Source organism: Nyctereutes procyonoides, unplaced genomic scaffold, assembly GCF_905146905.1.
Source record: "Nyctereutes procyonoides isolate TBG_1078 unplaced genomic scaffold, NYPRO_anot_genome, whole genome shotgun sequence".
In the NCBI taxonomy this organism is placed as follows: Eukaryota; Metazoa; Chordata; class Mammalia; order Carnivora; family Canidae; genus Nyctereutes; species Nyctereutes procyonoides.
In genome coordinates this window covers 9,733,965-9,806,053 of record NW_026575145.1, presented here as the reverse complement: position 1 = coordinate 9,806,053, position 72,089 = coordinate 9,733,965, and the positions used below count along the sequence as shown (strand labels likewise).

Here is a 72,089-nt window from a genome sequence, read left to right as displayed (position 1 = left end):
GTTCCCAGCAATGAATCAGTAATACAGGAAAATGGTAGAATCTGATGGCCATGTAATCACATTTATTACATGGAGGCAGATGTCATTAATTAATATAATTATTATTATTATAGAATTAGAATTATTTTTAAGGTTTGGGCCTTAAGCTCACATTCTATAAGCTCACATTCTATAACTTTTTTATCATTATAAAGGTCTATACACAATTAAACTCATACCTGTTTTTCAGTAACTGAGTTTTTTTAAGATTTTATTTATTTATTCATGAGAGAGAGAGAGAGAGAGAGAGAGAGAGAGAGAAAGGCAGAGACACAGGCAGAGGGAGAAGCAGACTCCATGCAGGGAGCCCGATGTGGGACTTGATCCCAGGACTCTGGGATCACACCCTGAACCCAAGACAGATGCTCAACTGCTGAACCACCCAGGCATCCCAGTAACTGAGATTTAAACTGGTTTTTGGTCATAATATTTGAAATGTTTTGATGACAGGAATGATGGGAAGAGGCAGTATCTGCATCCCTGATTGCATGTGCACATGGTAGTCCATATGTTAATGGTCCCAATAACCTATTACATTGAGGATGAATCTCTTTTACAATTGCATATTCTTTCACATTTGAAGCATGAAGTTCCCGTGGACCACACCTTGTACAATTCTATGGTCATTTTAAATAAAATAATACAATTGGCTTTTTTGCAACACATTTATCGCATAGAAATTTGAGTCTTAAAGCTGATAATAAGTGGTCTTATCAAAATATGTCAAAATATAAAAGATTTAAAATTTAATAGAAGTGCTTGAGGGCATGTGTATCTCCAAGTACCCTTACTATAGTATGGTGTGACCCATTATTTCAGACATCAGATTTTTACGTCTAAAACAAAATGAGAAATTAGAAAGTAGGAAAGAATGCCTTTTGAGATGAATGCCTTAAGGCCATGTGCTTTTCTCTGCTGGAAGAGGACACATTAATTTACCTCACCCAGTCATCTAGCTACCAGTATCTACCTAGCATCTACCATATGCCAGGCATCGCACTGGGTCTGGGGTAAGAGACTCTGCAGTCAAGAAGCTCAGAGTTAACTGGGGAAATAAATAAAAATCTAAAAGAGCCCAAGAGAAGTGGTTAATTGTATCTGGGGAAAGCTTCACACAGGAGATGATATTTAAAAAGAGACTTTATGTGGCAAGTAAGCATTTGGAAGACAGGAGAGAAACAGTTGAAATTTCAAGCCACAGCAAGAATCTAGCACAGGGTGTTTTCCTCAGAGAAGGTCAAGAAATCTTTGTGGCTCGGGTTTTGGGTGAATGGATGGGACAGGGATTCTTTCTAAACAGTAGTAAATAAAGGGTAGCATTCTTTCCTAAGAAATCACTCATCATTCATTTACCAATTATTCAATGAGTATCATCAAATGATCATTGAATGGAATTCTTAAGCAAAATCCTTGTCCTGTGTACCCAAAATAGATTTACTTCTTGTCCACCAGGGATTTCAGCTTGGATGAGCAGATGATAAGCAGTGTGTTAGCTGACCAGCCTGGAGGATGGACAGGGCTAGGGGTAGAAGGATACAAACCAAGAACAAAAGCACCTCAGCCTGGAGCAGCAATGCATTATGGGGAAAAGCAGCTGAACTCACCTCATAGACCTTGGGAACCTCACTGCATCATTGTACAGCACAATCATTCATATTCATCATGTTCCTGTGAGTCATCAAGAAAAAGTTACATCATAGGATTTTATGATCAGAATAGAACTTAGAGGTCATCACGTCCCCTCCATCCCAAATCACTGCTGAAAACTAAGATCTAATTTCTTCTCTCTGGCTGAAAGTGAAACAAATTTCAGTATTTATGAGGCAGTTAGTTTACTCTCATTTTAGACAGCTCTGAGGGTGGTAAAAATCTCCATATGTTTCCCCGAAATCTGCCTCCCTGTTAATTTCTTCCCACGGGAAGTTCCTGAGAGGGTGGAATAAAACTATCTTCCCTTCAAAACTTGGAGTTCTATTTGATATTGGATAAGGGGATAGGAAAATACATCTGTGGGAGCTCTCCCCTCTCTAAGATCCCTGAGGGGCAAGGAACTTTTTAAAATAGTGAACAATACGTCAATACCCACTACGGGTGTCCTATCACTTGTTTTATACCTGACCGCCCATATGCCAAGCTACAGCCATGCCAGCCAGGCTCACAGCAATGTGTCTCCTGAATATTTATGAATACAGTTCACAGTGATATTTTCCCTCCTTGAGGATGCAAAACCAGTGTGCCGAAGTGACACATAGCCATTCAGAGGCCCACCCTAAGATTGCCTTGAATAATTCATAAACACAAGGAAAAGATTGCAAAGCTCTTCCTAGAATAGTAGTGGAGCTCACCTAGAGCCAGAATCTCCTTAGGTGATGAGGGAGGGGATAAAACTAGCCTTAGGTCTACTCTCAGTAAAAGAATATGAGTGGGAAATATCAGAGAGGGAGACAGAACATGAGAGACTCCTAACTCTGGGAAAAAAACAAGGAGTGATGGAAGGGGAGGTGGGTGGGGGGATGGGGTGACTGGGTGATGGGCACTGAGGGGGGCACTGGACGGGATGAGCACTGGGTGTTATGCTATATGTTGGCAAATCGAACTCCAATAAAAAAAATATGCAAAAAATTTTTAAAAATTAAAAAAAAAAAGAATAGAGGTCACCTATGCATATCAGCTGTGATTACTTACTAAGCTCTACTATATTCTGATTTTTCCTAATTTGAATGAGCTTGAAGATTCTTTTCTTTCTTTTGACTTATTTACATTCATGGTGCCTCTGATCAAGTTTGCGAAGTGGATGTGTTTGAAAATCTTTGAAAATCTTTCAGCATCCTATTCTCTCTATACCTTGGGCCCTTCTGCTGCCTCTGGAACATGCCTCTCCTTGCCCTGCAAGCACCTCAGTGGGCCAGGCTGGAATTTCAGTCAGTGACTCAGTTAGTTAACTAATGTTTGAGTCTACATAATGTGCCAAGCAGTGAGCTAGGGTTTAAGAGTAAACAGAAAAACACATCTCAGTTCTCACAGGGCTGCATAGTCTCATGGCAGAGGTAGGTAAATGAGCGATTTTATTTTTTATTTTTATTTTTTCCTTGGCCTGCAGCTTCACTGGGTAGGCTCGGCGGCCCCAGAGCACAGCCGTGTCAGAAGCATGGGGATAGAGTCCAGTGCCACGAGGGCTGAGGCTGCCAAAATGAGTGATTTTAAAGGTGCATGATGGATATTATGATTGAAAAAGTATATGAGGTGCTATAAGGAAGCTATAGAAGGAAAATTACCTGGAAGATTTCCTAGAGGAAAATCTGAGACCGGAGGATTAATCCCCATAATAACCTCAAGTGGCAGGTACAATTATTGTTATTGATATTTTTCTATTAGGCCCATTTCATGTCAAAGGAGGCATCACAGATCCAGAAGGAAAGAAGAAAGGAGATAGCTGATTCTACTAACCTCTGACAGTCTGATTCTACTAAGCATTTAATTCAACTAAATTGGCTTGCTCAGACACCATACTCTGGCAGAAACTGCTAATAGTTCTTTTAATGATAGAACCCTCACCTCTGCTCTACATTCTGAATTTTAGCAACACATGTGGCCACCTCCATAAAGACTACATTTTCTAGCTTCTCTTGCAACTAGGGGTGATCATGTTATGATGTTCAGGGCAATGGGATGCGAGCCAAGTATTGTGTGAAATTTCTGGCCATTCTTTAAAATATGAATGTATCTCTCTCCCCCTCCCCTACACCCTTTTTCTTGTCCCCTTGCCTGAGGCTGGAGGATGTAGATGATTTGAGACAGCTGCAACCAGGTGAATAAAAGCAGCCTCAAGAAATAGTGGAATGCTACCACAAGCAGAATCTGGGTCCCTAGATGGCCTCCTGGAACAGGATAGCCTGTTTGTCTTAGATCATTATGTGGAAGCCATGGTATTCTGGGGTCTGTTAAAATAAAGTAAAATGGAGATTAGATCTTGAAAATCCCTCAAGGAGACAAAGCCATTCAAGCCATGTAAACAAAACTAAATCTAGATTATTTCATGAACATAAGTGAAACTAAACTTAGGTTACTTCTTGTAAATGCCTCCAATAATCATAAAATAAACTTTAGTTATCATCCTGAAATGGTGTAAGATAATCACTTTTAACTAATTCTCTGCCATCTGGAAACCTACATTATAATAATCAATCATTATAAAGCTTAAATAACTTGCTCAATTTCAGTTTATAAGCCATCTTATAACGTCATGCCTCTGAACTTCACCTCTGCTTTGGAAGACTCCCAATTTGTGAACTATTCTTTTGTGCACAATAAACTCTTACTAAGTACTATTTTATTGATTTGGTCTTATTCTTTACTGTTTCTGGATTTGTGACAGATCTTATGATGTAATATATAAACCTGTACCCTAAGTAATACAAATAATTAATTGGCTTCCAATGTTTTTCCTCTAATAGAGAGAGAATTAATATCTTTAAGGATTTTTTGTTCCTGTAACAGCTATTAATCATTACTAACTAAGAAATTGAAATTATGGTTATAATTCTATTTTCCATGTAATTCTGGTTCAGGAGAAAGATAAACTGGCCTCCCAAATGTAAATATTCTGGATTCACACCATTATCTTGCAAGGTTGGTTATTGTCAACACATCTCTGAGTACTAGTGTGAACAAAATTTAGTTTTTCACCTTGCAAGACTCAGGGCCAATGTAACTATGGTGTAAAAAAAATATGGAAGTTTTCTTTTAAGAAAGTTAACCCACCTTTCCTTGTTGGGCCAGATCAACTTCCCCAAAGTTTATAGAGATCACTGGGTAGCTTTTATGTGGGCTATGCTTTTAACTTTAATATTCTATGTAAATAAAGCAGAAATAAATAAGAGACAATATTGTATTAGTGAAATCTCCATGACAAATCATTTTTCCACAACAAAAGCAAACATTGGATTTGGCCTTATTCTCTGAATTTCATATCATTATTTTCTGCACCCCAAAGTTTGTATAATATCATGATCTTTAGCTTCTTTTTCCTATGACTTCATTTTAACTTGTTCTTTTTTGGTACCTCACTATTGGGTAGGCTACAAGAGAGAGGGAGAAGTTATTTATGTCAATTTTTAGTTATAATAAGGTAATGTGTTTTATTTGGCAATAAAAGCTGGACAGCAGCTGGCAGTATAAATTCATTTTCAAATAGTCTTGGCAAACAATTGAATTCAACCTCTGCAACAAAACTTGAGCAGACCTCAAATGGCTGCTTTGGGGCCACTGAAAATTTTGATGTTCTAAATTACTCTTCTTAGGATTCACATATTGTGAGACATTCATTTTATTTTGCAGTAAAACAATATAGAGAAGTTCTATTGGAGTGTGGTGTTATTGACTATGGAGGGGGCCCAAACATATGGCAAAATGAGATGTTTCTTTACACTTATTACACTTAAGAACACGAGTTTTGATAAAGTTTTTGCATTACTAAAGAAGTTCCATCAATCACTGTTTAGATGTTTAAATATTATAAATGGACACATTGCATAGTTTTACCATCTGTCTCAATGATGAGCATTTGGGAATTTTTTGTGTACTGTGTAATCTTCTATTATGGGGAGTGTCTCACAAAAGACTCTCATTTATCTCACAACTGAACTAATAAATTTGATAATTTTGATGATCCAAGAGAAGGATTTAACAAAAGAAATTGTATTGCTAATTTTCTTGAATCAAAGGAGCAGTTTTTAACATGTAGCAATGTCCTTACCATTTGAGTAAGCAAAGCAGAGACATACACATTTAAGAAAAGCAAAAGTTTATTCAGATGTAGCAAACTGATCATTTTATGGAGAATTATGTCCATGATCTCCTTGAAGAGTTAAGGAAGGAGAATACAGACACTCAGCATGCCACTCAGAATCCAGTAGAATGAACAGCAGTGCCCAAGACCTGACAGTCATTACATATATTACAATAAGTAGCAATAGATCCCTGTAAGAGGCTCTGGTATTCTGCAACAATATTCATTGATGACTGTGAACTCTGAGCCAAAAGTGGATTCAAGTTAGCTATCCATGACTGACTGAGTTACATTTTATAATTTTATTTTCAAAACATCAGTTGTCAAATCACTAGAGCCAATATTAAAGATTAAGATCTGTAAGGTTTTTCTTAAGGTGAAAATCTTAAGAAGGTTGCTGAGAGTTTCACTGTGAACATACTTTTTTTTTTAACAAGAGAACTTGTGTTTGTTGAAGCCTAGACATAACACAAAGGTTCTGGGAAATAAAAAATCACCCAGGCCATCGGGAATATAGAAGACATTTATGTTAGTCAAACAACTGGATTAAGGGAAGTTGTCGATATATCTCCCAAGGGATTCTTTAAGGAAATGAAAACCTGTTATAAAAGTGAACCAGTATCACTGTAGTGATTAAAATCCAGTCTTCCTGGGGATCCCTGGGTGGCTCAGTGGTTTAGAGCCTGCCTTCAGCCCAAGGTGTGATCCTGGAGACCTGGGATCAAGTCCCGCGTGGGCCTTCCTGCATGGAGCCTGCTCCTCCCTCTGCCTGTGTCTCTGCCTCTCTGTCTATGTCTCTCATAAATAAATAAAATCTTTTTTTTTATCAATTGTTTTCTTTTTTTTTTAATTTTTATTTATTTATGATAGTCACACACAGAGAGAGAGAGAGAGGCAGAGACACAGGCAGAGGGAGAAGCAGGCTCCATGCACTGGGAGCCCGATGTGGGATTCGATCCCGGGTCTCCAGGATCGCGCCCTGGGCCAAAGGCAGGCGCCAAACCGCTGCGCCACCCAGGGATCCCAATAAATAAAATCTTAAAAAAAAAATCTGGTCTTCCTACCAATTGGATGCTAGAAACTGATTTTAGTTAAAAAAATTAAAAAGGAAGCATAAATATTGGATTCAAATCAACTAGACTCAAACTCTCACTTATCTAGTGCGTTGCAACAATAGTTTTGGAATTAAAACTTCTATGACTGCAGAGGGGAAAGAAAAATTCAAATAAGTAGAATTTACAAATTTACCCACTTTTAAGAAAAGGACTTTTACAAGAAAAAAAAGAAAAATGGAGCTTCTTGATTCATAATCAGTATTGAGGCAGTTTCTAAAGTGTGATTTCCTGTCAAAAAAGCAAGAAAGCAAGAAAACCCACATACTTCAAAGAAAGAAAGGCAAAATTATATGCCTATTACCTGCTAGGTGGTGTGCTAAGTAAACACTTTACATGTTATTACATTTAGCACTCAAAACAATCCTATGAGGCCAAAATTATCACCACTTTGCAAATGAGGAAATGGAGATTGACGGAGTATATGTAACACTCAAGACGATAGTTGGAATTATAAGAACTGAGACTCAAAACCAAGTCTACAAATCCTGAAGTCCATTTTTCCTACTGTACCACAAACTGAATGTCAGTATATATTGGCTATACAGTAAAAGTGACTTCACATAATTTTATTTAAAAAATATAGTAGAATCCTTTTTAGTAAGCTGGAGGGTAAAAGAAATCTAACATTGAATTTGCCCCTATACTCATTGGGGTTTTTAAATTTTTTTACTTTAATTTAAATTCTAGTGAGTTAACATACAGTTATACATACAATACTGGTTTTAGAAGTTGAATTCAGAAATTCATCACTTACATACAATACCTTGTGCTCATCACATCAAGTGTCCTTAATGCCCATCACTCATTTAACCCATCCCCCTGCCCACCTCCCCTCCAGCAACCTTCAGTTTGTTCTCTATCCTTAAAAGTCTCTTATGGTTTGTTTCCCTCTCTCCGTCCCCCCTCCCTCATATGTTCATCTGTTTTGTATCTTAAATTCCACATATGAATGAAATCATACCCTGTTTGTCTTTCTTTGCCTGACTTATTTCACTTAGCATAATACACTCTAGCTCCAACCAGGGTATTGCAAATGGCAAGATTTCATTCTTTTATACTCATTGAGGCTTTTTTTTTTTTTTTTAAGATTTGTTTATTTATTTGAGAGAATTTGAGCAGGGGGAGAGGCAGAGGGAGAGGGAGAGAATCTCATGGAGAATGCCCTGAGTGTGGAGCTCAGTACTGGGCTCTATCTCACAATCCTGAGATCATGACCTGAGCATAAATCAAGAGTCTAACACTTAACTGACTGAGCCACCCAGGAGCCCCTGTACTCATTGATTTTTTTGGTCTCTAACATCTACTTTTTTCTCTCTTCCATTCCCCTGCAGGCCTTTGACCCCTCATGTCAGGTCAGGCTCACATTCATTCCTAGGACTAGTCCTGGCCATGGTTGAGATAGGTGTCAGGAATGTAGCCGCAATCTATGTGTGGGAGATAGACACAAAGATGTCCAAATCCTAATCTCTAGAACCTATAAATATGTCACCTTGTATGGCAAAAGGAACATTGTAGGTGAGATTAAGGATTGTGAGATGGGAGGATTATCCTAGTTTATCCAGGTGAGCATAATGTATTCACAGGGGTCTGTATAGAAGTAATAAAGGACAGGGTGCCCAGGTGGTTCAGTTGGTTAAGTATCTGCCTTCAGCTCAGGTCATGATCCCCAGGTCCTGGGATTGAGTCCCATGTCAGTCTCCCTGCTTATCAGGGAGGCTGCTTCTCCCTCTCTCTGTTCCTCTCACCTGCTCATGCTTTCTTTCTTTCTCTAATAAATAAATAAAATCCTAAAAAAAAAAAAAAAAAAAAAAAAAAAAAAGGTGAGAAAGGACGATGAAGCAGATGAAGCAGACTCATTCTATTGCCTGCAGAGGTAAAGTAGACTTGCCAGCACCTTAATTTTTAGAATCTTTGACCTCCAGAAGTACAAGATAATAAATCTATTTTGTTTAAAGCTACTAAATTTATGGTAATTTGTTACAGAAGCAATAGGAAATGCATACATTGGACCTAATCCTCAACTTCATTTTGTTAACCTTGGCTCTGATTTTGTGCTCCAATTCTGATAAACATGTCTTGGCCCCAGTATCTGAGTCTGCCTGCTGAAATCCTGGATCTTAGTCTTTCCAGAAATTTCTTTTTGCCCAAGAGACTTAAAAAACAAATGTAGCTGGAAAAAAGAGAGGTACTTATTATTACACATTTCCCAACAAACAAATGATAAAAGCAAAATAAATCATTGTTCTATAGATTTTGCTGAACACAGCTAATCTTAGCAACTTGAGATTTGTTTCCTAAGGTGTACTGAATTGTTATTATTATTATTTAGGTGAAAGTATAGTGCGCATAAACATGGGTATAGAGTAAGAACTGAAACACAAAGGCCCACTTCAGAGCTGGGCTTCTGCTTGGATTTTTTAAGTACCTATCCTCCTAGGGGACAAGCAACTGGGGTCTGAGCTAAAATTGGGCTGGAGGTTGGAGGGGCAATAGCAAGTTTCCAGAAGAATGTTTGGTGACCAGTCTTAGGAAAAGGCTTATCTCCATTTATTTTTGTGTTCCTGGAGCTAAACACAGCACTTGACCAATAGTGGTGTGCCATAAACATTGGGTAAATCGAATTAAATTGAATTGCATTACTTTTCATCCTTTATTATTATATTAGAGTAATTATAGTATAGTGTAGTAGGCAAGAGCTTTGCTCTGGAGTGAACTGACTGCGTTTGCATTTTGGCTCTGACTCAGGCTCCTCACTTACAGAAATATAATAATAATAGTACCTGTCCTTAAAGGTACTTTGTCCTTTGTCCAGAGGATTCAATACAACTATAGCACTTAATATGGTCAGTGCCATCTATTAAGCACTCAGGAGAATGTTACACATTGTATTTGCATAGTCCATTATATATACACGTATGTATATAAATATAGACCCACAGAGATTTTTCTTATATTTGTGTACACATATACTTATTAAAGGTCATATATATTCTTTTATAAAGTATTAGACTCTTTGCCAGATTCTTTTTCTCTCACTTAAAGACTTGTTAGTTTTAGAGAGAGAATGCACACAAGGAGCAGGGGTAGAGGCAGAGAGAGCAAGACAAGCAGAGTCCCTGCTGAGCGGAGAGCCCAGGCAGGGTTGAATCCCATGATCCTGAGATCATGACATGAGCTAGAAACCAAGAGTCGGATGCTTAACCCATTGAGTCACCCAGGTGTCCCGACTCCTGTAGATTCTATGGATACAAAGATGAAAAAGAAATTCCTTTGCCCTCAAGGAGCTCATGAATATGTGCATTATGAATGTCTCACTTCTCCCCCTTTCATCAAGCTGGAAATCATTCCAAGAAAATGTTTGTCACATGCTAAAAAAACAAAAACAAAAACAAAAAAACATAGTAGAAATTCCAAAACTGGGTTCTAGTCTTAGCTTCTCAATACTCCTTAGCTTCTCAATACTCCTTCAAGTTTTACATTCTATAACTATAAAATGAAAAATTCTGAATTGGAGTAAAAGCAACTCACCTTTTCCATTTGCAGAAATACATTAACTGTGTATATGTATTTGTGTATGTAGAGATTACTCATATATTCTTTAGCCAAGAGACATAGATGGAGCATTTGTCTATACCTTAGGTGTACCCTACATGCCCTTCCCCAACCACATTCCCTCCTTTTCCACCACTATCCTGCCTGGGTTCCTTATAGTTTTCTAGTCTTATCACATATTAGCTGTTCTTGTTTGTGAACATTATGGAAATTGCAACTTGCTAAATAGATTTTTTGTTTTGGAGATTTGTTTGTGTTATGCATATAGCATACAATTCATTCATTTTCACTGCTATTTCATTGTGTGAATATACCTTAATTTATTTATGTATTGAACTTGTGTCTTTTCTCAGTTATATTCATTGAAAATATCTTCTTCGTATTTTGTGTCTTTTGTTTTCACTCCTATTACAATATCTTTCGGTGAACATTTCCTTAATGTGGCTGAATAATCCCTTTTTTTTTTTTTTTGCCTATAGTTTGGACATTCTCTGGATTGTTAAAATTTCTTATCTCGAAGTCTTTAACAATTTTCTCTTGTATTTTCTTCTAAATGTTTTGTGCTTTTGACTTTCATTTTAGGTTTTAAGTCTCTCTAGAGTTGATTCTTCTCTGTGTATGGTGCAGTGAGAAGGAGGTAAGAATATACTTTCATCCCTCATCTTTATCTCAATAGGATAACCAATTGTTCCAAAATAATACACAGTAAAATCCATTTTTTAATTCACTGGTCTGCAATGTCATTACACTCATTCATCAAATGTTCATATATAGGTGATTCTATTTTAATTTTTTTTGTCTATTTATCTGCTCCTGCACGCAAAGCATATAACCTTGAATATAGTTTTATACTACGACTTGATGTGGGAGAACCAAGTCCTCTACTTTGTTTTTATGCAAGAGTATCTTGACTACTTTTTAAGGTCTCCTTTAACTTTTTTCAATAAATTTTTGCAACGTCAATTTCTACGTAGTGGTCTTGCACTTACATTTTTTCCTATAGATATTTGTATGCTATATGCAAATTTTACTTTCTATTTAATTCTGGCATATAGAAATACAATTGATATTTAGATACTGACTTTGTACTCAATAATGTTGATAAACTCACCAATAATTTTTAAGAATTTATCTTAGGCTATTTTTGATAATCTGTATATACAATCATAGGATCTATAAATAATTAGAATTTCTAGCATCTATTGGGTAGATCAGGTTATTTTCTTCCTTTAACCTGTAAACATAAGTTTTATTAATTATATGATTTTTAAAAAGATTTTATTTATTTATTTGAGAGACAGAGAGTGCACTAAGCAGGGGGAGCAGGAGAAGGAGAGTGAGAACAGGCACCCCACTGAGCAGGGAGCCCAACTCAGGGCTCTATCCCAGGACTCTATCCCAGGAGATCATGACTGGGGCCAAAGGCAGACATTTAACTGACTGAGCCTCTCAGGTATCCCTAATTGTATGATGCTGAAATAAAATTATATTATTTAGATACACCCAAGTTACATATAAATATTTTTATATTTTATTCGTTGAATGTGTCACTATGTTGTTTAGATGTAGCATCTATTTGGGTGAGTGATATTAACCTGTAATTTTAAATTTTTTTTTTTATGATAGTCACAGAGAGAGAGAGAGAGAGAGAGGCAGAGACACAGGCAGAGGGAGAAGCAGGCTCCATGCACCGGGAGCCCGACTTGGGACCCGATCCCGGGTCTCCAGGACCGGGCCCTGGGCCAAAGGCAGGCGCCAAACCGCTGCGCCACCCAGGGATCCCATTAACCTGTAATTTTCATTTAATTTGCTGTCCTCAACAGGTTTTGATATTGACATTATCAAATCATAACAAATTCATAAAATGAATTATGGAGTGTTCTTTCTTTTCTCTGGAGAATTTTTTGTAAGATTGGAATTACTCGTGTCACAACTCACTAGAAAAACCATATAAGCTTATAGCTCTCTGTGGGCAGATTTCAATTGCTATTTCAATTTCTGTAATCATTAAGGGAACAACAAAGTTCTCTAGTTTTCAAATATTTTAGTTTAGTTTTCTGGTATTTGTACTTATCTTTCAAATTTATTCACATAAAATTATTCATGAAACTTTCTATTTTGCTCTTAGAGTCTACAGGATCCATAGTTATAACATTTTTTGTATTCTTTTATATTGCTTTTCCTAACCTGCTCTTTAAAAAAAAAAAATAGTCTAGACTTAATTGGCATTTCCAGGAATTCAGCTTTCACCTTCATTCCTTTATAGTTTTCTAGTACTTTTTTTCCAAATAGTCATTTTGTCTCTCATTAATATTAGGAAAACTTTCTTATGATTATTATTGGCCTGATTTGTCCTTTTCATTCTTTTACTTTCAGCTTTTTGTTTTCCTCTGATATTAGATGTCTTTTGTATTTGCTTAGATTTATTCAGTCACTAATTTGTTTTTCATCATTCTTCATGGCATCTCAGTTTTCCATCTGGCATGACTGTCTTCTGCTGTAGAATTTCATTTTTTCTTTACGATTTTATTTTTTTTTTATTCATGAGAGACAGAGAGAGAGAGGGAGAAAGAGTGAGAGAAGCAGAGACATAGCCAGAGAGAGAAGAAGGCCCCATGCAGGAAGCCTAATGTGGGACTCCATCCCAGTTCTCCAGGATCATGTCCTGGGCAGAAGGCAGATGCTCAACTGCTGAGCCACCCAGGGATCCCATAGAATTCCTTTTAGGGTGGTTCTGCTGGTGAAATACTCTTGGTTTTTATTTATTTGAAAATGCTTTTATTTCACTTTTGTTTTTGAAATTATTTTCACTGGTCATATAACTACAGTGATATTGATTCATTTCAGCATATTAATTACATCATAATACTTTGCATATACATCATAATGCATAATGCTGTTGAGAAGTCAACTTTTAGTCCAATGCTGCCTCTTTGAGGTTAATCTCTCTTTTTTTCTATGGCCACTTTTAAGATCTTTTCTTTGCCATTAAAAATTTGCAAGCTTTCTGTTGTGTATAGGTTCATTTTTATTTATCTATCCCTCATGAAATTTATTTGGATTTGTGGAGGCCGAGAAAATTAAGGCCATTCCACTTTAAGTTCAGCGTTAGCACAAGTACAGCCATCCCAGGCCCCTGTGAATAAGAGCTGAACTTTACCTTACTTCAGTTACAGGAAGAAAACTGCTTACAGCTTAACGTCCTAGAAAGCCCCATATTAGAATAAAAACAGAGCCCAAGCCAAGGGCAGGAAGTCCCTATTAGAATGAGAACAGAGCCCAGGCCAGTGGCAGGAAGCTCCTATTAAAATAAGATCAGAGCTCAATGCCCTTGAAGGCCCCATATCAAAATGTAAATAGAACTTGAAGAATTGCTCCACCCCTTCTGGAGGTCCCCTAGACTAGTCCTTTTTTTTTTAAATATTTTATTTATTTATTCATATAGGTGCAGAGAGAGAGAGAGAGCTAGAGATACAGGCAGAGGGAGAAGCAGGCTCCATGCAGGGAGCCCGACACGGGACTCGATCCCGGGTGTCCAGGATCACGCCCTGGGCTGTAGGCGGCGCTAAACCGCTGCGCCACCAGGGCTGCCCTAGACTAGTCCTTAAAACTCAGCTGAAACCCACCTCGGGGTTCAAGTCCCTGCTCCGCTGTGTCGGTTATACTTGGACCCAAGCTTGAGCTTGTAAATAAACCCTCGTGTGTTTGCATCGGTGTCCGCTCCTCGGTGGTTTCTCGGATTCTCAATCTTGGGCACAACAGGATTCTTGCATCTGCATGTAGTAAGCAGATTCTTTCTTTTTTCTTTCTTTCTTTCTTTCTTTCTTTCTTTCTTTCTTTCTTTCTTTCTTTATTTCTTTCTCTTTCTTTCTTTCTTCTTTCTTTCTTTCTTTCTTTCTTTCTTTCTTTCTTTCTCTCTCTTCTTCTTTCTTTCTGTAATCAGAATTCTAAGAGGCTCCTCAAGATTCCTGTCCTCTAATAAACATGCCTTGTATAATTCTCTCCTTATAAGGATGGGGGTTACTTGGGGTGATTTATGAATCTGGCGTATCTCACTCTCATAATGAGGTTATGCTATATAGCAAAGATGAAGGGATTTTTGAAAATGTAATTAAAACCTCTATTCAGATGACTTTGAATTAAAAAAAAGATTATTCTAGGTGGGCCTGACTTAATCAGCTGAGTCCTTTAGAAGTAGGTCTAAGCCTTCCCAGAAAGTAGGATTCAAAGTGAGGGAGATTCTCCTGCTGGCTCTGAAGAAACAAACAAGTACATGTGAACTGCCAATGGAAGGTCATGTGGCAAGGACCTGAGGGTAGCCTCTAGGAGCTAAAAGTATATAAAATACAATGTGGTGGCTAGGGGCATATGATAATTCTGCTTTTAGTTTGTGACTCATTTAAAATTTATCTACCAATAGCCCACTGTTGACCAGAAACCTTAATGATCATGTAAATAGTCAATTTACACATAATTGGTATGTTTTATGTACTATATACTGTATTCTTGCAATAAAATAAGCTAGAAAAAATGTTATTAAAAAAGTCATAAGGAAGAGAAAATACACTTACAGTACTGCACTGTAAAAATCCACATATAAGTGGACTTGCACAGTTCAAACTTGAACTATGTGTTGAGGTTGACTATATATTACTTTTACAACTGCAAGAGAAGGAATTGTGCCAAAACTGCTGGGCCTGGAACAAGACCCTGAGCCTTAGATGAGATCCCAGCCCTGGACAGCACCTTCTTTGGAGCCTTGTGAGTTCCTGAGCAAAGGACCCAACTAGGTGCCCAGATCCTAATCCATAGCAACTGGGTGATAACAAATTTGTTTTGCTATAGCCTCTAAATTTGTGGAGATCATTTACACAGCAATTGAAAAATGATACTGTGGATTGATATTTTTCATCACTTCTGGAAACTCTCAGCTGTTTTCAAGTATTGTCTCTGCTTTTACACTCCTCTGTTTCAGAAAATTTTATTAAGTATGTATTAGAACTTTTCACTCCACTCTCTGTGTCTCTAAACATCTCTTATTTTCTCTTTGTCTTTCTGTAATGTTTTCTGGATAATTTCTTCAGGTACCTTTTCCAGTTTACTAATTTTCTATGTGTGTCTATTATTCTATTAATCTGTCATTCACCTTTTAATTTTGATGATTATATTTTTCATGTCTGTAAGTCTTAGTTTTTTTCAAAACTCTTGATTATTTTCAGAAATATTTCTAAAATGTGTTTCTCTTTTTCTTTTTTCTTTTTTTTATTTTAGATTTTATTTATTTGTTTGAGAGAGAGAGAGTGAATGAGAGAGAGAGTCCAAGCAGGGCTGGAGAGGTAGAGGGAGAAGAAGACTACCCACTGAGCAGTGAGTCTGATGCTGGGCTCAATCCCAGAACCTCAGAATCAGAACTTGAGCCTGCAGGTGCCCCTCGAAAGTGTTTTTCATATTTTCGTGTTCTCATTAGAGGTTCAGGTTCTGGGTGTAAGACATAAGGGGACCATTTTCCAGTTTATCTACAAATAATATTTTTCCTCTTGTTCCAAAAGAAATACCATTGCCTAGACTACTCTATCACACACACAAAGAGGCACACACACATATACATATAGTTAGCACATACACACAAAATTTGGCAATTATTTTCTACGGTGAAATTTTCTATGATCAGAAATTTAGTTATGTCCGTATTTGGTGGCTGGACAGAGCTCCCTCACTCTGATGACAGTTAAGGGAATGTCAAGTATATGAAAAGAAGACTCATAAAGAGCCATATAAAATTCCAAGTCATTCAAAGTGTGTGTGCCAGCATCTACTAAAGCTGCTATGTCTTACCCACCTGGGTTAGAACTTTAGGTTTGGGTAGCACAGAATTATGTCACTGGCCAAGATTCTTTTCTCCTTTGCATGTCCTTGTTCTCTCCTTCTCCTTCTAGCTTTATAGTGCATTTCACTCATCTTTATGAGCTCATTCATGAATAAGCTTTATAGCATTTCATATATAGAGGGAAATTGGAAAAAATTACTTCTAACAATGAAAGTCAATGTTTTCACAGTGAGAGAATCAACTAGAAAATCTTAAAGAAGCATATTTACTTGAAGGCTAAAAAACTAATGCTGGATATGTGGGTAAAGTCATCTATTAATCTTTTATGCACAGCCCTTCCTTGGTTTGGGGTTCCTCATGGTAGATGGTGCCTATTTTTTAAGAGCTTTCACTGGGACAAAGCTTGACCAGGCTGATGAGAACAAGAAAGGAATGAGGGGAGTGTGGAAAGAGCACCAGCCAGGAAATTTAGTCACTGACCCTCCACTAACTTGGACATGTTTGTTTGTCTTGCCTCTATTGTATTTTAGTTTCTTTGTCTAAACAATTGCAATGATTTGAGCAGTCGAAATTCTATGAATTCTAGATACAACTGTAAAATTTCAAAAGGTATAGGAAAAGACTATTTCCTTCTCAATTTCTCTCATCTCTATTTTCTTCCCCTACTCTTAGTAAGACACATGCTTTCAAATTAATTTTTAAATTACAGGGCCAGAACTCTGTTATATATCCTGATGGGATTTTCCTGCTTTTAAATTTTTTGCTTTTAAATTTTTTTTAATTTTTTTATTTTTAATAAAGTATTTCCATGTTAATTTTAATATTTCCTTGACAATGTGACAAGTGATCAACTATCTTCTGTTTAGTTACCGCAGAGGTCTCAGATCAGATTTTGTTAATGGGAGAAACAACAGTAACAGATCATATATATATATATATACCTTTTTAGGCAAAGTACCATTAAACAAATTGTCACACTAGCTTGGGAAATATTTCCTTGTTGACCTAAAAGAGTTCCTGTAACTCCAGAAGAACAATAGTTTATTCCACATATATGAGAACAAGAAGGCCAGTATAATTTATAGTAATGGCAAGTGTAAGTTCATTTGAGGATCATGGATATGAGCACTAGTCCTTCTTCTTCAATTTCTCATTGGTATATAAGCATGGAAAACAAATGGACAAGTTCCTTCAAAACAACTTAAACGAAGGTAGCCGAGGGCATGAGCTTACCTAAATGCATGGTACTGACCTATCCTCCTGCTGTCCAACTTTTCTGCATTCAACCCTAATGTAACTTTCTAACGACTCCTTAGTGACTTTCAAATGTTAATGATGCTTCCAAAAATGCCTCACTCTCTCCCAGAAATTAAAAACTGGATTCAGTAAGTCTAATATTTCTACATGAATATATGAAGCTTTATCTTTTTATGAGCTATTCATACACACAAACCAAAGAAGTGCAACTATTCTAATTACTGATCAATAAAAAGTGCACTGTACCAACTCTTTATTGCAAAGCTAAATGTCAATAAAGACTTTAGTTAGTAAATATTTTTATTATAAAATTGAGTTTTTATTGATCTCTTTTTGTATAATCTATTTAATATTAAAATTCATAAATTGACTCTACCCATTGCAGTACCAATAACAAAAGCACAGAATAATTCTCTGATTGCTATTGCCATATTTACAAAGACATCAAGAAGGACAGGGCAAGATTTGCTTTAAATGTACGAATCCTATTTATTTTCCATTGGGTGTTTGCACATAAACAGCTAAATTATTTGGCAACCTCGCCTGGGGTTTCCTCTTTTCTCACTACTATTATAGTAGATTATTCTTCAGCTTTGCTCACTTTTCATTTATAGCTTGATTTAATGAAACCTTAAAAAGGGTAGTTAGTTTTCTAATGCGTTCCAGATGAAAATAGTAGTGTAATTATTACCCCTTTCAAATTTGTCTGGCTTCAACTTTCCTCATCTTTATAATTTGGTACTTTCAAATGAAATTTTAATTATGCATAAAATTAATAAAGGGCAATTTAAATTACCATTGGGTGTCAACTGGTTGTCTGGTGATAAATAGAAGGCTGGATTCTTGATGGAATTTTTTATAACAGGAAAAATAATTAAATGGCCATATCATCATTATCAGGAAGGGATTATTGAAGTAATGCTTTTTACACAAAAACATTTTGTTCAGCTACTTGAAAATGAAAAGTGGAAAGAGTTATACATAAAGAAGGAGTGGTCCCTAAGCTTCATGCACCAAATATCCAGCCAGTTAAATAGCCTTTGTATGAGTATATGACTTAAAATATGATCAGCAAAATATTGTACAGGAAAGAATTAGAAGTATACAGCCTCTGCCCACCAGGAGGCTGTGGGAGAATGCTGAAACAGTATCAATATACACACATAAAGGAGAAATCTGTTAGGCTGAATTAGCTAAAAGAAAATGAAAAAAGATCTCATTCTCTAAAATGTCCAGACAGTGGTGAAAAAATGGACGATTCCACCGGGATATGACTTGATGCATTGCTATATATCATTTCTATAGTAAAATAATGCTTGTTTTGTGTTCAAAAACAAGAAGTAATATTTTTGTCTGCATTTAATTTTCCTGTTATGGTTCTTCTCTTAATAGAAGATAGTACTTAATCAAAAATTTGAAGAATGCAATTTCAATTTTTAAACATTTTGCCATATGTGTAAGCATATGTATTACCCATTCTATCTGAACCTCTTTAAAGGAAAAGATAATTTGAGAAATGCAGTATTAAATCAGATTTCTATCACTTGTTTTAAATTTTGGCACCTGGTCCAGGGTATCACATATTTATTCCTTTATGCACTAAATATACTTTGAGCACTTACTAAATATCAGGCATGCATAGTAGGTTTCAATTTGTCTTTTCATTTGATTTTAATAACAATGAACTAGATAGCTAAGAATTTGTGTTCAAGTGTTAACAGAGCATAGAAAATCTCAGCCCATATGTGAGAACATAAAAACTTGAAAGCACAGCTGGCATTTATATTTTATTTGGAGGAAAGCATTAAGAGTTCAGAAGATCCACCCCCACCTCCCAGCCTCCACCCCAGTTCTTGAGTTATGTCAAAGAAAGTGCAACTCAATGAAAAAGCACCTACAATATTTATGGAGGAGAAGAAAGTAGACGCATTTGGTAAAAAAAAGCATTTCCAGCAGATAAAAAAAGAGTCTGCTTTCTGCAAGTTGTCAATCTTAAGTTTGCTGCCTCTGCTGGGTGGTCTTTTTTTTTTTAATTTTTATTTACTTATGATAGTCAGAGAGAGAGAGAGAGGCAGAGACATAGGCAGAGGGAGAAGCAAGCTCCATGCACCGGGAACCCGACATGGGATTCAATCCCGGGTCCCCAGGATCGAGCCCTGGGCCAAAGGCAGGCGCCAAACCGCTGCGCCACCCAGGGATCCCTGCTGGGTGGTCTTTATTCCACATCCACTCACATCACCTGACTGGTCACTCCTGGCCAGTTTGATGGGGCTGCAGGAATGGCAGCTAATCCGTGAGGGGGCTGGCAGTGAAAAGGCTCATTCCTCTCATTGCTGCCAGTGCGGACGTGAAATTCACCTAGACAACCCTTTCTAGCCCTTCTCCCAATCTCTTCCATCTTGTCTGTTGCTTAACCTAAAGATGATGACTTTTGCCCAATCTATTTGTATACACAGCTTCTGAGACTAAATGTGAGAGATGTTTCTCTCCATTTCAGGCCATTCTGGAAATTGCTGTTAACCTAACTTTAGTTGAATGAAAGTGTTAATGGGCTAAGGAGAGGAGACGTGGCTTTTCTAACACAATTTTCCAGAAGGTTCTAAGTCCTCCCCATCTTTGGGGGAGCCAGAGGGTTTGGAGAGGCTGTGCACACATCATGGCAATTGGGTGATGGTTTCACCTCATTTATTTTATTCTGTTTTGTTTTAGCTTTTCTGGCCTAGGCAGAAAGTTAATCAGCTTTGTTTGGCTAAGCCAGTGTAGTAAATAAAATAGTAAATAAAAGAGGTTTTGGCCTCCATATTAATTTTTTTAAAGATTTCATTTATTTATTCATGAGAGTCACACAGAGAAAGAGGAGGCGGAGACATAGGCAGAGGGAGAAGCAGGCTCATGGCAGGGAGCCCAATATGGGACTCAATCCCCCGACCCTAGGATCACACCCTGAGCCGAAGAAAGACATTCAACTGCTCAGCCACCCAAGTGTCCCAGCCTCCATATTCATTTGAAACTCTTCATTTTGGACATGAGGTCTGGACTTGCTTAGTTCCTGCTTATGACTCTTTTACCAATAATTGATTAGGGAATCTTAAAAAAAAAAAAAAAAAGCCAGAGACATGCGTAGAAAGACACATACCCACACACCATCAGGTAAGCAAGGCATGAAAAGATAACAAAACAAAAAATGCAAAGAATGTAAGAAATCCCAGGAAGTAAAGAAAGCATTACTCATGCATATACAGGTAATGATTACTTCTGTTCCTGGGAGCTTATAGGGGAGTGGAGATAAGGTTTGGGGAGGAGGCTAAGGATCATACACATGTTACTGCAAGTTCTCTATCAGTAGTCTGTTTTCTGTTATGAATTAGCTGCATATCCCTGGAGAAGCTACTGTCCCTGATCTGAGGATTCTCATTTGTAAAAAGATTGTATGACTTTAAGATTACTCCTACCCTTAATAATAATGAGAATAGGGCAGCCACCCTATTCTCAGTGGCTCAGTGGTTTAGCGCCACCTTCAGCGCAGGGCCTCATCATGGAGACTCAAGATCAAGTCCCGCATCAGGCTTCCTGCATGGAGCCTGCTTCTCCCTCTGCCTGTGTCTCTGTCTCTCTCTGTGTCTCTCATGAAAAAAATAAATAAAAGTCTTTTTAAAAATGACCCCCACTCTGGGGGTCATTTCCATCACCTCTGAACTAGATCAGAGCTTCTGGATACAGACCCCAAAGATGGAGTCTGTGCAACTCTAGGGATCATATGAGAAATTTTTAAAATTTGTGTGTATCTTGTGTAGATATAACTGATGTTCTGAGGAGTGGAGCCAAAACGTTCCCTAATGTCTAGCACAGTGGTTTTTAACCAATAAAAATTGAGCAATAGGGTGCCTGGGTGGTTCAGTCTGATAAACCTCTGACTTGAGCTCAGGTCAAGATCCCAGGTTCCTGGGATAGAGCCCGGTGTCAGGCTCTGTGCTCAGAGAGTCTGCTTGAGGATTCTCTCTCTCCCTCTCCCTCTCCCTCTGCCCCTCTTCCCACTCTTGCTCATTCTCTCTCCCTCTGTCAAATCAAGAATTCTTAAAAAAAATTGAGCACTATTATTCCAGACAATCTTGGAAGAGCTTTCTTTCTCTGCCTTAGGTGTTTGGGTGTGCAGATTGTCTTGGTTCTCCAAGCTTTGCTTTCTATTTGTGAGCTCTGTTCTTCTGAGAGGCTTGTTTTTTTTTGTTTGTTTGTTTGTTTGTTTGTTTTGTTTTGTTTTGTTTGTTTGTTTTTCAACTCTGTCCACAGGAGCCTACCTGTGGATAGGCACTATCATCTGGAATTTTAGAAACTTTCTTCCGGGTCCTTCCATTGACAGTCTTTATCACAAAGTTCTCAAACCAAAGATGAAAACAAGAAAACATTAAAAATCAAGTCCTACAAAGAAGAGTATACTCAACTCAGAGTCATCATTGCTTCATAATGTAAGGATGTAAGGATGAACCATGAGGCATAGTCTGAAGAAACTGGGTTTATGAATCGTATATGAAGCACTGTACCTACTCTTATCTTCTAAAAAGACATTTTGATGAATGAAGCCCCCCAAATTGGAGAGTAGATACATAGTTCATTTGACAACTGGAGCATAACCATTTCTAAACAAACACTCCTCTGTATGGTATGGTGAAATGATTCTCAGTGATAATTATGAAAGGAAGGAAATAACAATAATAATGGCCAGAAAATGTTCATTATAGAAAAAAAAATATGTACTGAGTCTAACAGAGAAAAAGAAAAAAGTAATGGATTAATACTATCTAATTATATTTAAGTCTTTTTTGAAAGAGAAAAAGGGAGGCACAATAAAAAATAAACACTTCCAAAAAGTCTGAAATCTGTAAGGTTCAGAGAATGATTTGCATGTGGAATGATAGGATTTAAGAAACACATACTCTATTTTTTTTTTGCTTTCCAATCACTGTGATATCAATCTATCATTTAAGTACAGAAATATGTAGTACCACAGTGGTTGGAGACATAACCTGAGTCCAAAGTAGGTTTGAATAATTCTGATCCCTGACACACTTATTCTTATATTGAAAATGTGTATCTGAGTCTTGGGAGAAAAGTAAAATTGGCAGTCCTCTGAATTAACTTCCATGTAGAATATAGTGTGTCTTAAATGATAAGTAATAAAAATATGTGGATTTGAACTTTACAGATATATTAGATAACTCACTTGTAACTATAATTATAAATTATAATAATTGTTTGAACATAAAGAAACAGTATTTTTTCAGTGCATGATATTTATCACTGACAGTGCTTAGCATTGATGGTACATGGTGATAATAAAAGCAGACCAGAATTTTCCTGGCATTATTATTATTATTATTATTATTATTATTTAAGTAGGCTCCACATCCAGCATAGAGCCCAACATGGGGCTTGTACTCACAACCCTGAGATCAAGACCCAAGCTGAGATAAGAGTCAGATTCTTAACTAACTGGCACCCCAGCTTTATTATTTTTAAATTTACTACAGCCAATGCACCCCTTTAGTGCCTATACCAGTGTGAACTGATGACTACTCTTGATATGCCATCGGGTAGGAGGAAAAGAAATTACTTTCATTTTTTAAAAATAGTTTACCTCCATCTTAAAAAGGAACATGTTATCAAGTTTTTTACAAGACTGCCTTTTAATGCTGCCCAGGATGCTGGCTTTATGAAGGCTTTTCCAGAAAGATGATATATGAAAAGCATTGACTTGCTTCCAGTGAATTCCTCCAAGATGTTAGATTGGCTGATTTTGTAGCAATCAATTCTTTCTGTTTAGGAAGGTATTGGATAGAGTAACAACCATGCCAACCCCTGTCCCTGCAGCTTCTCTAAGCCATGACATTTCTAGAGGTAGACAGAAAATTATGCTTGTGATCCCCTTCCAGGAGCAAGTTAAAATGAAAATGTGTGTTCTCTTAACTACTCTTTTCTGTTCCATTGGGTTAACTAAACCGGGGAGATGAGGCAAGAAGATGAGCAAGGTTTAACAATCTGGGCAATAGAGTTTAAAATCACTGGAAAACAGCTGGAATAATGGAAGCTATAATCTGACATAACTATGTTTTCGTTAAGTGTGTGGTAAGTAATTTAGCGTTGCTCCAACATGTAAGCCAAAAAATATATAATTACCCTGATCTGTGCTGAGATAGTTTTGCCTCTGCCCACACCAGTCTCTCCGGCAAAAACAGAATTTCTACCCCTGAGTTAGAGACCAGACCATAGCTCTTATTCTGACACTTTGAAAAAAGACCTTTTCAAGCTTTTGTTTGAAGTAGGTTAATAACCAAAGACTTTGTGGGTTTGGAGAATCTGAACTCTTCAGATGCTTGCTCATTTTTTCCAATGGAAACCTGGCAAAAACATCCTAAAATATCTGGAAAGTTTCAATTAGTTGGACTTGTATAATCAGGAGGTAAACAATACAAACAGTTTGTGTGTGTTAATTTGAAACAGAATGCAGGAAGTCTTTCATTTCATGAGAGCTAATAAGTTGGTCTATTTTGTCTGCAGAAAATATGAGTTCTACACAAAAGGGTTTCCAAGAGCAAGTTTAGGGAATTTTGATTTTTTTTTTTTCAGGCTAACAGATTTTCTCCCCCTCCAGTGTTACTCATAGCCCTCAATATGTTTATTTGTATTCAATATGCTGATTATTTCCAAGACGGGGATATGGTATTATGTGTTTCCAAATTGACTATAGATTTTTTTTCCACAAAGTATCTTTTGGAATTTAGCATTCTGTAGACCCTATTTTGAGAAACTTCTGTCTCTCTTCACTAGGGGAAAAAAAAGATAGTGTTTCTGCCACTGAGATCCCAATCCCTCTGTTCCCTTCTATCATACTGCAAATCTTCTGCTTAGAAACTTGGGTCCCCGATATTTCTGACACCACCAAAGGAGGCCACCAGATATCATCTGCCTATTTGGATAAACAGTTTCTAAGATGTTCTCTGAGGAAATGAGATGCCATGGGAAAAATATGAGGTTTAAATAACATTTGAATGCCTTACCTGATGATTATTGCATTGTAGATACACAGTAAATATCATTTTGATTCTTTCCCCAATTACCTGTTTGAAAAATAACTATTTCTTTATTGTTGAAAGTGCTTCAAGCAGTACAATACCACGATCTCACTAATTATTATTCAGTGGATGTGATTATATGAGCATCTGATAAGGAGTCCACTTTAGATGAAAAAATATTAAAATGATTTGGTAATAAGACACTCTGATCTACAAGGCAAAAGCAATCAATGGACAAAACATGAGCCAATAGTATCTATGAGAATCTGCCAGTCCCAGGTAAAGGGGATGACTTCCAAGAGAGATTTGGAAATAATAGATGGCAGTTTGACTTAGCCCTCATCATCTTGAATCAATTTGAAGCTATAATTGTACAAAAATTATATGAAATCAATTCTAAAAAATCAATTTGAAGCTAAACATTTATAAGAAAAATCATGTTATTTAAAAATTATGAGTGACTTACTCAATTTGATGCATTATGTGTCCAGCTTTTCTCAAAATTTATCCTAAGCAATTTTGAAGGGTCTGTTAACCCAGTTTTACTGAGATGGGCCCACAAATATTAAGTAAAATGCCCCAAATTACAGTTATTAAGTCTGGGTAGAGTCAGGATTATGGACCTAAATCAGCCCCCAAAATCTATACCCTTTCCATCAGTAAGTGGTCTTGAAGTAACAGTACGATTTTATGCAACAAGGTATTTTTCATAGTATTTAAACAAATGTAATAGGAAGCTTCCAAATGGACTTAAAATAAGTCAAATGGCAAAAACGTGGTTTTTCATGTAACCCTTTAGGAGCATTTTGTCATACTAAGATTGCCATACTTTAGATGGCAGAAGCATGCTGTCCCTGGTCTTTTTGATTCCACCCACACTGTGGACCCTCAACACATGTTAAAAAAACAATCCACACCCAATACCCACAATGACTGGGCTTTGAGAGCTTAGTTTGAGCATACTTGCCTGCTGATGTGTGATTTCATTATCTCACAAATTTTCTGTTTGCTGATTAAAGGTGACCAAAGTGCCAGATATTTTTAGCTCATTATATAAAACACTTGTTAATGAAGAATCATGGTCGGTTTAAATTTGCTTAATGTTTTTTCTCACTTTTTTTTCCCTGGCCTTCACATGCATTTCCCTTTCTTTCATGTTTTTAAATCTCAGGAAAAAAACTATTTCTCTGAATTTAAGAACCTATTTATATGACCTGAAAGTTTTATTATATGAAATAAAAAGGAGAGATGAGAATTATGTACAAGAAAACAAAGGGATGTTTGTTAGTGAATCAGAAACAAATTGGGGTAAATAGAGAATGTAGACAATATTGCAGCATGTTTATAGCATGTACAATGTTGCACATTACTTCTGTCACTTTGAAAAATGGCTGTTGAAATTGGCTAATAGTGTTTCCAAATTGCTTAGTTGATTGTAATTTAGTAGGCAACTAATGACAAAAAATTGCCATTTGCAATGCTTACTTAAAGCAGAAAAGAAAAAAGAAAAGAAAGAAAAGAAAAAGAAAGAAAAGAAAAGAAAGAAAAGAAAAGAAGAAAAGAAAAGAAAAGAAAGAAAAGAAAAGAAAAGAAAAGAAAAGAAAAGAAAAGAAAAGAAAAGAAAAGAAAAGAAAAATCTGTGCAGATCAAAGCCTTTTCTCCTAGCGTAAGAGGAATGACCGAGAAGAAAATATGTTGCGTCTGCTCTCTATCAGCCTGACCTGAAAGGAACTGGTTTATAATTTCTTTAAACAGCAGGTGCCTGGGTGGCTCAGTTGGTTGAGTGTCTGCATTTGGTTCCGGTCATGAACTTGGGGTCCTGGGATCCAGTCCTGCAAGGAGCTTGGAGGGGAGTCTGCATCTTCTTCTTCCTCTGCCCCTCCCCCCATGCTTGCTCTCTCTCACATAAATAAATTCCTAAAAAATAATAATAATAATAATTTCTTTGGATAGAATTAAAAGCATACAGTCTTATTTATACATAAGTTCTAAATTAAACACATACGTAAAGTTAGGAAATGTGTATAATTTATAGAGAAGAAAATATACCCTGTGATTAAATTAAAATGGGAATGTAATATTACCCTGTCATCAATGCTGACACATTATCTCCTTTTAAAAATATTTTCCTATTTTAATTTAATATTTGAAGTCAAGTTTTAAATACAAAGATCACGTGAAAAGATCAGATACAGAGTTCATTCTTACCTGTGTCTCTATGGGATTAATATTGGACAAACATATGCAGTACCCAAATAATGCAGACTGCTTCAGTCCTAGTGAATGTGTTGATGTTCTTGAAACATCTCCTTTGTGGAAGTGTTTCTTCCTACCTTTTTTAAAAAAATGGTTTTTTTTAAAGTTTTAATTTAAATTGTAGTTAGTTAAAATATAATGTAATATCAGTTTCAGGAGTGGAATTTAGTGATTCATCACTAACGTAGAACACCCAGTGCTCATCCCAACAAGTGCCCTCCTTAATCTCCATCCCCGTCTCCCCCCACTCACTGCCTCTCCAGCAAGGCTCAGTTTGCTCTCTATCCTTAAGAGTCTGTTATGATTTGTTTCCCTCTCTCCTTTATCCTCCTTTCCATATGTTTATCTGTTTTGTTTCTTAAATTCCACATATAGGTGAAATTATATGGCATGTGTTTTTCTCTGATTGACGTTTCACTTAGCATAATATGTTCTACTTCTATCCATGTTGTTGCAAGCGGCAAGATTTCATCCTTTTAGATGGCTAAGTAATATTCCATTGTGTATAAATATCATCTCTTCTTTATCCATTCATCAGTGGATGGATGTTTGGGCTCTTTCCATAATTTGGCTGCTGTTGATAATACCCTCTAAACATCAGGGTGCCTGTGCTCCTTCAAATCAGCATTTTTGCATCCTTTGGGTAAATACCTACTAGTGCAATTGCTGAGTTGTACAGTAGTTCCATTTTTAGCTTTCTGAGGAACTTCCATACTGTTTTCCTGAGTGACTACACCAGTTTGCATTTTCTCTACCTTCTTGATTTGTACAAGGATCAGCATAGAGAGGACTTCATCTTCAAGATCCAGCTCAAGAGCTTATGCACACACTCATCTGCAATCATTAAAGAACTCCTGTACCTGGCTAAGTCTTCTTCTTTTCCCCATTCACCTATCCTTTCAAGGACCATGGGGATGAACCACTCTACATCTTCACCAGTGATTTCTGCTTTTACTCCATCTCAGTCACCCACAATCACACTATAGACATTGCCTGTTTCAAGTCTCTTCCACTTCTGATGTCTTCAACACCTACATCCCTCTCTCTGTCAATAGCTTTGTATCCTTCCAACTCTTTCATGTTTTTACTCACCTATGCCTATTCTTTGTCCTTATTGAGGCTACTGTATTTTTGCTTCTTCTTTCCTTTCAGTTAGTTAATTCCCTACCAGATTTGCTTCTTTATGTAAAAATAAAACCAACAATTAATTATGCATAACTTTTAATATTTTAGTTGCTAGCACTTGCAAATCCTATATTCCTTGTTCTTCTGTCCAAGGATACTATAATTCTGATTTAATTTGAATTTCCACATTTTCTTTCCTTTTAAAAAATATCTGGACAGATGATCTCTGGAAAACAAGTCATACAAGAAGGTGGATTGATCATATTACAAATCTCTGGTCTCCAACATTTTACTGGCATTAAACTCTTCAATATATTTAAGTCCTTATCTCACTTGACTTACCATTAACTTAAAATGGTAATGTTCTTTAGAATCCTCTTCTTGGGTGACTTTTTCTGTCTACTTTCTCTAGGTAAACTCATTGACTCTCATAGCTTAACTGTTAAATATATAAGCTTCCAAATATATCTTCCTTCCTTGGAGCTACAGTTCTATTTATTAATCTATCCACTAGACAGTCCTTCTTGAATGGACTTCCATGTTCCAAATGAAACATACAAACTTCTCTCTAACTCCATTATTTCTAGTATTTCCTATAACTACATTACTAGTTAACTGAGTAGATTAATGAAACCCTGTTTACTGCATGTGGTCTTGAAAACTCTAGCCCACACTCCTCTCCATTCTTAGAACCCTTTTTTTTTTGTTAGTGTCAATGTTCTTTACTTTACAGTGACTACCATTTAATCCCAGATTTGATCATTTATTATTTCTAAATAATGTTATTATATATACATGTAAAATTATTTGCTAAAAGCTTTATATGTTAAAATCCTAGCTCTCAGGACACCAGGGTGGCTCAGTTGGTTAAGCATCTTCCTCCAGCTGAGGTCATGATCCCAGAGTCTTGGGATTGAATCTTGCATCAGGCTCCCTCAGTGGGGAGTCTGCTTTTCCCTTTCCCTCTCTACCTCCTACCACTCATGCTCTCTCTCTCATAAACAAACAAACAAACAAACAAAATCTTTTAAAAAAGATTCTGGATCTCTCCTAAAGTACTACAGTTTGAGAATTAAATTCTCAAGCTTAGCAACTATGTCAAAAATTAATTTTATTTTCTGTAGAATTAGGGATTTCATTAGAGCTTTATAAGTATTTTCTTATAAGAAATGAAGTCTATTAATGGCTCAAAAAATAGTGATGAACCTTGATAAATCAAACAAATCTGTTTCTGGATAACTGAAGGTATGTCATTGAGATACAGGTTTGTAATATATGGATCAAAATTTATTTATTCATTTGTACATTCTTTGATTATTAAAAAAGAAAAAATACTCAGAGCTTAGCAAATAACTTTTTTAAAAAACTTTAAAGACTAAGGTAGGAAAGATTTTGGCTCACCAGAGTTCCCTCAATGAATTGTCATGACAACTCCATCTCATTCCCTCTGTTCCCATATTTTTTCCACAATACCATGAGACACACAAAGATAATAGTCTCTACCACAATCTACATGGAAGCATATCTTGCAATTTTTAGTAAATAACAAGAGTAAGAAGGACTCAATCAACCTCCCATAATCAGATTTTTAAAGATATGTGCATAAGCTACTTTTACCTTCTAGCAAGAAGAAAAGTGTTGTTAATTACATTCATTTTCTTGCTAGTACTACCAAATAATGTTTGAGAACTTGGTAGTGAAAGAATATATACTGCTATGACACATTTAGGTAGCAAACATGTAGCTTCAATTTACCTGAATTGGGATGAGTAGAGGGATGAGAATAAGAATATTTAATCCAGCTATTCATTGGGTTGGTCATAAATAACTACCCAATATTTTAGGGTTTTTTTTCTTATTTCCCTCATTGTGCTTTCTTTGAATTGTGATAAAACTTTTATGAGTTTTAGATATTGTTACAAAATAATCTCTTGTCTATGAAAAACCATTTGTGTTTAATTCGCTGCATTGATTTTGTGTGTGTGTGTTTGTGTTGTTTTTATTTCTCAACAACTGTTCGTTAGCTTTCTTAGCTGCACTAATTTATTCCCTAGAGCACAATAGTAGCATTTTCAAAATCTCAGAATAAGGGGTAGAGCTTGGAGTTGGATCTGAGAGAAAGAATTTAACAGTGGCCTATGTTACTACAGTGTGGAGAAAGTAGCATTCCTAACCCCTATAGTTAACAGCATGTGATGTGATTTTTTACCTTAATGATGCTGGCATTTTTAGAGACTTTAAGTCTGTAACATTCATTTCACAAACTTTCTCTTCCTAGGTACATGCCTCTCCACTGTTACTCATTTGAAAAAAAAAATAAGATCCAAAATAATTATGACAACCATAGAGTACAATGTATTGCATGACCACAATTTTCCTTACAAAATGTTTTATTATTTTATTGGTAATACAAATTCTATTGCTTTACTGTAAATGATTATATATTAGTAGTAGCAGTAAGAGCTCATCATATTATAAATTCTTTGAAGATAAGCACTGGTTTATTTATATTTATAGTATAGTACTTAATCTCAATTCTGTGTTCCTCCTGCACTGGGTTTTTGGCTCATTAATTATAATTTTCTTTTATGATTGTTAATTAGTTAAGGATAAATTTCTTCTTACATTATAAGAAGGAACTGGACAGTCAGTTCCAGCTCAGCAGAAAGGGCTAAACTAGGGAAAATAGAAGAAAAGCCCATCACAGCCATGAAGGAACTATGTAGCTGTAATAGTGAGGCATTTTGGAAAAAAAAGGACCAATATTTATAGAGGACTTCTATTAATATTTCTCGTTAGCATAGTGTGAACCTCTTGGGTGTAGGAATAGCTACAGGAAAGACTACAGTTCAGAGCTGCAGTTGAATATGTCTATGAGGTCCAGCAATAAATGAAGTCTGCTTATATTTGCCTGTTTACATGTCTATATTTCTTCTAGACTCTAAGCTACTTCTAGGAGCTGTCTTTTCATCTGCACATCTTCTGTACTTACTTCAAATGTCTGACACTCAGTTCTTTTTCCACAAGTGTTATTTGAGGCTGTGTAAATTCTCAGAATGCCTGGCTGTTTATGTGGAATCTTTTCTTTGTTAAAGCCAGGTCATATTGCCATAGCTATGCTTGTGTGAGTATGTGTACATGTGTGTGTGAGCATGTTCATCTGCAAACATCTACTGAAATGCCAAGAATGTAGACAATCTCCTAACTCTAACAGAGTCTGCAATCTATGATTCTACTACCTTTCACTCTCCTTCACCTCTTTCCTGATCACTCCCCCTTGCCACACCTGAATTCCATGGTCAGTCATTATGATCACATCCTTCCAAACTCCCTCAATTGATTTCTCCCTGTTTGTGCCTGTGTGACTAAACCACAAGCTTGGTGAAAGCCATCTCCCTGCCCACTCCATGACTCCACCGTCACAGTTGAATGAAGTTGCAGTAAAGCACACCATTAGACAAATTAATATATTTTTAAGTTCTAACAACTCAAGAGGGTTCCTCACACTGTGGGCACTCATTCTCTACTGCTTCATGGCATTCACTTTTCTGCTTTCCTGGGTAACTTTTTCACTTTTTCTCCTCTCTCATAAAACTCCAAAATAGCTCTTTCAATCCTCACTCTCAGCTGGAGGCCATATTACCAAATTCCTGAGAAAATTGAAGCATTCAGAAGAGCATTTGTACAAGCTGTTGCACAACTATCTTTATTCAATGCTTGAGACATTTACTTTTACTGTGGATGAACCATTCATGCTCCTTGCTAAAGCCCAGACCTTGCGTTGCCCCTTATCACTTCACTCAGGAAAATTACTTCCTCTATATCACATTGTCTCTGTTCTCTAGGATCATTCTCATTAGCATATAACAAGCTGTTATTGTTTGTTATTAACAAAGCTGTTATTTTCCCCATCTTAAAAATATCTTAAAAATAATCCTCTCCTGATACTACTTTTCCCTCCACTACCTCTCCATTTCTCTGCTCCATTTTACAAAACAAAAACAAAAACAAAAACACCTCCTTGACATGTTAGTGCCCCTTGATGGGATGGACCTAATTTAATTCCTCCCCTGCTCTCTTAACCACATCAATCAGGTTTTTTCCTCCACTGCTCCACTGAAAATAATCTTGTCAAAGTCATAGATGACTTACTTAAGGTAAGTTTCTAGTCCTCACGTTCTTTCATCTTTGATTTGCCTTGAAACATGTGGTTCACTTGACTTGCAAGACCCTCTACTTTCCTGCTTTTCCTGGTATAGCACTGGCTCTTTCTTTTCTATTTCTTTTCCTGGTTCTGCTTCATCTCTGACTTTTACCATTACTCATGTCCTTGGTGGTCTCCTTCAGACTCACGGCTTTGAGTACTTCATATGCCAATGACATCCAAATTGATACTCTCCAGGCCCAGCCTCTCTCTTCTGAACACCCAACCCCCAAATCCAATTCCTGCTGACATTCCAGTGTGAATGTCTAAAACACATCACAAAAATAACATATTCGAAATGGAATTTCTGATATTCCTTCTAATCAATAGCCTGTAATATTTTCTGACTTAGTTAATAGAGGTTCTTGCTCAAATTTCTTGGGCACAAGACATTGACATGATTGCAATTCTTCCCTTTCTCTCATACTCTACTCCCAATTTGTCAGCAAATGCTGTCAGCTATACTTTCAAAACATACTCAGAATGTGACCACTTTTTGCTACCTCCCCTCCTACCACTCTGGTCCAAATCGCCATGATAGGTTTCATGGATTACTAGAGTAGCCTCCTAACTTATCTCTCTGCTCCCATTTTTGCCCTTCTTCAGACGGTTTTCAACACAGCAGTCAAAATGACCATTTAAAAATGTGTTATTTCTCTGTTCAAAAATCTCTTAATGGTTCCTTATCTCTCACAGAATGAAAACAAAGGCCTTACAATGGCTTAGAAGGTCTTACACCTTCTGTCCCATTTCTTACCCCACAACAGATCTCACACACTACCTTCTTCCATGTTTACTTCACTCTAACCATCAGGACTCACATCTTTGCTCTTCCTAGAACACAACAGAATTCTGTCTCTGAACCTTTACACTTAAAATTACTACTTCTAAGGACATTCTTCTTCACATACTCTACTTGGCTTGCTCCCTCATTTCTTCTAGTTACCTTGTCAAGGAGGTTTCACCTGACTCCTTTATGTGAACTGCCTTCTCCACACTCCCTGTCCGTCTTTTCTCTACATTATTTGTCACCTTATGATATACCATGTACTTCTCTTATTCATTTTATTTTTGCTTATTTTTGCCCAAAATATAAGCACTATGAAGATAAGAGATTGATGTTTAATGAATATTTGTTGAATGAAGAAATTAAAGAAAAAGATGACAAAGAGCAACAATGAAGAGGGGGAAACAGGCTAATTCCCTGAATACTTAAAAACAAAAGGTAAGAATGAATAGGGAAATACTTGTGGCAGAGAATTGATCTTGACTAGCAGGAAACTCATTTTAGAGAAGTAAAAGCAAAACAAAACAAAACAAAAAACCCAAAACCATTTAGTTTGCAGGACGCCGGAGTGGCTAAGTGGTTGAGCATCTGCCTTCTGCTCAGAGCATGATCCCAGGGTCCTGGAATTGAGCCCTGCATCAGGTTTTCCACAGGGAGCCTGCTTTTCCTTCTGCCTATGTCTCTGCCTCAGTGTGTCTCTCATGAGTGAATAACTAAAATCATTTTTTAAAAATATCACTCAGAAAAAAAAAATGTATCACTCAGTTTGTAATTTTCCCCCTAAGTGGAAATGTCTCAGAGGGTAGAGTTAATTATAAAGCCAGAGGCATTTCCAAACAGCAGATTTTTACCACTCTTTACAACCAACATGAAAGCAAAGTGAACGGTATTAACTGATATAGTGATATAAATAAATAAATAAATAAATAAATAAATAAATAAATAAATAAATAAATGTTGTAGACTGAACAAAAATTAATGAATAGTCAGTGAAAGGGTTCATTTGGTATCTTTTTCTGGTTTCGGAAAGAAATATAATAAGCAACTAAGACACAATTTTCTATATGCTAGCAAACCTCTGAGCACAATTCTGCTTGCATTCCTTGATTTTTAAATTTTCTTTTAAAAACACTCAAAATACAATTACAATGAGCAAATTTGGGGGCCAGTTTCTTTTCCTCCATAGTCTTACCCTAGGACTTGATAAGAGAAGTCTTCCCTTTCTTTCAATCAGACTTCAACTCTTAGGTATAAAATTATGATAAAGACAAAAATACCATTCTGAAAGCATCTCTACAAGGCTTATAAAAGTAAAACTTCAACAAAATTCAAGTACTTATTGGAATACCCCTGATTGGATCGATGGAAATATTATCAAGGCCTCAATATCTTTGGTTACCTAAAAGCGTAATGACTTCACTGCTCATCTCAGTTTGACAGCAAATGTGTTTGTATTAGTGAAAGACTTTCCCCTGGGTCTCCTTTATGAACAAAAATATGCATTTTTAAGCATGATGTATTCACAACAGTGTTCTAGCTTTAGCAACTTTCATGGCGCCTGCATACAGGGCAGACTGAACTTTCCTTAAACTATTAGGTTTTTACGTTTTATTTTATAAATGTTGGTAATATAAAAACTTGGCCTAAGAATTGTCATAACAATAATGAAGTTTCACTTTTAACTAAATCTTACATAACATTTATTTTCATGACATCAATGCATTTTAGCCTCAATACCATACTCTGTATATCTAGGAAGGACGAATCAAGGATTTTAGAGGTCTTAGCAATAGAAAATATCGTCCTATCAGAGAACTACAGTTCAACTTAATGTAAAACATTTTATTTATATTCACTGAGAAAAGATCATGTACAAAATACATTGCTAGCAATCTATGGTGTAGTGTCAATATTTTGGAACTTCACAATTTTACCTGATCCATGTCTGTATGCGTAAAAGAAAATCAGAATTCTGCCTCACACCATAATGAAATAAATAGTACCAGACTCTCCCTCCTGCCATGAGAAACTATAAAACTGGACAAAATATATGAGACAATTGCTTTTTAGGCATTAAACACAGTCCTCCCAAGACTGCTATCATTGAGCAAAACAAATAACACAAGATGAGCATCATATTTGTCTGGCCTCTTGCCTAGGGCATTTTCCAGAGCACAGCTCAGGGAGGTGGGGCCCACACAGAGGCTGCTGGTCTCATTGAATGTGGGAGGCAGATATGAAAGTCTGAAAATGCAAAAGCTTCTGGAATAGAGTCCTGGAGAGGAAGGTTCTATGTGGAAGTGGTGCCCCATAAATCCACACAAGAAGTCCTTGGCTGAAAGTTTGGCTGCACATGTTTAGGGAGAGATACCACAGGGCTTAAGAGAGAGTAGATGCTGTGGGATTGACGGTTGCCCACAACAGAGATGCAAAAGGTCTAAAAGTTCCAGGAGATATTTAAATGCTTTTCTAGCCTCACTTATTTAGTTAGAATTCACAAAAGGCTACATCCAAGGAATAAGAACTACTCTAGAGTAAAGGGATAAGCTCCAGGACTAATAAAAAAAGAAAAAAAAGGAAATCGAAATAGACCAGTGAGTCCTAATAAAAAGTAAAACCAAGCCCAAAAGAAGCAAAAGGACATAACAAAATTTAAAGCTCTTTCAAAGAAGACAATATGATAAAGACAAAATAATTATTACAAGTTCCACTAACTATAAAAAGATAATTACTAGATTTATGAAACAGCAGGAAAAAATGGAAACTGAAATCAAAACAAATGAAGTCAACAGAAACTGATGACCCAAATATTGAAAGTGTCAGACAAGAATTTTAAAAGAGCTTTGATCAGGTTCAAGGACACAAAAGAAAATAAGCACAAGGAATAAACAAATAAGAAAAATCAGCAAAGAAATAAAAACTGTAAAGAATTCAATTTCTAGAACTTAGAAGCCTGTAACTCAAAAGAAAAATTCACTGGATTGGTTTAACAACAAACTGGAGACTGTAAAGAATAGGTAAGTGAACTTGAAGACAGATCAATAGAAATTACCCAATATGAAATATTTAGAGAAAAAAGACTTGCAAGAAAATGAACACACACTTAGGGACTTGCAGACAATAGCAAGCAGTATAACAAATGAGTGATTGGCGCCCCAGAAGGATAAAGTTAATGAAGGAGAAGATATAAATGAATAATGACCAAAAATTTCCTAAATTTGGTAATAACATCAACTCAAAGATCCAAACAACCTAGGAAACTGCAAGCAAGATAAACATAAAACTATCCACATCAAGGTACATCATAATCAAATTGCTGATAAAGAGAAAATATTAAAAGTACTCATAGAAAAAGTATACGTTACATACAGGAAAATAAGGTTGTAAATGATGGCTGAGCTCTCATCACAAAATGAAAGCCAGGAGAAAGTAGAATGATATTTTTTAAAAAGCTGAAAGGAAGGAAGAAAAAAAAAGAAAACACACCATCAGCCAGAATTCTTGTCCTTCACAGTGAGAATAAAATACAGGCATTTTCAGACAGGTGAAAACAACAAAAATTCATCTCAACACACCTGCACTATAAGAAACACTAAGGCTAATGGGAAATGATACCATGTGGAATCATGAATCAGTAAGAAGAAATGCAGAGCATTAAAGTGGTAAATATGTGGATGAATATAAATAGTTATGTCTCCCTCTTAATTCCTTTAAAAGATTGCTAACTACTTAAAAATAAAATAAAAACATTGATTTGGTCAGATTTATAATGTATGGAGAGGTAAAATATATGGTAACAATTGCACAGATAACTGTGGAATAAATGGAGTTTTACTCTGGTAGGATTCTCACATATTACATGAAGTGAGGTGGTATTAGTTTGAAGAACACTATCGTGTTATGAACGCACAGTCTCTAGTGGAAGAACTAAAAATTGGTACTACAAAGAGCTTCAATAAGAGTCGCATTTTGACCTAACAAATCTGCCTCAAGATTTTCTTGAAGATACAGTCTGGCAAGTGAAATCAGGGGGACTCAGTGAAGAGATTAGGTTGAACCAGGTACCATCGTAGTTGTGCTTTATCCCGAAATAGCTGATAGGGGTTCCTGGTCTCAAATTATGGATTGCTTTCTTTTATACAAAAATGGATTTTACTTTACTTATTGATTTTACTTTACTTATTGATTTCTGCTCACTGCCCTTCTGCTTGATTCCTGAGAATGAAAACTATGTCCAAAACAACTTAGAATGAGCAAACAAAAAAAGAATTGTTGACAAATGATTTCTTTAATCCTCACGTCATGATCTGAGGGAAGACCAAACACAGGACTCTACATGGAAGTTGAATAATACAGTGAATGTCTATTATTTTCAAGGATTGCACCTCCATTGTAGGAGACACACATGTTCTAGGTAACCATGGATTTAACACTATTGTTAGGCTTAGAAGAATTAGGGGAATGATAATCTTTTCTCTTTCTGTAGTGGTTTTCCTAACACCTGAAATATTGTATACTTTAGTTGCATAATAGTGTTTTATATTCCTTAGCTATTTGTAATAGCATCAAGGTTCACCTTTTGAAGTGCTGTGCTTGTTGAAAGAATTCAAGCCTGGGAACCTACAACATCAAAAGAAGTTCTGATATATGTATTTAACTCTGGCCTTTTATTCACATTCTTTTATGTTTTCATTTCAAGCCATTCTTTCATTTTTCCAGCGGTAATGAGAGAGATGAGTGGTTAGAATAATTCTGTTAGTCAAACAAATAAGCTGACATCTGCCTTTGAGAGCAGTTTTAATCTTCCTTTGTACTGAGGTAAATCAGATGCCTGTCAAGTCATGAAACGTTTTACAAATTCATTCATTTTTCTACCCTCGTAGAATATGCATTGGTTTAAGCAACAAACCCTCACTTTAAGAAACTATGTCCTTCTGATGTCCAATAAATCCTTGAATGCATTGTCACTGAAGGCATAGAGCTAGAATGCTTTAGAGCAGTAGTCTTCCAGAGAGTTTCCCACTGATAAAATAAAAACTTTTGTTCACTGTAGGAACAAGAGAAGTTAAAAGACTCATGTTCCTCAAAAAGAACAAATAAAACTATGTTTCCTAGACCAAGGCGTTTGAGGCTACTATATTGTGCAGAACACACCAAAAACAGAGGGATTCATTTCCTCTTTTGTTTATCCAACACGAGGACATTTTATAGTGCCTGGACTCTGACCTCAAGGATAACCCCTCCATTTTAGGAGATACACATGAATACTTATAACACAATGTGAAAAGTCAGTCATTAATATAAATCCCTGTGTAGTAAAGAATTTAACCTTGCCCAAAGAGAGATTTGGCCTTTGCCTTTGGCTTTCTGGAAATACTCTCTAAACCAGTGTAATGTCATGCCTGATGGCGGTATCTTTGTTTGCCTGCTGGCCTTGAGCATGTCAGATAAATAACAATATAATTTAGAGTAGAGGTTTTGGGACACACAATGTTAGCCCAGTTTCCTGATGAGCAGAAGATGGATATTAGCCATTGGTCAGTCAACTAGACTTATGTGATGGAGCCCCAGTAAAAACTCTGGTTGCCAGACTTGAATGAGCTTCCCTAGCTGTCAATAGTCCATGCTTATCAACAGACATCAATGATGGAAAAGTAAAGCTGCCCATGATTCAGTGTGGAAAGGACAACTCAAAGCTGCGAGTCTGATACTTTCCTGGGCTTTGTTCTAGATACTTCTTCTCTAGGTTAATTTTAATCTATATTCTGTTCCTGTAACCATAACTGTGATTATAACAACTTTCCATAAGTTCTGTGAGTCTTTCAAATGGGTTATCAAAACTTGCAATTCAATTCAGAAGTAAGGGTGGTCTTGTAGACTGTGCTCCCTCTAATACTGCATACCCTATATTTCAATGTCTTCTAGAATTTTCATTTGGCTCTGACTTAATTTTGGTTTTCTCATAAGAACATTTCTCTCCTGGAAGCCCTCTCAAATAATTAATGTTTCTCTCCTTTCCTCTAACTTCTAGACTTAGATTTGGGATAGGTGTTCTTTAGTCTCCTCATTGCTATTCTGGAATTTTCTCCTACTTGCTTCAAGAAATATCACTTTTCTACTACTACCCACTACCCTTCAAATGTGATCATTTATCCCTGCTATGTTCCATATTACCTTCCCTCATAATTATCATCTGGCCCTGTAACTACTTACTTTACCTGTCTCATGAAAGTGTGACTTTTGTCACAAAATTCAGACTCCAATCTGCACCAACCCAGACCACTGTCCAGATGAGGCCCCTGTCCAATCCAGGACTTCCTCACCCTGAGTTGACCTTTCCATAGACTTAAGACCATTTCCTGTAATATGATATTTATTGAATTCTTTGAGGTAATTTGATCACATGACATGTCAAAACTTCAGTTTTATATAATTCTGCATATTTTTACTTTTTAGTCATTTCATAAGATATATCAGTAGTCAAAGACCATTCCTGGGAAAGTCTTTATGATCCATTCACTCTGTTCACTATGCTTCAAATAATTTTTAAACCCTGCTATGTCCCCAAAAGTTTATTTGTGATTTAAAGATAAAAGGCACCACCTCTGCCTTGAGGAAGATCACTGTCCAATTGGGCAACAGGGTAGAAACATAACTATACATTGTATCACAATATGATACATACTAGACTAAAGCTGCTGGAGCACAAAGGAGGGAGTTATGATTGGACCTAATGGTGTTGGGGAAGTCAAAATGCTACACAGAGTCACAGGAAATCAAGGAAGGATAAGATTGTGGCCTTCAGCTTCAAGAGAACACTTAGTCCCACCAATTACAGCACAACTGGAGGAAAAAGAAGCTGAAGAGGGAGAGGGAATGAAATCACATCAGTCCTTTATTTCAGAAAATGGAGCCTGAAGCTTGAGAAGAAGGTGTGGAATGGAAATGAGAGCTGGGTTCAAGGGTGAGAGGTGCTGTCATTTAGGAAGATGAATGTGGTTCTTAGTAGCCCCAGACCGCAAAATTTGGAAATTATAAAAAATACCAGATTTTTAATCATCTGGAAAAATTTTGTCTTAGAGTATCCTGCAATGCAATATCTGCTTCAGGAGGAAATGAGTCCTCTTTCACCAGAGAGGCACAGGAATAGTCTAGACTTGACTTTCCAAGGACATTGCACAGAGTATCAAATAATCATTTGGTGATTGGACTGGAGGGTTTTTAAAGCATCTTATCTTTCTGAGGTTCTATACTCCCATGCCTCTCCTGGCTCTCTGTCATCTGGCACAACACAGGAAATAAAAGAGGGTGGGGACTATTGCTCTTCCAGAGGTGACATGCTGAGTTTGCCTGGCCTTTTCTGCTGGTCTTTCCTCTGTGGCATTTCTTGCCTAATCTACACAGAGCATATGCAATCAGCAAATTTAAAATGTAGAGTTATTTTGGTACAGTGGAAGAAAATGTCAGCATAAGTAAGATAGAGTAGGTAGGTTTTAAGTTCATAGTCTAACATTATTTAATTAGCATGGCAGGGATTTAAAGAATTAAACAGCCTCTTGCAGACAATCCCTTTTCACTGTGTCCTGTTCACTTGGCTCTTCTTTGGCATCACCAGAGTATTGAGTTCTGACAACAGGATCCTCTCTAAGGAGAGAACGGATTTATTAAAAATAATACAAGCAGATATTTTATATAAAATATTTTTAAAAATCAAAGACTTTTAAAAATTTCACTCTCTTCACAGAATTGCAATATATTTGTAGAATATTCTTATTTTATTAGTCTCTTAGGACTGCTCTAACAAGTTATTACCATTTGGTGGCTTAAAAACGCAAACATTTATTCTCTCACAGTTCTGGAGGCCAGAGGTTTGAAATTAAAGTATTTCAGGGCAATGCTCCCTCCAAAGCCTAAATAAGGGAGACTCTAGTTTTGTCTTTTCCAACTTCTGGTGGTTCCTGATGTTCTTTGGCTTGTAGCAGCATCATTCCAGCCTCTGCTTCTGTCTTTGTATGGCCTTCTGGCCTATATGTATCTCTCTCTGTCCTCACCTCTCCTTATAAGGACACCAGTCATTGGATTTAGGACTCACCCTAAATCTAGAATGATTTCCTCTTGAGATCCTTAACAAATTATATCTACAAAGACTCTATTTCTAAATAAGGTCATATTGTGAAGTTCTGGGTGAACATCAACTTTTCAGGGGGCATTGTTCAACCTGCTATTCTTGCAATAAATGCAAATAGGCTTCACACTGAGGATCTCAAATTTCTTTCTCAAGAGCATCTCATTTTTTCAGGGCTCCCATTGCTACTCTTAACCATTATTCTGTTATTACTCCATGTTTATATGAAAAACATATCCTCCTTTGGGATGTGTATTCTTGGCTTTTCATCCCCTCTCCTTTCTCAGTTATTAGAAGAGAAATTTCCAGAGTGGATCTAAAATACCAATGAAAGAATTAGCTACATGCTATTTGTCAGAGTACGGTGGTTTGGAACGGTGTGAATTTAACTGAGCTGGGATTATGTGGCTCTACATTCTTCAGCAAAGTGGGCAGAAATAAAGAAGCAGTCATTGCTCTCTGAAGGTCCTAGAGGTTATATTCAGGGTGAGAAGAGGCAGTGGCAGTGCCTACACTGATCCACTATTCTTACAGAGATTCTGCAGAGTTCACTCTGGTAACTACATGGATGTATTTTCAGGAGGCCTGATTACTAACTTTTCCAATTGCCTCCAACTCTCTCTCTCTCAGACTCTTAAATTCCCAGCTTCTCCCACCATTGTGTAAGATATAATTGCTACAATACACTCCTTACTTGATAGTACTTAAAGAGGTTCTATTCCCCTGGTTAAATCTTGGCTGATAGAGACAGAATTACCGCATTTCTCACTAGAATGTAGATTACATAAAGCAGATTTCTTTTTTATCTTTTTGATCACTGCTGTGACCCTAGAGTAGTTCCTGGCGTATACTAACTGATCAGTACATTTTAGTTGAACAAATTTATAAGTAATAAGCAGCAGATTTGAGAAGGTAGAGATGCAATTTTGAGTTAGAGGTGCATGTCTACCATCTAAAGTGAAGGCGTCTGGTAAGTAGCCAGTAATCAGGACAGGCCTAGAGTGGGGATACATATATGTGAGTCATCAACCTAGAGGAGGAGTTGTGGCTGTGATAATGTGTGAGGTTGCTCTTGAAGAGTGCAGACTATGTTAGTTGAGGATAGAATCTGGGGAAACATCAACTTAAGTGGTGGGTAGAGAGGTAAGAAGAAAATTGGATAAGACAATGTCAGGAAAACAAAGGTAGGAGATTCATTGAGGAAAGAATATCAACATTATCCATATGCAACTGGAAAGTTGGTAAGAGAAGGCCAGGAATGTTTTCATTGTGTTTAGCAACAAGAGTAGCAACAAGAGAACAGCCATGACCTTAACAAGAACAGTTTGATAACAGAAAGTGAGATAACAAATGTTGATTTTTTTTTTTTTTAAGAGGGCTGGCCCTGAGTGGAAGGAAGGAAATACAGTGGTAAATAAAGAAGCAAACAGGGTCAATAAAGGATTTTTTTAAGTGAAAAGTACAATTTTTTGAAAAAGTACATGCATTTTTGTGTATGTTTCTGGGTGTGTTGTGTTGTGTATATGTGTGTGTAATTGTATGTTGCATCTAATGGAACACAGACAACACTGAATGAGATCTGTTATTTACTAGCTGGGAGATGCTGGGCAAGTTACAAAATCCTTTCACGCCTCAGTTTCTTCACATGTTCAATGCAGTGCTGTCCTGGCCTCATGCTCATAATTCTTCATAAAATTAAATAATATCTAATTTAATTAAACAAAAAATTATCAAAATTAAATAAGATACGATCCTTGGCACCACATCAAATATACCAGGTCAATAAATGTCAACTGATGAGATATTTGCTGATGCTAAGGGGAAGGGGAAGGAGAAGGAGAAGCAAAAGTCAACTGTAGCAGAGGGAATGGGGATGAGAAAGAAGTTTCCTGAGAGAGCTGGAAAGCAAGAGATTTAGAGCAAAGGGGACAATTTGCCTTAAAAAAGACTATGTTTTCCACCAAGATGAGAGGGAGAGAGGGAGGGAAAGATTGGCTTGGATGTTAATAGGTTTTAGAAGTAGAGTTAATTAAAGTGGGGGAGTTTCTGCTTCATGGATGAACTCTATTTTTCATGTGAAGTGAGATCAGAAGTCCAACCACTGGGATCCCTGGATCCCTGGGTGGCTCAGTGGTTTGGCTTCTGACTTTGGCCCAGAGTGTGATCCTGGAGTCCTGGGATCAAATCCTGCATCAGGCTCCCAGCATGGAGCCTGCTTCTCCCTATACCTGTGTCTCTGCCTCTCTCTCTCTCTCTCTCTCTCTCTCTCTGTGTGTGTGTGTGTGTCTATCATGAATAAATAAATAAATCTTAAAAAAAAAAAGAAGTCTAACCACTGATGGTTAAAGAAAGACAGAATGAAGTATGATACTTTAAATGAGTAGTGCTGATTTGAAGTTATAGGGAATAGGAAAGGAGACTGTATAGGGACAGACCAACTCTTTGTCAGGCAAGTTCATGAGCCCAATTGGAGATGAAACACAATTTTTAGTAGTAGTAATCTCATGCTGTTGTAGAATTTCTCTAGTTGCCACTCAACAGCTTGGGTTGAGAGATGGAGAACACGGATAGGATGGGTTGGGGCTGGGATTTTGCTGGGCAATTGGAGAAGGTGAAGGGGACAGCAAGGAAATTGACAATACTAGCAAGCTAGTGTCTGAAGTGATGAATCCTGGGTCTAGTAACAAAATGAAGTCTGTGAAGTCATGAGGGGCTAAGGTTTGGGAGTTCTGAAGCCTGAAAAACGTGTATAGAAGTACTAGGAAATGAGCTGTGGAGAAGCCGAGGCTTGTGGTTAGGGCATGAGTTTTTCAAAGTTGGCGAGAAACTTTCCCTGCCATTCCTGGTGCTTCCTTTCCCCCAGGATTGTGCCAAATTTCAGAGCTATTTCACACTTAGTGTTGAAGTCTCTGGAGACTTTTCCAGACATTGGTCATTTGTCTACATTGGTTATAGCTCATATTCATGGACCAGCTTTCATGGCCCATGCCTCTACTACTTCCATGTCTTGTTTCAGGTACAGAATTCTTAGGTGATACTGGGTACCCTAGGTCTAAACTCAAGCCTCCCTGCTGCAGTATGTATCCATTAGTTTCAAGGGCTTGCCGTGTTCTTGCCAGAAAGCAAAGCCCAGATACCCTCTATCCTTGGAACCCACCAACCTCTTCTTTACCCTAACCCCATCATGTCTCCAGGGAGCTCTTTCTATTTCACAGAAATACGTCTTCTCAAACCATGTTCTCTCAGTGGGCTTAGGCCTTACAGAAAAAAGGTCACAAAGTCAGCCACCACTGCATTGAGACAAGGACCAAATAGTTTGTTGCCTGCTGAGCTAGGGAGCTAAAGGCATAATAAAACATTAGTTCAAATATAAAAAAAAAATACACAGTATCTGAAAGGGCATGCTTAGTTTGTCTATTATATTATATATGTATATTCACTCAAAAGTATGAGAAAGTTCATTTATTAGGAGAAATGACTGTCGTTTGTATGCAGAAAATCATGTCTAAAAGTGACAGAAATACAGTGGGTATGCTAGAGCCAGCACCAGTGGTCTTGTTATCCTTTTTTAGTTCTAGGGGGAAACAATTAACAAAATGGTTGGTGTTAAATTGAGCATTAGGAGTACTTCCAATAAAGGAGTACCTCTATTAGTAAAGGTTAATCAAACTTTGGGGAAGTTGTTGCATCTCAAATACTATTACAGAACCCTTTCTGGAGATTATCTCTTTAAAAAAAGTTGCGAGAATTTTGATGGCATCAAGTTCTCACTCCTTGGTACAAACAAGTGATTGATGGACCACAGTGGTGTTAGTTATCCAAAGATTTCTGCAGCAGTATCAGGTCTTCCCAAATAAAACAAGTTGTCCCCCCCAAACCCCTAATATACATGTTTATTTCTTCTTTCATCATTCTTACAGAGCATTGCAGTGTTATTCTAAGTCTCAAAAGCCCACCGTAGGAAGCAAATCAAGACATTATAGATCAGTGGAAACCAGGAATTACTGACGGTGCACATAGTGGCAACAGTCTGAGATTCCTCTGTCATCTGATTCTCCCTCTAGAGACACAAGGTCTCATCCCAACTCTGCACTCCCAGACACGCTCAGTCACTGCCTGTATTCTCTGACAAGACTGAGCAATATTTCGTTAGCCCTCCCTAGCCACCCAGTCCTGGTTTTAATATAGCTGGAATATCTTGGGTAGCTTTGTCAAGATGTAAACCTTATCATAAAGGCTTAGTTCAAAATTCAAGTTGTTTCAGCTGTCAACTGAAATACAACTATATTATAGCTAAAACTTTTTCTATTGAAGTTCTCAATGTTAAAATCTCCCCCTGGTGGATTTGAAGAGTATGTGTTCTCACAGATTAAATTGGATAGCATTTTCCAAGAAAATGAATAGATGCTAAAATTTTGCAGGTATGAAAATCAGATCTGTTGATCTCTATATTTAGGGGGGAAAACACTGCAATTCCTTAAACTGTTCCCATCAAAAACAAAGTCCAGTACTAAAGTAGAATTGTTTTGATTTACTCTAGTCTTGGGCACAAGTGTGAATATTGAGTTTTACTATTTTTTCTGTTATGTGATTACCTTCTAACGAGTTGAGGCATTTTTATGGACTAAAAATGTCAATTTCCCACTTAATTGTTTAGTGAAAAGAGATACAATGTTTCCATTAGGAAAGAATATGCCCCCATCTGAATGGATCTGGCAGCTGTATATTCTTACCCTTGCTATAGCTATCAATCAAATCAATGGAGGTCCTAGTTCAAAGCCCTAGGCCACTTGAAATGTGTACGCACTTGCTTTAGGAAAGGAACTGTATTTTTTTCATTGATTTTGTTTCAGCAGCAACATTTCTCCCTTTTTTCTGGAAATACATTGTGGCTGTAATTTTGTACATTGGTGCATATTTCAAAGCAGCTCTTAGTCCTTCCCTGTCTAGTGACTCTGCTGACCCATCTGGTATGCATTCACCTGAGGCGGGGCAAAAGTGAGGCATGACAAGAGCACAGGAATAAAGCAGAAAAAAAAAAACTATACAGAAATGCTCATGCAAGCTACCTACAGTGCTGACAATCACATATTCAGAACCAAGAAATGATTGTTAGCAGTTAATAAAAAATGCATTTTTTGGGGGACACAGATATACCAATGGCTCATCAGTCTTAAATTCCTTGCAACATATTTTACCAAGGGTATTTTTTTCAAAATACATTATTCTAAATTTCTAATTGAAGGCAAAATTTTTACATTTAAATGATAGGCAACATAAGCAAAGTAGAAAATTTAAGTAGCTGTTAGATTTATTGAGGAAAACATGTCACTAAAATGGCAAATTTCCTAATGTAATTTCTTGACATCAAAATCACCCTTTAGGAAGAAATAGAACTCTCTCTGTTTGCAGATGACATATTTTTTTTGTATAGAAAATTCTAAAGATTCAACCAAAAAACTGTTCCATATAATCAATGAATTCAGCTATGAAATTAACAGAGAAAAATGAGCAGTATTTCTATACACTAATACAAAATTAACATAGAAAAATTAACATTGAAAAATGAATAGTGTTTCTATACACTAACAACAAATTTTCTGAAAAAGAAAAAGAAATGATCCCATTTCAATAGCATCAAAAACAATAAAATACTTAGGAATAAGTTTAACCAAGGAGGTTTAAGAGCTCTAGTCTGAAAAACTGTAAGACATTAGTGAAAGCAATGAGATAATTGGCTATTCACATGTAAAAGAATGAAACTGGATCCTATTTTATACAGATCACAAAATATTAACTCAAAATAGATCAAAGACTTAAATGTAAGACCTGAAACCTCGAGAAAACATAGGCATAAATCTCCTCAACATGAGTCTTGGCAATGAATTTTTGGATATGACACCTCAAGCACAAGAAACAAAATAAAAAATAAACATCGAACTAAAAAGCTTCTGCACAGCAAAATAAACCATCAACAAAGTTAAAAGACAAACTATAGAATGGAAAAAGGATTTGCAAATCACATATTAAGGGGTTAAAATCCAAAATAAAGAGCTCATACCACTCAATATCAAAATCATCATCATCATCATCATCATCATTATCCAATTGAAAAATGGGTGAAGTACCTGCATAGACATTTCTCCAAAGAAGATATATGAAAGGCCCACAGGTAACATGAAAAGATGCACAATATCACTAATCATTAGGAAAACACAAATGAAAACCATAATGAGATATTACCTCATGCCTGTTAGAATGGCCATCAGCAGAAGCAAGAGATAACAAATGCTGGCATGGATATGGAGAAAGGGATTAATGGTGAGATTGTAAATTTGTATAACCACTATGGAAAACAATATGAAGGATTCTCAAAAAAATAAAAATAGAACAACAATCTGACCCAGCAACTTTACTTCTGGGAATATATCCAAAGGAAATGAAAACACTAAATAAAAGAGTTAGCTGTATCCATGCTTATAGCGGCATTATTTACAATAGCTGAGACCTAGAAACAACCTAAGTGTCCGTGAATAGATGAATGGATAAGGGTGATGCAGTATACATCAATGGAATATTATTTGGCCATAAAAAATGAGGAAATTCCAGCGTTTGCTACAATGTGGATGGACTTGGAGGCATTATGCGAAGTGAAAAAAGTCAGAGGAAGACAAGTAGTGTATGGTCTCACTTATATGTGGGATTAAAACAACAACAACTCAACTCCTAGAAAAAAAGATCAGACTCATAGTTACCAGATAGGAAGGTTCAGGGCAGGGGAAATTAGAGGAAGATGGTCAAAAGGTACAAATTTAGCCCGGGTGGCTCAGTGGTTCAGTGCCACCTTCAGCCCAGGGCATGACCCTGGAGACCTGGGAACCCAACATGGAGCCTGCTTCTCCCTCTGCCTGTGTTTCTGCGTCTCCCCCCCCCACCCATCTCTGTGTCTCTCATGAATAAATAAATAAAATCTTTAAAAAATAATTTTAAAAAGGTACAAACTTCCAGTTACAAGATAAATAAGTACTAGGTATATAATGTATAACATGATGGCTGTAGCTAGCACTGCTGTAGGCTATACAGGAATGTGGTGAAGAGTAGATCCCAAGAGTTCTCATCATAACAAGAAATTTTTTTCTTTTTTCTTTCCTTCTTTTCTTTTTATTGTATCTATACGAGAATATGGATATTAGCTGAATTCATTGTGGCAATCATTTCACAATATATCTAAATGAAACTATTATGCTGTATGCTCTAAACATATACTGTGATGTGTATGTCATTTATTTCTAGTAACACTGGAAAACACTAACTATTGAAACATTTAAAAAGAAAGAAAGAAAAAAAAACCTTTAATTGAGTAGTTCAGTGAGAGAGAAGACCACAGCAGTGTGGCATGCTGGTTAAGAGCACAGGGCCTCAGTCAAATTGCTAGACAAATCAGATCTCTGACATTTTTAGCTGTGTGACTTGAGTTAGTTATTCAACCTCTCTGTACTTTGGTTTCTTCATCTGCAAAATGAGGGTAGTAAGTAGAAATGTCCTCATAGTGCAGTTGGGAGGGTTAAATATGCCAAAACTAATTGGAAACTCTTTGGTACACACAATCCCATGCCTTTTTAGTTCAATTTCAAATAAATATCATCTTATTTTAAGATATTATAAAAAGCAATTATTTCTAAATTGAAACTTTAATTTCTCCTTCAATTTAAAATTCCTTGTCCCTGTACTAACTTCAGCTTGATCCATGCTTGGATCCTACAGTAGAGAAGAGAGAAGTAGTTGGATTATTTATTATTTATTATTTTTCCACCTCTCCCTCTCTTCCCCTTCTGTCTTCAGCTCCTGTAGTTGAGAGGGGACAGCTTCATCCGACAGGAAAGCCTCTCCGTTCATTGGTGCAATTATAATCGTGCCCTGGTATCCTCTGGGAGTGGCTTTCTCTTGTGGAGTTCTTCATCAAGTTCTTCAGCATTGTTCCCACCCCTTGCTAGAGACCTCTGACTGTGCCCTTTGCTGGCCTCCTGACTAGCCCTTGCCAGCTGACCATTTTCCATACTCAGTTCCTCCTTCTGATACATAAACATCCTGGTCAAAGCATCTCAGGAACTGGAATAGTCTACTATCATCCAGTTGGGCAGAGCAGGTGCATCAAGGTGCTCCCATCTGTCTGCCTGCTGTGCTATTCATCCCAGTACATGGGAAACACTGCCTCTGCCCCACTTTCAGTGGGAATCAGCATTGTCCAGCTGTAGCCTTTTCTCTTCACTCTATCATTGAGGAAGTACCGGTGGGCCTCTTACTCACTTTTAAATTTTCCAAGTAAGAATCAAGCTCTAATCTCTGAGTCTTACCAACCCCAGTGGACACCTGACAAGCTCTCCAAATGATTTTGTAGAAGCTCCCCATGCTTCAATGACTGGGGGGTCAGAAGCCACTTCCCATCTGCAGTGGGAGAGAAAATGCACAGTACTCTGAAAACTCTAAGGAAACAATCTCTAAGGATCCTTCTATTCTTACATATAGACTGGGGGTGGGTGATGGCTTGAGTGGAGTGGACTGGCTAGCACCTCTCTTTAGGATGTAAACTCATTTTTTAGCTATAGCTAACAGCCCGAAAACTTGGGGGTCTCATTGGAAATTGAGACCGAAAGAAAACTTACAGCAAACTCTGACTGCCTTTGTAACAGTCAACCAATTAGGTTATTTGAGTCAGTGAATACAGTGGTTTTTTCGAACCCTTAGGATGTAGTTAGACTGGATTCACCTTGGTGTAACGCTGATAACAGTGATTAACATTTTAGATTGATTTTAGCTGAGTGTATGACATGTACTAAAAACCTGTGAATGGAACATAGTTCACTGTGCTGAGTTATGAGGCTGGATATTCAGGAGGAAAATGAAAGGATAAGTAACATGCACAGGGTAACTGCTCTAACCCCTGAATAAGTAACTACTAGACCTACTGGATTAAATCATTCTTGAGCAAGAGGCAAAAATGAAGTTTTCAAGTTCTTTTCACTGATTAAAAGATGTTACATTGTAATCCATACTTTAGAAATTATTTTATAAAAGCTAAATACCTACATGGTCCTTACTACATGCCAGACACTGCTCTAAACACTTTGAACATATTTCATCCTTTTAACAACCCTACTAGGTAGATGTATGGTGATCTTCACTTTATAAAAGAGGGAACTGAGGCATAGACAGGTCAGATAACATGCTCAAGTTTAAATACATGGAAAATACGTGATTGAAATTGACATATTTGGCTTTAAGCAACTATCACATGCTTTCACAAACATCATCTTATTTTAAGATTTTACTTATTTATTTGACACAGACAGAGGAAAGAGCACGCAAGCAAGGGGAGCAGCAGAGGGAGAGGGAGAGGGAGAAGCAGATTCCCCACTGAGCAGGGAGCCTGATATAGAGCTCTATCTCAGGACCCTGTGATCAGGACCTGAGCTGAAGACAGATGCTTAACAAAGGGAGTCACGCAAACGCCCCCACAAACATCATCTTGTGATTCATATTACTACGGTAATTCCAAGAGGTGGGCATAGCCAATTCCAGAGACCACATGACCATTGGGCTGTAGAGGTTGCCTGGAAGATAGTAGTCTATTCCAGTTCCTGTTTCAGTTCCTTCTGCTGCCTTCTGCTAGGTACATTTCATTTACTATTTAATTTGCAACGTAATATGATAATTTCAAGAATAAATTTATTAGTGTTTTTCTGAAAGTAAAATAATTAAGGAAGAAATAAATCAGTGAATGTCCCATTAAATAGAGCAGATACTTATGGCCTAGAGCCTTTTCTTTTTTTAAATTAAAACAAAGCTTTTATTACTCTTATCTTGCTTAAAAAGCTATACATACTCATGGCTGAAAAATTAGAAAACCTCTCAATATCAAAGGGAACTGAAAACATCCATAACCCAACTGCCTTGTGATGACCACTTTTATAATATCTTAGTAACCACCTTTTCAGGCCTACTGATATATATGCATATGCTCATTTGGGGTGTGCAGGTATGTATTTAATGGGTTCATATATTTTTTTTAAAAAAGATTTTATTTATTTATTCTTGAGAGACACAGAGAAAAAGAGAGGCAGAGACATAGGCAGAGGGAGAAGCAGACTCCATTCCCAGGAGCCTGATGTGGGACTTGATCCCGGGACTCCAGGATCATGCCCTAGGCTGAAGGCAGGTGCTAAACCGCTGAACCACCCAGGGGTCCCAGGTAGTTTTGAAATAGACTTTTTAAAAAAATTATTTAAATTCTAGTTAGTTAACATATAGTACAATATTGGTTTCAGGAGTAGAATTCAGTGATTCATCATTTACATACAACACTCAGTGCTTAGCATAACACATGCCCTCCTTAATATCCATCTCCTGCATCCCCCATCCACCTCCTTACATCAACCCTCTGTTTGTTCTCTGTCATTGAGTCTCTTATGGTTTCTTTCTCTCTTTCCCCCCTTCATATGTCCATCTATTTTGTTTCTTAAATTCCACATAGGAGTGAAATCATGATATTTGTCTTTCTCTAACAGACTTATATTTCACATTCTAGCTCCATCAATATCATTGCAAGTGACAGGGCTTCATTCTTTTTGATGGCTAGTATATTCCATTGTGTATATATACCACCTCCTCGGGGATCCCTGGGTGGCGCAGCGGTTTGGCGCCTGCCTTTGGCCCAGGGCACGATCCTGGAGACCCGGAATCGAATCCCGCATTGGGCTCCCGGTGCATGGAGCCTGCTTCTCCCTCTGCCTGTGTCTCTGCCCCCCCCCCCTGTGACTATCATAAGTAAATAAAAATTAAAAAAAAATAAAAATAAAAAATATACCACCTCCTCTTTATCCATTCATCCATCGATGGACATTTGTGCTTTCTTCATAGTGTGGCTATTGTTGATAATGAAATAGACTTTTCATGCTTAGCAATGTCTTGACTATCTTTCTGTGTCAATAATAATTCAGCTGCAACACCATTTTTAGTATTTAGTTTCCATTCTATTGTATTAAATGCAAGAAATATATTAATGCCTCTTTTGCCCCATCCAGTTTTTTGCTGTTAGAAGTATAATAGACTACTACTGTTTACCGGTGGATTGGGCCCAGATGTCACACAGACCAACCACATTTCCATAGCACCCCATGCTCCACATCTTCCTCCAAGGGCCTGAACTGCTTCACATGCTCTGTTGGAACACACCTCCCCCCACCATGTGCTCCTTTACCTTCGCATCACTCCATGCCTCTCAAGCATCATCTTCTTCCCTTCCCTTTCAGTCCAACCTAGGTCAAATACACCCAGCCTCTCTAGCAATCTCTGGCCTCTCATCTATATTTTTCTTCTTAGGACCTATCACCAAATGCAATTCCACTACCCATAAGTCTACTTGCTTACTCTCCTTCTGTCTCTCTAGAAGTCTATAGGAAACTACTTAATCTTTGCCACTATATTTCCAGCACCTAGACCAGTGTCTGCCACCCAGTGGGCACTCAATAAATATTTGTTAAGTTAATGAATAAATTATTTGGCTTTGATTAAACCAGCATTATTCATACATAGTGGAATTATGATATTTATTTTTAGTACCTTGTTATTAAGAAATGGGGGCAAGAAGGGACACCTGGGTGGCTCAGTGGTTGAGTGGCTGCCTTTGACTGAGGCCATGATCCTGAGGTCCTGGAATCGAGTACCGCATCAGGCTTCCTGCAGGGAGCCTGTTTCTCCCTCGGCCTATGTCTCTGATCTCTCTGTGTGTCTTTTATGAATAAATGTATAAAATCTTAAAAAAAAGAAATACATAACACATCTATGAAATTCAGTCTGTTCTACTATAGTCTGAATTTCACTTCTCTGATTTTTTTTAATCATAGGATACAGTATTAGAAGCCAATGTATTGGCAAATTGCATAAGCAGATAAATTTCAGTTCACCCAGGCCGTCAACAAGGAATGGTAATTTCTTATTCTAGGCCAGGTGGTCCTTCCTGGATTGTGCTATCTTCTTGCCTCCCTCTTCTGACAAGAAAGGAAGAATCAAGCTTGTCACATAGGCTGCTTCTTCCCCAAGGACAAAATAAAATACCACCCCATGTTACCTGGAGAAAGAAGAGCAGAGGCAGGGCCTGGCTTTGGGGAGGCAGCCCACCCTCAGAAAGAGAAAGATGATTGGCCATCCAGGAGTTCTCTTTCTAGATCAATCTCAGTGGTTCTGAGCCTGCCTTCTGAGTCCGTAGCTCATGGACATATTGCCCCATTCCTCCTATCTCTGGTAGAAGATAGAGATGTATTCAACACAAACCCATTATTGACATTTCCACCTTCCACTTACAAAAAAAGAGAAGATCAGTCATTTAGTTGTCTCGTGTCATCTAAGTAAAGCAGTGTTTTGGTCCTAGTCTCCTGCCTCAACATACTTAAAATGAGAACAAAGTGGCAGTATCGCAATGGCAGGTATTGTGATGACTACATAGATTTAAATCACTCTCGAATTATATGCCTTTTTGTTTTTAATTAAGAACAAAACTTTTTATATCTTAAAAAATAAAAGATAGCTTCCCAGGTTTCATCTACAAAGCTGTCTTTGCTTCCCACAGCCAGTTTTTTTTTTTTTTTTTTTTTTTTTTTTTTTTTTTGCTGGCTTTGGGCTGTTCCTTAGATGAAACCGATTGATGAAACCAATTGACAGATCAGCCCACTCCAAAGAAACAACCCTTTCTCAGGGAATGAGTGATTTGCTGTAACTGTTTAAATGCTCTGCTTAAGGGCAGCCCCAGTGGCGCAGTGGTTTAGCGCCGCCTACAGCCTGGGGTGTGATCCTGGAGTCCCAGTATCGAGTCCCACTTTGGGCTCCCTGCATGGAGCCTGCTTCTCCCTCTTTCTGTGTCTCTGCCTCTCTCTCTCTCTCTCTCTCTCTCTCTCTCTTCCTGTGTCTCTATGAATAAACAAAATCTTAAAAAAAATGCTCTGCTTAAAATCAAACATCAATTAAAAGAGACAAAAATGTGGTCTTGTGACTTTGAAGGCATTTTTGTATTTTCTGCTAAAAAGAATAACGTCAACAAATTTTGATAAAATTGTTCGAAATTAAATTGAGCTGGAAATCCTTGACTAACAGATGACGTTAGAGAAAAATGTACTACTGGTAAGGACTACTCAAAATAATCTGAGTAACACGCACCTGCTTTTGTTCTTTGCTCTATTTTTATTTTTTCATTGATAATAATGAATACTTTCCCGTATGTGCTGAATTCTTGTTATTAGAAATAGTATCCAGTAGTAGAGAATCCATAGGAGAAAATGTGAGTTGTTGCACCATGTATGTCTTTTTTGAAAGCACAAAAATGACTCTGTCGTGCTGTTTCACAGAAGAGGCAATAGGAAAATCAGCAGGCCAGGGTGAGTTGCTGAGATTGGTGATGAACTGAACCACAGGCAACCAGGGCTGCTGTGAAGCAAGGGGGCATCCCTGGAAAATGAGGTCCAGGATTCTTCCTTAGTTTCATCACCACTTTTGCACTCTGGTTAACTTTCTTATCAGACTGTCATCACGTTAACTGCTTGGTGGCAGATGGTCTTTAAGTGACACATACCTTTGCTGAGGGCCATATTGCTGAATGGTGCTTGCCCCTTATCGCCAGCTTGGTCCCATCTGCCCAGACAGGTGTTTGTAAACACAACTGTGATGATGCTAGTGCAGAGCACATTCCAGAAAGTGTTCCTTTTAATCCCTGGCCTAACCAGCACTTTACCACTGCATTGATTAGAGAAACTCATTTGAAGACCACCATAGGCTTCAGTTGGAAAAATCACATTATTAATGATTTGACAGAAGCAGAGTTTGAGCTCCTGTTAATTACTATTCCACCAAACCAACTGAGACTCAGGACTGCAATTAAAAGAAACGATCTTCCACATATAATGGCTTTCACACTGCATGATGCTATTAAATAACCATCATTAGCTACTAAAGTACGTACCACCCATTTTTTCAGAGCCTTTTCTCTGCCAAGAAATTTAAGACCAAGAATGATCAATGAAGGAATCATCAGCATGATCATTGTTGATACAGGACATGCAAATTGAAATTGTTCAAATGATTTAAATGTATAATAAATTATTACAGATGATGATATTACACAGATATTAAAACTTTTCTTGCAAGAGGCCGGAAGTTCATTTCTTTGTATCTACATCTTATGGGTTGGAACAAAAGAAAGACATTATCTATGGCATACCTCAGAAAAACAAAATAAGGCGGTGTTTGGCAATTTTCCAGGTACTGTGCTGGGTGCTGGGGATATAAAGATAAGTAAAATATAGCCACTGTTCTCAGCAAGCTTACAGATATAGAAGGAAGGAGAGATAAGTACACAAAGAAATCACAGCACAGTGTGATAAATACAGTAATCCAAGTGTGCACCTGGTACCTGATAGCATAGGAGAGTGTAACTTGTAAGAGTACTGAGATGGGGAAGAAAAACTGTTCACTTAAGAATCTGCAACTCCCTAAGTTAGAACTTTTCCTTCTCCCCTTTTTGCAGGCAGCCATCATTTTCTTCTCTCCTATCTAGAAATGTTCATATTACAGAAGCATAGAAAAGATAATAACCAAAGAGGGGAAGACTACAGGATGGTTAACTTTCACAGGGAAAACAAGCCTATCCTAAGCTTTTCCAGGCTTTAGATTTGTGATTAAAAAAAAAAAAAAGTTTGGGGGCACCTTGTTGGCTCAGTGGTTGAGGGTCTGCCTTCAGCTCAGGTCGTGATTTCGGGGTCTTGGGATCAAGTCCTGCATCAGGCTCCCACTGGGACCCTGCTTCCCTCTCTGCCTATGTCTCTGCCTCTCTCTGTGTGTGTGTCTCTCATGAATAAATAAAATATTTTTAAAAATAAAAAGTTTTTAAACAAGATATGAAGACTGTGGAGTTCTGACTTCTCTTAGGCTGTGTCCCTTACACATTATAACAATGCCATGCCCACGTTAGTGTTCCAGTTTCATTAAGAGACATTAAATTAAGGTCTGAGAGGCAGGCGGATTCCTAACTGGGCTCCTGTTCCTAATATAATTTCAAAACAGCTGCAACCCCAACCTCATATTATTTAGCCCAGATATGCTGTCTTCTGCTGGATTGTTTTTGTTTGTTCATGGATTAATTCACAGATACATTGTTAAGAAATATGTGACTGAAATGAATCCATAACACAACATGGCTCATACCCATCTCGATCACTCTCTTTTTACTGAAGTAAAAGTCACATGCTATGAAAATCATAATGTTAACCATTTTGAAATGCACAATTCCGTGACCTTCGGTACATTCACAGTGTACAACCACCACCATTATCCAACTCCAAAACATTTCCATCATCCAAAAAAGAACCCCTGTACCCATTAAGTAGTCATTTTCCATTCCTTCTCCCCTCAGAGCCTGCCAACCTCTAGGCAGCTTTGTCTCTATGGATTTGCTTGTTCTGGATGTCTCAGACAAATGGAATCACACAATACATGACTTTTTCTGTTTTGCTCCCTTCGCCGCATGATGTTTTCAAGGCTCACGTATGTGTGCTTCATTCCTTTCTGTGGATGAATAATCTGTTGAGAGGATGTACTACACGTTGTTTATCCATTCATCAGTTGATGGATATTTGGGTTCGACTTTTTGGCTATTATGAATGGTGTTGCTATGAACATTAGGGTACCAATTTTTGTTCAAACGCCTATTTGCAGGGTTTTTGTGTGTGTGTGTGGGGGGGGAATACCTAGGGGCAGGATGTTGCTGGTCATATGGAATTCTGTTTAACTTTTTGAAAAATCAATAACATTCTAAACCTGCTGCATTATTTTTTATTTCCATCAGCAACATGTAAGGTTTCCAATTTTTCTACATGCTGGCCAACATTTTTTTCCTTTAAAAATTATTATAGCCATTCTAGTGGGTGTAAATGATATTTCCTTGTCAATCTTTTTTATAGATAAGTAATTCATCATAGAAACCACTTCAGAAACAAGCAAGCAAACAAACAAACATCTTCATGTCAGGTCTTAAGTTTTCTTCTTTGGTATATAAGACTACCACTGAATGGAGAGGAGATTTTCCTAAGGTGAGCTGCGAAGTGAACATATGAGAGTCTGAACAACAGAGCTGTGCTTTACTGGCTCCCATCACCCACTCCCCCTGGAGCAACCATGATCAATGCCAAGGCATTTAAGTGATGACTGTTGAAATGTCAGCCCCCTGAAGAATAGCCAGGTGTCTTTAGTCAGTGATTGGCAAAGAGGCATCTAAACCATTATGAGGCTTGGCTTGTAAAAAAGCTCTTCTGGGGGAAAAAAAATGGCCATTTAAAAAAAAACAAACTTGATGAACATTCTTTTTTTTCCTCTCCATATGTTCAGTATTTTTTATAAGGAAGATAAAACACAACTAACCATCAATTCCACATCCCATTTTTGTAAAAGGTAAAAAGTAATTTGTTTAGATAAAGTAATGGGTTAAACAGCTTGGGCCTTATGAAATTTCAAATTCTTTCCTAGCACATTTCTCATTAATAATTCAGTGTCCATTGTACACCTTCCTAGGAGGGCCTGACATAATTTATCTTTGACTGGTATAATCAACACACTACAGACAGAAGTCATTCTTTCCCCTTCAGGAGCATTTAGGTTCAGGAACTAAAACACATATAGGCAGAAGATTGCCCATACAAAACAAGGGGCGATAGGAATTATACACCCACCCCCCCCCCCCAGGTTCTGCATCCATTCCTTCATGCTGAACTGTCTGACACAAATAGCTTCAGTGAGGAGTTGAGTTTCTGTTTCAGATTGCTCTCCTGAGTGCAACGTGTAGTGATGGGGATGCAGGGGGTGGGGGGTGGGCAGGGACCTGAGCCCCAGGGCACCATGGGCACCCCACCTGGTTGAAAGGAAGGAGGAACTAACAAGAAACTGAAGACAAAGCTCAAGCTTGAAAGAGGCCCAGCCCTAGTCTGCTGCAGGTCAGTCTTCCTGGGGGCACTTCAGAGAAAGACCTGATGGGTTTTGCAGAGGGACAGAAGGGCTGGGTGGAGTGATCCTTCCTTGGACTGGAACCAGTAGGAAGCCAAAGCGAGCCTAGACTAGGGATGGTGGGAAGTCCCAGAGGTGGTTAAAAATCACGGTGACTGAACGTCCACCCTTCTGCACAGAAACCATTCAACCCTTAAATGGAGCAAGCGAGTTTTAGGCGTGCCTACATCGATTGATTTCCGTCTCTTACAAGTTTCGGAAAGTAAACCGGAACGGGGTCACACGTCCAGGGGCCTCAGAAAAGGCTGAAACCCAGGTAAGTCGCGGAAAGCCCCGGAGGTCTTCCTGCCAGTGCCAGTTTGTGGGGCCGGTGCCAGGGCTGGTCACCCGCACCGCACGGCGGGCCGCGCGTGGGTTTCGAGAGCTGGCATCCTTGCTCTCCCGGGGCTTTACACTCTCCTCCCCCGGGGCCGCCAACTCTCCCGGGTACAAAGTACAGCAGGGACGCAGGCGGAGCCTTTCGGAGCGGCGCAGCCCTCGCTCTCCGCGGGGAACACCTGGACGGATTTCCAGTCCCGCGCCTGGCACGTTGCGGAGGGAGCCTGCGGCTCCTGCCGTGCTTCCCGCCCGCCGCGCGGCCTCCTTTCTGCGGCCCAGATTCCTCTGGGAGGCGCAGGGGGCTCTGGGCGCTACAGGCTTTATTAGGGGACTGGCAGGGGTTCCCTCGGGCCCCTAAATGCCCCCCGCCGGCGAAGAGCTGCCTGCGGTGTTGTAGCGCGGCATCTCCTAACGCGCGCGCTTGTGTCCTTCCTCCTCCTAACCCCGCTCTGGGTCAGTCGCAGCGACTCTGAGCCCGTCCGCGTGGGCGCCTGTGCGCGGGTCCAGCCCGAGGACAGGGGTCGCACCGCGCGAAGGACGTCACGGGGCCGCCGGACCGCACAGCACTTGCCCGGGCCATCTACGCGTCGGGCCGGAGGTGGAGCGCCCTGGGTAAGGGGGACCCACAGCTCCCGGGCGGCCTGGAGCGGCAGGGCGAGCGCGAGCGGGGGGTGGGCGTTAGGGCCCGGGACGGTCGCCGAGGAGTGGAGTTGGGGGGTGTCTCGGGACGGGGCAGCAACTGAGGGAAACTGAGCTGAACTCAGGACATCTGTGCCTGGGGTCTGCTTCCCCGGACAGGAGCCGGGTGGGGTGGGACGGATTCTACACCTCCGGTTCCCACCACCCTCCAAGAAGGCGTTGCCCCTGAGGGATGGGTACAGGGTACTGCAGGGGAACCCCCTCCCCAGAAGCAGCTGCCAGAGTCGATCAGAGCACAGCACTGGGAAGGAAAAGCGTGGGCAAGGGGTGGTAAACCACCTATAGGCCTCCCCCCCTCTCTCCCCCCACCCCCCCTCCCTCTCCGTAGCTGCTGACGCGCTGGCGGTGCCTATTAATCATTCACCAGCCCAGAGCCGCGCCACTTAATGGCCGTGCGGCGCGGGGCTCCAGCCCGCCGGCCGCGGCTCTCGGCGCTCGCGTGTGCCCGGGCGCCCCGCAGCCGCCAGCCGCCAGCCGCCAGCCGCCGCGCGCCAGCCGCCGCCGGGCAATGCGCCCCGCCCGCGCCCGTCCGAGCCGAGCTTCCCGCGGCCGCCGCGTGCTCCCCCAGGCCCGGCCGCAGTGAGCTCCCGGCGGGCGGGCGGGCGGGCGGGGCGCCGAGTGAGCGCGCGAGCGGCGGGGGCGCGGGGAGAGCCCCGCCGGCCCCCGTCAGCTGAAATGTTCCCCAATGGCACTGCCTCCTCCCCTTCTTCTCCTAGCCCCAGCCCGGGCAGCTGCGCGGAAGGCGGCGGCAGCAGGGGCCCCGGGGCCGGCGCCGCGGACGGCATGGAGGAGCCGGGGCGAAACGCGTCCCAGAACGGGACCTTGAGCGAGGGCCAGGGCAGCGCCATCCTCATCTCTTTCATCTACTCCGTGGTGTGCCTGGTGGGGCTGTGTGGTAACTCCATGGTCATCTACGTGATCCTGCGCTACGCCAAAATGAAGACGGCCACCAACATCTACATCCTGAACCTGGCCATCGCCGACGAGCTGCTCATGCTCAGCGTGCCATTCCTGGTCACCTCCACGTTGCTTCGCCACTGGCCCTTCGGCGCGCTGCTCTGCCGCCTGGTGCTCAGCGTGGACGCGGTCAACATGTTCACCAGCATCTACTGTCTGACTGTGCTGAGCGTGGACCGGTACGTGGCCGTGGTGCACCCCATCAAGGCAGCACGCTACCGCCGGCCCACCGTGGCCAAGGTGGTGAATCTGGGCGTGTGGGTGCTCTCGCTGCTGGTCATTTTGCCCATCGTGGTCTTCTCGCGCACGGCGGCCAACAGTGACGGCACGGTGGCCTGCAACATGCTCATGCCCGAGCCCGCCCAGCGCTGGCTAGTGGGCTTCGTGTTGTACACATTTCTCATGGGCTTCCTGCTGCCCGTCGGGGCCATCTGCCTGTGCTACGTGCTCATCATCGCCAAAATGCGCATGGTGGCTCTCAAGGCCGGCTGGCAGCAGCGCAAGCGCTCGGAGCGCAAGATCACCCTGATGGTGATGATGGTGGTGATGGTGTTTGTCATCTGCTGGATGCCCTTCTATGTGGTGCAGCTAGTCAACGTGTTTGCCGAGCAGGACGACGCCACGGTGAGCCAGCTGTCGGTCATCCTGGGCTACGCCAACAGCTGCGCCAACCCCATCCTCTACGGCTTCCTTTCGGACAACTTCAAGCGCTCTTTCCAGCGCATCCTGTGCCTCAGCTGGATGGACAACGCGGCCGAGGAGCCTGTCGACTACTACGCCACGGCCCTCAAGAGCCGCGCCTACAGCGTGGAGGACTTCCAGCCCGAGAACCTGGAGTCGGGAGGCGGTGTCTTCCGTAATGGCACCTGCACGTCTCGGATCACGACTCTCTGAGCCTTGGCCACGCGGGGGCCCTGCGCACGGGAGGAGGAAGATGAGGAGGAAGGGAGGCCGGGTGCGAGAGGTGAAAGCATCCCAGGCGCCTGGGTGTGGCGGGGGCAAAGTGGGGCCCCGGCACTGCGTGCGCGTGGGGGGGGAAGTCGCGCGACAAAGGTGGAATCGGGCACTTGGCTAACAGATTGGGAAGGCTTGCTGGCTCCTTTCTCCTCCGTCTGCTACTTTCGGTCCCTCCTCCTCTGCGCTAGCACTGCCTCGCCCCTCTATGCTCCCCACTCTGTAACTTCGATCTTTCCTTCCGCCCCGTCCTGCAGGTGCAGATCATGAACTCATGCACGTCGTCAACTCAGCCTGACTGTCAGCCCGGCCAGCCGTTATTTTTGTTTAAGCTGAGCCTCGGTTACCGCCACGGGTTGCCCGCGGGGTGAGTCCCCAGCTCGCCCTCAGCCCCGCCCCGCCGCGCCCCTCCGCCCGCCAGGCTCCCAGGTGAAGGGGAGTAGGACCCGAGAAGGAACTGGGCGGTTGGTCTTTCCTCCTGCTCTCGGGTGAGGTCGTGCCCTGCCCGGAACCCCCTCACCTCTTCCACTCCACCCGCGGCGGAGCCAGGGGCTTAGTGAAATCGGTCCCGCGCTTCGAGCCGCAGGCGTTCTGCGGTCCCCAGCCAACCCCCCCTCTTGGAGCAAAAAGGAACTGACAGCAAGCGAGCGACCCGGGAGTTTTGAGAAGGTTCCAGGGTTTGGCAGGGAAGCGAAACCACCCTCTTTTCCGCCCCGCTACCGGCGCTTTTGAGTTCAGAGCCAGCGCGGGGCACTCCCGGGTCAGCGTCCGCCGGGCAGGGCAGGGCAGGGCAGGGCAGGGCGCGCTCTCTCCGCCGCCCCCCGGGGCCTGTGCGGCCACTAGCGTTGCTCCCGCGCCGAAGCTTCAGGCGGTGCAGACGGAAGAGCAGCAGCGGACTCGGTTTCCTGCCCCGGCTTATCGCGAAGCCCAGGCACCCGGGCCAGGACCCCGGTGGCGCCTTCGGGGCCTCGGCCAATCCCGAGCGCATTGCTGCCGCCCTCGGGCTAAAGAGCGCGCGCGGCCCGCCTGGCCGCTGAAGGTTGCTGCCTTTCAAGCGGTGCCTAATAAGTTCTTTTCTTGTTTGACATATTTATTTATTTATTTGTGATGTTGGAAGATGTGTCTGTGCTTTGCTTTTCCCTATTTGCCTAGCCCAGGGCCTTTTCTTCAGGACCCTGGGGGCGGGGGTGGGGACAGGGGTGGCAGTGAGGAGGTGGGGGTCTTTCTGTGCCGAAAGACCCCTCAAAACCTCTCCTCTTTGTTGGGCCTTCTTTCCTTATCTTTTTATTTTTGCTTGTGTTCAGTGAAGTTTGGAGGTTCTTTTATACTTTTTCTTATGTAGTCTCTTGTTTGTCTTAATAATAAATAAATAAATGATAATGTGGGCTAGCCACCTCCCAGCGCAGAGTGGAATGTCCTGAATTCCTTTCAGCATTACCCTATGTACGATTTTATTTATTTATTTATTTATTTATTTTTACATATTACGCATATTTATCTTGCTCCATTGTCATAAATCCATGAAACAATGTGAGGCTGGCGGGGAGCACTTGCAGATATGAGTGTTCAAGAAAGCGCTCAAGTCTGGAGCTGAGAAATCTGATGCAGACAGATCTTAATCAGTGCTGAGAACGTCCCTCCCTGTTTATGTCCCTGCTTCTTCTGGGTTCCAGCATAGGCCATTCTAATACACAATCTAGTTAACATTGTCACTTCTTTTGAACACATTGAAAGTAATTTGTGTCTTTGTTTCAATCTTACCAATTATATTGGAAGCCTTAGCAGGGCAAGGACCAATAATTTTAGTTCTGTGTATTTCCTGTATTGCTTTAGTATGCTGGCATGTACATAGTAGGCACTAAATACATGTTTGCTGGTTGGTTGTTTAAGTAGGCCAGAGTGTATTACAACCATTGGAAATACCAAGTCTGGGGCTGTCAGGTTCTCTCACTGACATGATACACAGTGGTTGAAATCACTACGGAAAAAAAAAAATGTTTTGTGTAATATTTGCTTCAAGAACATTGTGCTTTCCTGAAAGCAGTGGCCAAGAGTAAAAATGTCACTAATGTTTTGTTTAAACTAATGAACAAATACACACTTTTGGTTCTACATCATAAAGTTTAGGTCTGTTCCTTAATGATAATATATATTATTACTCCTTTGGAAAATGGATTTTTAATGGTTAAGAACAATGAAATTTATGAATCTTAAACATTATCCTCTTAAGGGGATACAAATCTAGTGCTCTTAAACCTGTTACCATTGTAATATTAACTAAATAAACAAATGTATTATGTTGTTGCAAATTGTCTGACTTTGCCTTTTGAATTTTACTGTTTCAGGGGATTATTTAAAAACATATACATGGGCTTGGTTGCTTTGTGTCTCACTTAGGTTGTAAGAAAAAAGTTTCCAGATTACGTTTGGACATTTTACCAAGATTGGGGTTATACTTTGAATTTTTTTTTTTTAAAGAAAAGTCTGTTAGTTCAGAGGAAGAGGAAAAACAATTTTGAGTCAATATGAATAGGAAGCAGTGCAGTGGCCTGTACTCTCTATGGTTTGCTGTTGTCACCAAATTTACTAGATGGTATCTCAATCTCTCACAGATTAAATTACCCTCATTTATGACCTCAGGCTTTGTTGTGGGAGCTAAATAATTGCTGACTTACATCCTAGGGAGAGATAACAGAGAAAAAACTGGAGAGAGAGAGACACACACAGAGAAAGAGAAACAGAGACAGAGACAGGGAGAGGGAGAGATTGCCTAAAGATGTTCCAGAGAAAATGGATTAAATAAATAGAAAAATCAGATTTCATCATAAGACAGTCATATTTTATGCTTTGTTCAGTGATGGCCGTTTCTATCCCAAGAAGAATTTAAGGTCGTATTAGAGGAATTTTTTTTAACAGACTTTATTTTTTAGAGCAGTTTTGTTTTCATAGCAAAATCAGTGGAAAGTAAACATTTCCCAAGCAGGCACTAGCAGTGATTCCAGAACCAGAGTGGTGGGTGGGGAAGTTCAAAAAACTCCAAATGCCCTGTAACTCTAGGCTTTATAGTTCTATACATTATCTCAATAAGACTAAGGATAACTGGATTTGTCTTTTTAAATTATTTTTAAAAGCTGGAGCAAGATGGTAAATTGAACTCATAATTTAGATGTGCAGAGAAAACATTTTCCTGTTTTGGTTTTAACTAACCTGAACTTTATTCTAGGCCCCTTCCAACTGGCCAGCTGGGAGAAAAAAAATCAAATAAATATTCAAACATCCAATTGAGTTAATGATTTAACTCACTTTAACTTTGAAATTGAAAAAAAATCAAAATTTCATTTGAATAAGTTTAGACAGTCTCCCAGCTGGCCTCCTTGTCCTCTCTAGTTAGCCTTAAAATGACTTTGAAATGAAGATTAGGAAGAGGCTTTATGCATCCTAGTGGAGGACATTTGGGGGGGGGGGTCCTTTGGAAAGGGGCTCTCCCTGCCCTTGGGTTTCTGGGAACAGGTGTTTTCCCCCTGCAGATGATTCCTTTCTACAGTCTGTTGGAATCTGCAGCTTCTGGAGTCTATGATCCAACCTCTCAGCTTGATGAGGGCCACACTAATCTTCTGTGGGCCGTGGACCTTTCAGAGTCTTCCACAGTGTTCCTACAGTCCCTCAGAGACTAGGGGGCTACCTCCAGCCTCTGTCAAGGAGTGATCTCACCCTGCCATAGGCAGCCCCATGGTGAACCCCTTGGTTCAGTGGCTAGGGGTTCTAGGGTGGCTCTGGACTGGTGACCCTCAGGATCTCCTGTCTGTGTCTTTTGGGGTGGCTCCATCTCAGGTCTTTTCTGCCTCTGCTTACCATGGTCAACTTCACTTTTTCAAACCATTCTCCTCACATTCCCTTTCCACTAGAGTTAAAACATAGGAGAGGAGTCTTTTATTCTTAGCCTTTGATGTACTGAAGCAAAATAAAAGAATTTAGCAAATCTCTGTACAATCCCATACCCCAACTGCCTCACCTGATTTCCAAGCCTTTTTGAATTGCCTAGAAGTTGAAGATTTCCACCTTTCCTATCCTAAGGTGATGAACCTCGCCTTGGAATGAGAGACTGCAATGAAACATGATTTATGGAGGAAGTTAAAATGCATCATTTTAGACTCTGTGCACTATTATCTCTCTTACTAGTGACCCCTGTGCTCCTAGGGGAGAATTCCTCAGGCCATCTTCTCACACAATATCCCCCCAAGAGGATTATGTTGAAAATCTTTGATGCCTCATCTAATTTAACCTTGACCATTGTACAAAATGCTGTATGCATGATTTTGGCCTGAGAAGAAAGCCAAGGTATTCTACTGGAGGATACATTTTTTTTAAGAAACTATTATACAGTTCCAACTTATTGTAAATAAATATTAGAGATATCATATTTATATCAATTTAAAAAACACCTTGCTTTGTAAATCTTGCTCATCACCTCGTTCATTCCAATGTACCACAGCAGAGAGGTTAGACACTCAACTGAAATAACTGATAGATATTCACAAAATTATTACAGTGGTGTCTGCTTAAGAAAATACAGTATTGCAAAGGCTATGCTGCTATCTTGTCACACCATACACCTTGGAGCTAAGGAGAGTGTCTTCCACATATTCAGATGGAAATCTTGTTTTTCATTCAACACATTTCAATTTGCTGGCTTTAAAAGAAGGCAGAGAGGTTCAACATAGTTACATGGTTTCCCTGGAGGAAGGCAGGTACAGAGATAATGGTGTAAGTGATCATTTACTACTTTGTTAAAGATCTAGAGACAGGGTATTATAGTGAGTGTATTCATGAAAGGATTTGTAGTAGGGATGATCAGATATAGTCCAGCTTCTGATTTCAACTATAAAGGAAAGGAGTGTGTTTCTGCAATGATGACAAAGTTGAGGAGGCCTGTGAACAGAAGTAACCAGTGCAAAATAAAATATCAAAATACCTTTTTGTCAAACTGTTGGGTAGAGAAGAGCTTCATCTAAAAAGGAGCCATAATTTAAAATAGACATACTTTGGTAAAATAGACATCACTTTGATAATGAGCTTAATTATTTTCAAAACATATATTGAACTCAATCTTATTAGTCAATATTTGGAAATATTACACTCTTTCAAGACTGAGACTACCAGCATGATCTCAAAATTCTTTGGAATAATAGTGAATTAAGACTCTAAAAAAGATCTCTTTAAGCTAGTATGATTCAAGTCTTCAGTTTTGAGTGGACAAGAAGTTAAAAATATGAGAGGTGGGGAATGCTACTAGCTAAGCCCTGTGGTGGGGTTCAAATCTGCAAACCTGCCTCATTGCCTACATGCCCAGACTGGCTACAGATAAAGGCCTCAGGAGTACTCCCAGCTTTAAAAATTTAAGAAAGATTTACTATGTATCAGAGTCCACTTGGAGGAGGATGCCTTGTGGAGACACTAGAATATCATGTACAAAAATAGTTCTGACTTTCATAATAATAACACCTGTATCAAAAGACAGTACTGCATTTACATTTAAAAAAGGGAGAGAAAAAAAAAGGGGAGAGAGAAAAATCCAAGACACGATAGGCAAGCAGGAAAATATTTTACAATGACATATGTGGTTTACATGACTATTCTGGGAAAGGCTGTCTAAATATTGATGGACGATAGCACTCACTGTGTCTTTCTGTCTCTATAACCCTTGAACAATTCATTAATCTGGCTAATATTATTAGCAGTGGCAAAATGTCTATTCAAAGTCAATAATTAAATTAAACATTCTCCTTCATGTCCAATGAGCCACTGTAACTAGCAAATCAAGTAGATGTCTATATGCTTTTTTCAAAGGACTCCTGAGTCTCCCTATACGTATATAAACTCTGTGGAAACTGAACCTAAAACACACACACACACACACACACACACACACACACACCACGTACCTCAAACAAAAATGAATCTTTTAATTGGTGAAATAGAACTTTAAGACTCTGTCTGCTCCCCTACCCTTTCAAGTTCCCATCCCCTAACCCTTCTGTCCCCAGCTCAGAAGCCTTTTTTCCCTGGCTTTTCCTACTTCTCCCAATAGAGCTCTTCTCAGAAGACTTCTCAGAAGACGGTTTCCTTTGATTTGTAGTTTATATCACTGACAAAGCTTCCAGTGTTATCTTCCAGAAGCAAGGCTTTTTAATAAGGGTGTATAGTATCAGAACATCAGGCAGCAGTATCCTGAAGTCACACCTTTGTCTAAGGGAAATGTTTCTTAACAAGTGGTCCATGAGCCTTGCATCAGAATCACTCAAGAACTTTAAAAAATTTATATTCTCTTTGCTCCACTATAAAGGTTTTGATTCATTAGGTCTGGGGTGAGACTCAGTGTTTCTAAAGAACACTAAAGTTCGAAAACTAACAGTCTAAGGGTGAAGTGTATGGAGTTTGCCATCAGCAAATGTAGCTCTACTTTATTAATAGTATGATACTGAGCGAGTAAATCTTCACAATGTGTGTTTTGCTCATTTATAAAAGCAGATAATAATACCTCCTTTTTAGGGCTGTTGTAATGAGACATATGCCAAATGCCAAAGCCATCAGAACTCTTTTAAGTGTGAATGAATGAAAATCTAATTAGCTCACACAGCTGAAAATTCTTGAGGGTGGGAAGCTCTGGCTTCAGGGTATACTTGATCCATAGCTCAATAAGATCTTTTATTTTTTTTTTTCATTTTCTTTTCTTATCTCTGATTTTTGCCATGCTGACTCCATTCTCAGATAGGTCAGTCCTTTGTAAGTACAAGATAGCTGTGGAAAATTAAACACAATATATTTTCCAGGTTCAAATTTCAAAAGAAAGAGTAAAAATGATTCTCTCTAATTGGACTGTTTGAGATAGTTCATCTGTTGGGAGGCACCACTCCACATCTCTCATCCTCCATATATCCTACTGGGTCTGCCAAGAATAAAGGCCCTGACTGCTTTTTTCCTGGATTATTTATCAAGGTTCTGTTTGTAGCAAGAATATTGAGCAATCAGGTAGCATCTCTTTTAAGAACAAGGAAGCCTTGATTACTGCCTGCTAGGAAGCCGTGTTTCCCCCAAGGGCAGTGACACAAACCCACAATATCCAGATAGACTCATGCTGCATCAACTCCATGAGAATCAGAAGCAAAAGGAACTCATGCAAATCATGTTGCTTACTGGCTGCACCACAAGTAATAAAAGCCTTTGTCTCTAACCCAGAAATCTTGTGTCTTCTGCCAGCATCTATGAAACAACAAGAGACTCACTTATTAACTTGTAAGTTAAGTAAAATCAAATTTCAGACACTGATAGTATCTACCACTGAACCCATTAGCAAGTTCTGGAGAATAGTTTTGCCTAGACCTGAGCTCTATACCCAATCCTTGGAGTTGGGAAAGTCAACTCTGCCCAGAGTTGGGATGGGATAGCAGGGTGGAGCCCAAAAAAGAAAAGTGAGATACAATTACCCAAAGTAGATAATGAAAGGTAGGTTATGTGGCAAAAATAAAATTAAATAAGAACCATCTACAACTGCCCAACACAGATCCAGGAACCAGACAGACCGATAGATTGATACAGTTAACTCAATAAGTGACAGATTCTATTATCATTATTAACCATTATTGGTATATCTACAAGAGAAAGAGAAAGTGATTCATGTTTTAAAATGCTTCTACTTCTTGTCATATCATTAAGTGGATGGTGTTAAATATATAAAACTTTGCTTCATTTCTTTAAATGTAAGCACATATGAAACTTGAGCAAAATATATTTTTATTCATATATTTTTCTATGATAAAGAATATGGTAATATTATTTATTTGGGAAACTCCAAAACATCTCACAGATATTGCTGATAGTTTCCAAATGACTTCAAGAGAATTAATCACTTTGTGCATCAGATTCTACATCTTTAAAATGAGAATAATTAGATTAATAATAGTTTATTACATTCCTATAAGATAAATGGCATCATTCACACATATTTTAAATAAGGTTATAAGGGTATTTTAATGTTATACACAGCATACAGTTTGATATATTGAAAATGGCATTGAGATTAGAAGTATAAATGAATAAAGCATGAAGTGAAATACAAAGATTTGGTTGAACCAACTCTGAAGCTACATTTTAGCATCAGCAGTGGGGAAAAGTTTATTTAAACACAGTTTTAAGTAATAGAAGTAAGACAGCCCAACACAGTCAAGATAGGTACCAATGATTAGTAAAATAATATCCAAACAAATTTCCTTCTGTTTTAGTGTGGCTCACAAATATATTTGTGCCACATATTTAGGGCCTGAGATACCATTGTGAAGATAACCAACTCCCATGAATTAGAATGACAGCTTCAGTTCCCCTCAGGTTTCATAGCAGTTATATAAAACTGTCAGTAACCAAGGTTTAAAATATAGCAGTAGGGCAGGCAGAGGAAGGAAAGAGAAGTAACATTTATTCTGTACCTACTTTGTAAGTGATACATTTGCTAGGTGCTTTTATGTCACTCATTTGGTCTTCCTCAAGATTCCTATAAACTAGAAATCTCTATTTTTCCTACAAACAAGGGGGGGAGCGGGGAGAGGGAGTGGGGGAAGGGGAGGGGGAGAGAGAGAGAGAGAGAGAGATAGAGAGAGAGAGAGAGAGAGATCGAGAACTGCCCAGTATGGTAAAGCAGGTGGTTGGAAGAACCAGGACTAAAAGTCAAACTTTCTGACTCCAAGAACAATGATCCTTCTACCATATCAGTTAAAGTTCTTTTAAATGTCACACAGAGTCCATTCCATAAACTCATAGAAATGGGAAAAGTCTGACTATTGCCTCAAGTTTTACAAATCACAGTGACCAAATCCAAAATGTCAAAATGTACTGCTCTGCTAATGGTCTGTACCTAAAGAAGAATAACCAAATAAATTATTGGCAAATACTAAAGGAGCTAAATTACTTAGAACACAGAGATGATACAATTGCCTACAAAAAACACCAGTTTCATCTCTAAGCCAAATGTACCCATGTCAAGAACTCCACTGAGTACATCTGAGGCCTCCCCGTACACGCTCTTCCTCTAAAGAGGGAGACCTGGTAACTCTAAAGAGGGAGACCTGGTAAGACAATGATTAACTAGGTGGGGTCAGGAGTCAGAATGCATGGTTAAGAATCCTGGCTTTCAAAGCCACTAACTAGTGGCAATGGACCAGTTTTCCACCTAGGCCTGATACTTTGTGTTTTGTTTTGTTTTTTAGGGAGAGAGAGAGCAGGTGCACACTCAAGTGCAAGCCAGAAGTGGGGAGGGGCAGAGGGAAAGGGAAAGAGAATCTTAAGCAGGCTCCTGCTCAGCATGAGCTGACACAGGGCTCCATCTCAAGATCTACCCAGATCATGACCTAGGAGGAAATTAAGAGTGGGAGACTTAACGGACTGAGCCACCCAGGTGCCCCTATGCCTCAAACTTCTTAACTGAAAAATGAGAATTAAAATACTTTCTTTTCCATAATGTTAGCAGAGTGACACATAAGTTCTTTTCGCTTTTTTTTACACACTTTAATAATCCTTTTTGTTAACATAACTATCAGAGATAGCAATAGTTCAAGAACACTAAAAGCAGAGTTTACTTTTCACTTTTGAAAATAGAGTAAAGGGACCCCTGGGTGGTGCAGCAGTTTAGCGCCTGCCTTTGGCCCAGGGCGCGATCCTGGAGACCCGGGATCGAATCCCACGTCGGGCTCCCGGTGCATGGAGCCTGCTTCTCCCTCTGCCTATGTCTCTGCCCCTCTCTCTCTCTGTCTCTGTGTGACTATCATAAATAAATAAAAAAAAAAGATTTGAAAATAGAGTAAATATGTTCCAATAATTACTAATTAAATAATTAAGAAATATTAAAATAATATTAGATACTACACCTTTAGTGGCCATTAGAATAGGACAAAACTGGAGTTTAAAAAAGCAAAAGTCTAAATGAGTAATATTAATTCAGTTCCATAAACTATTGTAATTAACTTTTAGGGCATTAGAAACAAGTTGGGTTCTTTCCTCTCTACTTAAACTAGTAAGGTGTTATGCTATAACAATAGTATAAAGTAATCAAAACACATTAAACTAATTTTTTTAATCTGGCATTCTTCCTAATTAACAGGTCATATCATTTATCAGGATACCAATTAAATAGAATCCACTGAATTATTCAAGTGAATGGATTCTAGTTAAGAAAAGATGAGAAACTAATATATATATATATATATATATATATATATATATATATATATATATATATATTGAAAGCTGGTATTACAAAATTATAAAACAACTTATTTTCTTATAATTTTTTATGTTATCTCATTGAATCTATGAGCAACAGGAGTAGTGTGCAAAATAAAGAGGTAAATATGCAACGCACAACTTCAAACAGCTGTGGACACTTTAAAGCTGGGGTCTGCCAAGTATTTCTTCGAAATGAGTGCTATCTCACCTGCAGCTGCATCTCTCTTCTCATTTGTAAACCAAGGACGGATCTATAAGAATAAAATTGAAGACTGCACTGATTCTTCTGAGAGTTAGTCCTTTTCCTATGGCAATATCTTCCCCAAAGTAAGAATCTGAAGAATCATTACGACCAATGCCTGTTACCTCCCATTTTTTAAATGGAATAAAACTGACTCTACTCTAAATTGAGTATATTATTCAAATTTTCCTATCATTTTCCCAACAAAGGCACAGAGGAGATGAAGGGGAAGCATTTGGCAAGCCAAGTGATAGGTCTTTGCAAAGATGATGAGCAGCATGAACAGGATGGAAGGTCAACTGGAATTTGCTTGGGCAAAACTCAGTTTATGCTCTCTCTTCCTAGAGCACAGAGGGCAGGAATGCCCAGTTGTTTTCCACTAGTCTATAAATTCCCTTAGGGTTAT

At 38.9% G+C, this 72,089-nt stretch overlaps 1 protein-coding gene across 2 annotated transcripts; it reads left to right on the top strand.

The window, feature by feature from the left end:
- Positions 1-59,054: 59,054 nt before the first annotated feature.
- On the top strand, positions 59,055-61,563 carry SSTR1 (somatostatin receptor 1). Of its 2 annotated transcripts, none has more exons than XM_055309021.1 (2): positions 59,055-59,172; positions 59,976-61,110. In XM_055309021.1, the coding sequence occupies exon 2, from the start codon at positions 60,043-60,045 to the stop codon at positions 61,108-61,110; it is 1,068 nt and encodes a 355-aa protein (XP_055164996.1). In that variant the 5' UTR covers positions 59,055-59,172; positions 59,976-60,042. The 2 variants fall into 2 exon arrangements, with proteins under 2 accessions (XP_055164996.1, XP_055164995.1); XM_055309020.1 differs by lacking the exon at positions 59,055-59,172 and adding an exon at positions 61,428-61,563 and having other exon boundaries at positions 59,935-61,180.
- The last annotated feature ends 10,526 nt before the right edge of the window (positions 61,564-72,089 follow it).

What these genes read in the sequence shown, in the direction of transcription:
- SSTR1 (XM_055309020.1), top strand. Translation starts at nt 59,935, where the DNA reads ATGTTCCCCAATGGCACTGCCTCCTCCCCTTCTTCTCCTAGCCCCAGC.